General features: G+C 41.5%; 7 protein-coding genes across 12 annotated transcripts in view; 4 read left to right on the top strand and 3 right to left on the bottom strand.

Moving 5' to 3' along the window:
• Positions 1–3690: 3690 nt before the first annotated feature.
• On the bottom strand, positions 3691–5567 carry LOC111229405 (myeloid-associated differentiation marker-like protein 2). The gene is made up of 2 exons (XM_022755725.1): positions 5287–5567; positions 3691–4342 (listed from the first exon to the last, which is right to left on the bottom strand). The coding sequence occupies exons 1-2, from the start codon at positions 5565–5567 to the stop codon at positions 3691–3693; spliced, it is 933 nt and encodes a 310-aa protein (XP_022611446.1).
• Positions 5568–10525: 4958 nt separating this feature from the next.
• aspscr1 (ASPSCR1, UBX domain containing tether for SLC2A4) lies at positions 10526–27423 on the bottom strand. The gene is made up of 17 exons (XM_022755583.1): positions 27327–27423; positions 27037–27092; positions 26230–26344; positions 23828–23928; positions 23025–23082; positions 22819–22892; positions 22084–22648; positions 21247–21306; positions 20868–21007; positions 19952–20033; positions 19779–19845; positions 19333–19395; positions 18134–18186; positions 14377–14428; positions 14186–14255; positions 13442–13629; positions 10526–10839 (listed from the first exon to the last, which is right to left on the bottom strand). Exons 1-17 carry the CDS (start codon positions 27414–27416, stop codon positions 10829–10831), a joined length of 1845 nt encoding a protein of 614 aa, XP_022611304.1. The 5' UTR covers positions 27417–27423; the 3' UTR covers positions 10526–10828.
• A 3659-nt stretch (positions 27424–31082) lies between these two features.
• Positions 31083–37179, top strand: LOC111229389 (palmitoleoyl-protein carboxylesterase notum1a-like). The gene is made up of 11 exons (XM_022755706.1): positions 31083–31234; positions 32316–32368; positions 32485–32580; positions 33195–33255; positions 34051–34109; positions 34983–35085; positions 35209–35400; positions 35508–35605; positions 35701–35848; positions 35948–35995; positions 36783–37179. The coding sequence occupies exons 1-11, from the start codon at positions 31098–31100 to the stop codon at positions 37123–37125; spliced, it is 1338 nt and encodes a 445-aa protein (XP_022611427.1). The 5' UTR covers positions 31083–31097; the 3' UTR covers positions 37126–37179.
• An 876-nt stretch (positions 37180–38055) lies between these two features.
• tmc6 (transmembrane channel like 6) lies at positions 38056–53307 on the bottom strand. The gene is made up of 21 exons (XM_022755759.1): positions 53265–53307; positions 49266–49448; positions 48429–48556; positions 47837–47998; positions 46643–46798; positions 46416–46524; positions 46237–46321; positions 44643–44900; positions 43647–43861; positions 43379–43523; positions 42963–43118; positions 42324–42508; positions 42141–42225; positions 41884–41981; positions 41630–41725; positions 41463–41538; positions 40909–41042; positions 39445–39621; positions 39198–39276; positions 38945–39031; positions 38056–38836 (listed from the first exon to the last, which is right to left on the bottom strand). Exons 2-21 carry the CDS (start codon positions 49319–49321, stop codon positions 38825–38827), a joined length of 2499 nt encoding a protein of 832 aa, XP_022611480.1. The 5' UTR covers positions 49322–49448; positions 53265–53307; the 3' UTR covers positions 38056–38824.
• A 1777-nt stretch (positions 53308–55084) lies between these two features.
• LOC111229226 (transmembrane channel-like protein 7) lies at positions 55085–62635 on the top strand. Of its 2 annotated transcripts, XM_022755460.1 has the most exons (16): positions 55085–55397; positions 56121–56385; positions 57365–57513; positions 57669–57803; positions 57897–57949; positions 58036–58175; positions 58275–58422; positions 59329–59493; positions 59582–59733; positions 59802–59874; positions 60000–60103; positions 60244–60430; positions 61133–61293; positions 61458–61601; positions 61780–61858; positions 62033–62635. In XM_022755460.1, the coding sequence occupies exons 1-16, from the start codon at positions 55355–55357 to the stop codon at positions 62174–62176; spliced, it is 2142 nt and encodes a 713-aa protein (XP_022611181.1). In that variant the 5' UTR covers positions 55085–55354; the 3' UTR covers positions 62177–62635. The 2 variants fall into 2 exon arrangements, with proteins under 2 accessions (XP_022611181.1, XP_022611182.1); XM_022755461.1 differs by lacking the exon at positions 56121–56385.
• Positions 62636–62794: 159 nt separating this feature from the next.
• LOC111229225 (Fc receptor-like protein 5) lies at positions 62795–68127 on the top strand. 4 transcript variants are annotated; one of them, XM_022755456.1, is made up of 11 exons: positions 62795–62924; positions 63007–63033; positions 63131–63409; positions 63495–63791; positions 65066–65338; positions 65445–65777; positions 66201–66254; positions 66347–66457; positions 66563–66587; positions 66673–66757; positions 67882–68127. In XM_022755456.1, exons 1-11 carry the CDS (start codon positions 62819–62821, stop codon positions 67900–67902), a joined length of 1611 nt encoding a protein of 536 aa, XP_022611177.1. In that variant the 5' UTR covers positions 62795–62818; the 3' UTR covers positions 67903–68127. The 4 variants fall into 4 exon arrangements, with proteins under 4 accessions (XP_022611177.1, XP_022611180.1, XP_022611176.1 ...); XM_022755455.1 differs by having other exon boundaries at positions 62796–62924; positions 67875–68127; XM_022755457.1 differs by lacking the exon at positions 66201–66254 and having other exon boundaries at positions 62796–62924; positions 67875–68127.
• Positions 68128–68297: 170 nt separating this feature from the next.
• The window catches only part of LOC111229220 (Fc receptor-like protein 5), a 4236-nt gene continuing 3307 nt past the window's right edge, over positions 68298–69226 (top strand). Inside the window, exons 1-4 of one of the 2 annotated variants that reach the window (XM_022755449.1) lie at positions 68298–68490; positions 68574–68600; positions 68741–68867; positions 68960–69135. In XM_022755449.1, the coding sequence (XP_022611170.1) occupies positions 68460–68490; positions 68574–68600; positions 68741–68867; positions 68960–69135 (361 nt within the window). In that variant the 5' untranslated portion in view covers positions 68298–68459. The remainder of the gene's footprint in view (positions 68491–68573; positions 68601–68740; positions 68868–68959; positions 69136–69226) is intronic. The other variant, XM_022755448.1, reaches the window with a different exon arrangement.

Raw genomic sequence — 69226 nt, 5'->3', positions numbered from 1 at the left:
AGTCACCATCAGTATACATTTTGTTTTCAATCAGAAAAAATGAAACTGATACACCACCTAAAATCATATAAAGCCATGCTAACAAAAGCCTAAAGCTCATTTTACATAATCTGGTGATAATCTGAACATAATTTAGGATTGTGGATTTATTACAATAAATACACTTGTATATCCACTGTTACCATGTAAATTCATGACGGTAAACAACATAAACTTTATAAACGGGTTCCACAAACAGTAATCGTATGAATATAGTTAACTGAATCAAATGAACTGTTTACTTACAGGTTCGTTTACAGGTGAGACTTGAGACTTGAGTTTTACACGTGTATTATATTACCAGATGTTTCCATTGTTTTATTCATCCCTGAAACTGTTCAACTTTAAACCCCTGGTTAGTTGTTCCACTTTGATCGTCACGAGTGCTTCCAAACTGAGCACCAACACTGTTTTGTATACAGTAGCTTCCTACAGGATGCCAGACTAGTAGAGCTGGCATAGATTCAGATCCTCTGGGACCAAAGACTCAGCCTTTGACAATGTTCCACACAAGATTTGGCAAAACAAGAGCCAAGAGCTACAGGGGAAAGCTGACATCAGCAACATGCGCCATCAGGGATTAGTCACGACAGAGAGCCAGCAGTCCCCTGTCCCTCCGCGGCCCCCCGGCTGGAGAATCAGGAAGGGTCGGTTATGATGGACACCTGTCGCAGCTCATCTCTGTCACAAGAGTTCATACACCGTGGGCTGTGTTGTATTTGTGTGTGCGCGTATGTGTGTGTGTGTGTGTGTGTGTGTGTGTGTGTGGAGACCCAGCTATGTTTAAGACAGAGGCCCGCAGGGAGTGAGAAGTAAAATGAGTGCCAAACGTGGAACAGCTGCTAAATGGGGATCTGCAGAGGAGCAGGGAGTACACAGGCCTTAATGGAGCTACAGATTGCTCTGTGGCAACACTGTCCGACACTTTCAGTAGGAGCTTTCTTTGGGCTCTGTCATATTCTACTGACGTTACATCTCACTCTGGAAATATTCGTCAGAAGAAGAGAAGAAGTGGAGCGAGTGCTGCCTCCAGAGGGCCTGTCAACAGGAATAATTCTGGAGGATTTATCAGAGGATCAAAATACTTTTAACAGCAAGGAACACACACAATATGTAAACATGTTACTTCAACAATACAAAGTAATTTATGACTGCAAAAAAATCACCATCAGTTTACATAAATCCTCATATAAACCACGGCTCATCTGCTTTTCCTGTTATTCACTTGTACTTAGTTTCTAATTTACAAAAACTGTCACAATGGTTAAAATCTCGAAGACACACAGTGACGTTTTCTCTGGTCTTAAGACAGATTTGGATACAAAAGCAACCAACTGGTGTTGGATTTGCTGTTGAGCACAGAGACAGTTTCGCTAGACGTATGCTGTGGCACAGTGGCTTCCCGAGGACTTAATATAATACATCCATAGCACTCACAGATGTGACAGGGGAATTCATTGATCCTGGATTAGAGAGATGAGATTCACTGAGGTGACCAAAGCAGAGAGGAGTGAAGGATGGAGAGGAAGAGGAGGAGGAGGTGACTGGTATGTTGTGTGAGGCAGAAATGGGGGCTGGGGGTTCTGCAGAGACAGAATTAAAGAGAGAGAATAATCAAGAGAAAGGGGGAACAAAGAGAGACTCAGCGGGTGAGATCCCTTCTTCTGTTTTATTCCTGTCAAAAATAACACTATAACACTGCTGACAGAGAAGGTGGCAGCCGGAGAGGCCTCTGTCTCTCCTTCTTCACCCCAGAGGCTGCAGGGATGACAGGGTAGAAAGACACACTGTCTAGCAAATTAATGACTGAGGACTAGTCTGAGCCCGAAGTTATAGACTGTGTATGATGATGTGTTGAACACATTAGACGTGAGGTAATGATGGAGAGGAAACGGGAGAAGCATATACAAGACACACTGTGAACCCAGCCCTGTATTAATCATCCACCTCCCTATTTCGGAGATCATTTAAGAATTACGTTTACAAATCTCCACCTATCATCCCTGAGGTTGTGTATTATGTGCACATAACGAAGCTGGTGTGGCACAAGCATTCAGAATGAATTACATTTTCTGGTATGTGTGCAGACTTAGATAAAATTTGAGCCCAACTCATCTGATCTTTGTTCAGCAGTTAAAGCTGCTAAATGCTTCACTATGTTCTGGTCTCTGACTTTGCTTGTTTATAATATATCACTTACCTCCTGCTATTGTCTTGTGTTTTGTTATATTTAATGTCTAATTGTACGTATTATATTATTACATTTATCTTTTTTATGTACTTGGCACTGTGATTTTGCAGGTTTTCTGTCTTTATACTGTCACTTTGCTGCTGTAACACTGCAGATTTCCCCACTGTGAGACAAATAAAGGAATATCTTATCTTATGTTTGGTGCTGGGCAGGTAGTGTACAGTCGATTTATGAGAGCCTGTTATATTAAAACAGCAACAATTTACAGCTATAGGCAAGAACTGATGCTGGTGTGAGCGCTGAGAAAAGTTGCTAAACAATGAGCTGAATGAAGCTAAAATGCTGAGAGCAATTGCAGAGACTGGTGATAATTCTCTGAAGGGTTCGTCACTATAGTAATTTTATACTAATAGGCAATGATACAATATGTGCACCGCTTGACGTAAAATCGGACTCCAACTTTGGAAAGCTGCTGCCAATCAAACTTCATAAGAAGATGCAATTCACATTATACATAGTCAGAATATATAGTTTATAGTAGCTTAATGTCAGTGTGTAAAAACATTTACTGTCTCAATACACTAGACTAGACAACACAGAAACCATCAAACCACACAGATCATTTTCATCTGCCGGTGTAAGTGTAGTAAAGTAAATAGTCTTGCGGCGTTAGATCTGTTAGTTAAGGACATATTTAGGGTCATATTGACCAACTCCAGTGACAGTCCTGGGTCGCACTGACCGTGTCCAAATTGTGCAACTGTGAACATTGTTGTGTTTTCAAACTAAAACTGCAGGTAGAAAGAGACGTGTGGTTTTTGAAATAGGTTTTATTTGTTATCATAGACTGAGGGAAACCGTTTCACAGAGAGACACGAGCCCTCTAAATGCTGTCTCACAGCTTAGATATGAATGCAGACAGCTCCTGTTTATTTTTGGCAGGCCGGGTAATGTCCGTCGATCGCTGGTGTGGGGTTTTCGGTTGACAAGGATACCACAGATTCCAGTGTCAGATTTGCTATTTATACTCAAGACGTTTTTTTTTTTTTTTGTATTATTTGAACAGAAATACAAGCAGCAAGTAAGTGTGTGTTGTGCCACGGGTCAAGAACAGTGGGAGTGTCCTGCTTCATGAGGATCTGGCTGTTCCCTGAATCTCTCAGAGGGCAGAGGGGTCCAGTTAAAGGGAAGGGGTGTCACATCAGTGGGGAGTGGCAGAGGGGTCGTAGTAGTAAAAACACAGAGTTCACATTCCACAGATTGAATTTGGGGTGTCTGCTGCCTCAGTGGTGTAACATGTGCACCACCAATGATGTTATGGGCCTCTTATTCATTTCTCCCCCTCTATCATTTCTGTGTCTTTCAATATCAAATAAATGCACTAACAAACTCATAAACTGTGAAATGAATAACTTAAAAACTGTCAAGCCAGTGACGCTAAATAAGGGTTCCATGTGGCGCTACACCCGAGAGTTAGTGGACAAATGTGAGGAGACGAATCGTAACCTCTGGGAGTAGATCAGGTCCGCCACATACAGTCCAAAGTTAACGAAAGAAAACACCGCAACTGCAACCTTGCTGTCCCACGGACACTTTCCCCGTGGACATGACGATGGTCTCCAGGGGGAGCCGTATTTCGTGTCAAAGCAGAACACCGGCCACACCACTGATGCACTCAGGTAGAGCAGAACTTCCAGGAGCGTGCACACCACCACGAAGCGGTCAAAGGGCATGCAGCGTACGGCTTTGGTCCGCCCACACACAGTCATCATGACCACCACTGCAGTCAGAGTGAAGCAGAAAGCATAGACGACAACGCAGTAGATTGTAGCAGCATAGCGGGAGTACTCGCTCCCATTGGCCAAAGCTCCAAAAATGATGCAGGCAACGAAGCCCTGAACCACTTTAAGGAGGCCGGAGACGGTGGCCATGTAGCCCACAACAGCCTGGCCTGGCCTGGCTCGGCACCAAGCCACTTCAGCTCCGTAGGCTAGAACACCCAGGATGGAGCAGACGGTGACAGCTATGCGAAAATTTCGGACATCGCAGCCGGCGTAGGGGCACTCAATCCGAACAAAGAAGAGTGGGTAGACCACAGAGGCTGTCACATACCTGCAGAAGACAGAAACACATGAGTGCAGATATGATGTAATCAAACCAGACTAGTTTCAGGTTATCCAGAATCATATGAAATATTATATAATTGACCTTTGAACTTTGACCCCCAAAATCTAATCAGTTCATCCTTGAATCCGAGTGAATGTTTGTGCTAAACTTGAAGAAGTTCCGTCAAGGCCATAAGGCGTTACTGAGATATCGAGTCCACGCCAATGGGACGGACGTCCGTATGTACCTTCATACAACCTGAAAACAATATATCTCCGGCTCTAGCTGTCACCGGTGTGGAGGCATAAAAAGATGCCGTGGAGTGTCATGGTGGGACACTGCAGGGCGTCTTTCAGAGCTGAGACAGTGAATAAATTACTAAAATTGCAGAGCATAAAACCAAAACAATGAGCCGAAAGGCACTAAAATGTTCTGCTGCGGAGTTGAATGATAATTCTCAGTTGGTCCATCACTAGGAGCAACCCTCTCACATCACATGTTATCATTTGTTCCACTGTCGAATATATTCATTATGCAGCAGCTTTAATTATTTTCTGGGCAGAGTATAATAAAGTTGCCCCTCTCTGACTGAGGACAACCAATGAAAATATGGTAGACACAGGTTTTGAACACTGTGAGGGTATTACTCAGAACTATGTCCGATTTTTGTAAACCTTTATAGATATTTTTTTAAATACGGTCATTGTAATCATCTCACTGTGGTGCTTTCCCTCAGTACTACTCCATTTATGGGGAACATTTACTGTAAGTGGAAAAGTCCTGATTAATAGATGATGATTAAAGATGAGTAAAAGTTCAGTGCGCTTTGTGTGTGTGTTAACTAATCTCCGAGGATGTGGTGAAAGTGAAAAGGTCTCCGCCTGTAACTTCACCCCCCCCCCCAACGACCCAAATGAGCATCATGATTTACACCTGAACACGTGACTTACATGAGTGTGGCGAAGGCAGCGCACGTGACCGTCAGGTTGTCCCAGGAGACGGGGAGGCAGCTGTAGAGACGAGTGGCGTCCAAAAAGAACACCACAACCGACATAGCAAAGCAGCAGCACCACGCTGCCATGCAGAACACACCCTGTGAACCACTGTATCCGGCGCTGTGGGTTACCATGGCAATCACAGCACAGCCCATAGCTAGCTGACAGAGGCGGGCTGCACCCAGAGGTGAGAAGAGTGCCTTCTTGTTGAGGTATGGACCACCCTGTGAATCCATGACTGGGCGCGTGTAGGAGAAGTCAAGAAGTCAGTGTACAGTGAGATCTTTAAGAGGTAAGTCCCTCAGGGCCGCAGGGAGATTTTGGATGTCCAGGAGTTACACAATAGAGGATGATGTGGAGTTTAAAGTCTAACCAGCTCGGGTTTCACGTCCTGTGATGTAATCCAGCGTCTTGACGACATCTACCAAACAAAAGCAAAAAGTATGAATTACTCTCATTGATCTAAAGAACTCATACATTTCAAAATTAGCATTGTGTGCTTTTACCTCACTTCTCCTATGAAGCAGCTTCTCTCAGCCTCTGCCTCTCTGTGATCTCGTCACTCACTTCTAGTTTTGCTTTGCACTCCTTCAGATAAAGTCACAAGACTTTTGTGGTCCTGGAAAACACTGCCGCCTCCACAGTCAGATCTTCAATCATAAATAAATGTCTTTGCCTCTCTGCTCAAACGATGTTGAAACTCCTCGATGAACATGTGGGAGAATATCTGGATGCTCAGGTGCTTTGAGGCGTTCTTGATATCTGGTGTGGGTAGGTGGGCACTGGGGTTTTCAGTGCAGTGTCAACAGCAGGGTCACCCTCCTCTCTCTCTGCTGTGTTTATAGACTTGGTGGGGACTTTCTGAAACTCTATTTCTGTGTGGTTGAATCAGAGCACGTAACAAAGTATGTTAAACACAGGGAAAGATCCCTCTGCAAGATCTTCTGTGAGAGCTCAAGCTGCTCGGCTAGGCGCACACACTCACCTGTCAGCTGAGAGATCACACTGACTCATCGTTCACAAATATCCAGACTCAGTGCTGTGCAGCCAGCAAGCCAGGAAAGATGCGTTCAAACTCCAGTCGGACTGTAGTTTTGTTAAAGTAGGTTACTGTCTCATAGATGAGAACTAGTAGATCTGTCCAGGATGTTTTGTCCAGAAGATGTTAGTCGAGGTGAGTCTTCCGGGAAATACCTCCAACGAAGCCACATCAGAACCCGCTCCGGTCCAACCTTCAACTGAAATGATCCAGGATCAGGATCTCCTCATCAATCTTCACCGCTCATTTAAACAGATACGTTTGGTTTGTATCTGTTGCTCTACACACACGTATAGTGTGAATCCATGTGGCCACACGGGCCAACGACACCATCAGCTCTCACTCAAATATCAACTCTCATCCTCATACTCTCTCTGTCACACACTCCTTCTCACACACTTTCTCCTTCAGTGTCCCTCCCTGTGCTGTGAGGAGGGGGTGCTGCTGGTCCGTCAGACCAGAATGGAAGTTATTTAGGGTTGGGCCATCACCACGAGCGTTGGAGGGATGAGTACATGTGCTTGGGTGTGGAGTCCAAGCATGCAGACACATTACAGACCCTGTGGAATGAGGTGAGATGAATGACCCCGTGCTTTCAAGACAAGCAGTCTGTATAAGACAGACTGGCTGCACAGATCGTAGTTCCTCTTTTCATCACCATTCAAAGACTTTTTAGGTTTTCCAATGTTGCATCGATCCTGCTACCTCCACATGCTGAAGAGTGTAGTTTCCCTCTTTAAGCAACACAAGAGCCAGTAATTCCTGCACAAGCAGGCCTCTCATCTATGGAGCCCTAAAGTGTTCAATATTAGGGCTGCACGATATGCAACAAAAATATCATGTTGTGATTATTTTGGCAGATATTGCGATTGAGATATGAGTCATGACTTCAGCTGGAATGATCGTTTTTGCCTTTCATTTTCAATGAAAATTTTTAGAAATCATGATCATGTGATTTTTGTCGGGGCTTGTACCAAACAATCATGTTCCTTTAGCTGTGGAGAATATGATTTTGTAGGCCGGGGCAATTTGGATATTGCACTTGGCCATATTACGATGACTGATTATATTTCGATTGATTGTGCAGCCCTTTTTAATATCAAATAAATTAATAAGACATTATGAAATAAATAATCATGCAAATAAATATGTAACAATCTTCAACCAAGGAATTCAAAAAAGGAGTTCAAAAAATCAAAGTATTTGAAAGCCGGCAAGAGAAGTCAGCCAGCGTAGCAAACGATACAGACACGGAGAGGCAAAAAGTCAGGAAAATCACACACAAGGAGAACTCAACAAGAAATAGGGGCGAAACTGGAAACTTCACTAACTGGAAGTGCAAAGATAATCTGGCAGCTGACAGGTGGAGAGACTGGACTATATATATACATACAGAGGATTAGCTGGCTGATGAGACAAAGGTGACACAGAAATTAACTACTAAGCGCGTTGCTATGTTCAGCAGCTTGTTGCAAACTTTGTCTCTGTCTGCTGTTTGGTGCTGGGCAGCCAGTGTACAGTGGATTTATCAAAGCTTTCTTCAGTGAAAACAGCTGCCCGCTACGCTGCAGCTGGAGGGGAGGATGATGATGGTGGAGTTTATCGGCCAAACCAAACCAGTGATCTAAAATGGGCTAAAAGGCTCCATTGAGTTGAGGGCAAGAAGGTGAGTGATAAATTCATTTTGATTGACTGATTTAAAGAAAGTTAATCCTTAACTCCCCTGACTGTTTAAATTTTACCTTTTGGCCCCATTTTTCATTATTAACTGATATCCCCTTGATTATAAAGGCAAGTGTTATGATGTTGTACCTGGTACCTGTAAACCCTGTACACCCTCACATGACATCAGTTATACCTCATTCACTTCATTTGGGTGTCATGTTTCAGCAGCAGGGATTTCCACAATAGTCAGCTCTTAGCTCCACGTCCATGTTAATTGTCCTCCTACTGTTCACATGAACAGTGAGCAGGCCTCTGCTCTTTGGTTTAATATCATATCTGTCCTCCGGTCTCTGTCTCCACCTGCAGGTACAGTTTAAATCTAAAAATGTTCAGAACAGCTGCATCCAAATAATGTCACAAGGGTGTCATGTAGTCACACGATGTGATCTATGACTAATGAAAGTACAAGGTCTGCACTGTATGTATGCTCTAATATTTTAAAAAGAAATACTTTTACAAACAAACAAATAAATAAATAAGTAAATGTGGAAATATATAAATCGATTAGTAAATAAAAAGGGAAAAACATAAATGTATATGTAACCACTAGTTATTATGAGATGGGTTAGATTCCAATAAAATAGTAATACACCAATATCTAAAATCTTAGTAAAACACAGCGACTGCTCTGAGCAATAACATTTGTTTTAATCACAGAATAGAGAAAAGACAACACTCATGTGAGAGTAGGCTTTATAACAAAGCAAGGCCTTTAAAATAAAACAAACTATCTCAAAATGCCCCTTTGTTCAAAGCTCTGTTTGATTCACACATTAAAATAAAAAAAAACTAAATAATCACACTTCTATAGCCGGGTATTTAAATTCCTGAGTTCAATCCATAATCCTTTTTTAGTCCTTATTCATTTTCTCTTCAGTTGTTTAGTTCAGTTCGGTTCGGTCAAGTCAAAAGTTGTTTTTTCAGGTAGTCAACTAAGAGTCTTTTTTTTTTCTTTTTAGTTCAGTTAGGGCGCCCTATCTTTCTCTTGTATTTCATCTTATCTGGAATCCGAGTGAAGAAGCTGGTGCGTCCAAATCCACAGAGTCGCTCCTCGACTCCTCCATGTCACCACAGTGGTGGTCAGGTGACCTCCTGCTCCCTGAAACTCCTTCAGAAGTCATATCAAACATTTTAACTTCAGTTAATGTCAGTCTTTTTTATAGTATGCAGATTAATGCCAATATCTCATGGTTATCTTCTAAATAAATCTGACTACTTCTTCTGCCACTGACATAATCCCTCGTAAAATGTGTAGTTTTCACACTTTTTGTTTTTTGTACAGATAAAACATGTTAATCAGCCAGCTTTATAGGTCCTAGAAGTCTGTCTGTCTATCTGTCTGTCTACTACTCACAGCCCTAACTCCTCCTCATTTGTCCTTGGTCCAGCAGCCACCAGGGAGCGTCATTGTTGCAAAGCAGCAGCACTGCAGCTAAAAACACACCGAGGCTCCATGTGCTGACAGCACAGCTTTTCATTGCAGCCTCCCAACATCCAACTTTATGTAGAAAGCAAACTAGCAACTATGAGCAGCGACTGACTTTTGAATATTTTGACACCAAGTAAAAAACAGTTTGGAGACAGGAATAATTGACAACTGTGAGTTAACCTTTCCTCACTAACACACATCCAACACAAACTCTATAAATGGCCTGTGTAAGTGCCCATCGCTTTATTTGGCATCAAAGGCTCCAGGGGCAGTTGGAAGTAATTAATTTGCAAGAGGGAGACAGAGAGTGTGTGTGTGTGTGTGTGTGTGTGTGTGTGTGTGTGTGTGTGACAAGTGGATGGAATGTACTCCTCCCTCATACTCCCACCACACACACACACACTGCTCCCCTCTGTGTTCGGCCTCTTTTTGAAGTTCCTCCTGCAGCTAAAAGAGTGAATGAGGGGGCAGCTGGGGAGAGAGCTGAGGAACGTGTTCAGAGTGAGCGCCTGATGGTGACAACATGTGAAAATATGGCAGCATGCTGCTTGTTTACTGTTACCTGTAGACGGTCAGATAAGTCAGGGCATGTGAGAGTCAGAGGCAGCGTGAATTAGTGTTATCATGAGGTCTGTCCTGTTGGATCAAAGCTGTGGACTCCATGGATCCAGGAAGGCACCTGAAAAATGTCGAGCAACTCTTTAACTTTCCCTCTCACTCACACACACACACAGTAACTCTAACACATATACATATATCTGTGAATAGATAAAGGAGTTGTGACTGTTTCTCAATAGCCATCATGTTTAAAGTGCTCAGAAAAACTGAAGAATTTGAACATCATCTTCTGCTGATGCATATTGTCATTTGTAATTTGATTGAAAGCTTTCACAGCAGCTACTAAATTCACCTTGAGGTGAGTTTGTTTTATCAAATGGAAGAGTCATTTTAAACTTCAATACAAGACAAAGTAAGGCCAACTTTACTACAACAATCTTTATTCACTTTGCAATACATTTTCACCTGCTGAATAAAAGCAGCCTCTTCAGCGCTCTCTCCTCCCAGAGATCAGCTGGAATGATACACATCAATCGTCATGGCAATGAAATATTCATCATTTACAGTGGGGTTTAGCTCATTATTTTGACAGTTTGAAAACCTAGTTGAGTGCAGGCATCCTACACGATGGATTAAGTCCACTGCAGTCACAATGCTGAGCCTTTTTCACGGGGCAGCAGAGATTTAAGTGCTCTACTCGGTCTGCAAGACAGAGCTTCTCAGGCGTCTGTGGCGGTCAGGCCTCCTTATTTCTTACCTGTGCAGGAAACAAGAAACAGCAGTAAATAGCTTTTCCAATCAACAAACATAAACATCAACAACACATTAACAGTATCTTAGTATGACTGTAATAACTTTCTGGTAATAACAAAACTCACAATCTCATCAATACAAGTTTTACATTTTAAAAATAAATGACTTGCGCGCACACACACACACACACACACACACACACACACACACACACACACACACACACACACACAAGATCATCATGTATCCACTCTGTGCAAGATTTAAGCAAGTGTTGAATAATCTGCTTTGTAATCCATACTGAATTTGAAACAGACACTAGATATGCATTGAGAATCAGTAATAAAAAAACAAAAAACAAAAAGAAGAGCTTCATCCAGAAACTGTTTAAAAAAAAAAAAAAAAAACCCTGCACAACATGAAATATGTAATAAATCCTGTCAGCGTGGCATTGAAACAATAGTGATTATTATCATGCAAGAAGGAGAAGAAAACTTTTATTCAAAAGAAAGTCACCCGACGGCTGAAGACTGAAGTGTGTCGGCTCTAATCTTGATTCCTCTAAACGCACCAACACGCTCTGGAGTATCGTTCAGGACAAGTTAAATAACAGGACAAATTCAGTGCTGGACAAACAGTCTCAGATGGATCGTGTTGTAGTCTACTGTGTCTGTGTGTGTCGTCTGCAGGCTTCCACACATGAAGCCTGTAATTCCAGATTCAGCCCCCTCCCCTCAGTCTTTGTCTTTTAACTTTCCTCATGAAAGAAAAAGAAGCCACAACTTTCTTAAGAGACACACATGGATGCACAAAAAGATCAGCCAGAAATAAAACACAGAGAGAGAAAAGGAAGCAAAAACATCAATACGGTGACCACCAGAAACACCACAATAGAACAACAGAAAAGTGCCGTGCCTGGACCGACCACATGGGCTCGTGCTGTGTGATGTGGCCGAGTAGAAGGCTCTCTCCCTGGGCTCTGAGTGTCTGAAGTGGTCTCCTGGGCTGGAGGGGGTGACCATCCTGAACTAATTGGTTCATTGGTTCATCCTAACATGCATCCTTATCTTCTGAGTCATGAGGAATTCTGCTTTCAAAAGGCGATTTCCTATTGACTGTGGTTTTGGGGTTTGTGTGTGTGTCTTTACCATGACAAGAATCGTGTGGTTCAAAGCCTTCTGTTTCTTCTCTACAGAAGAAAAGGAAGCGATCTCTGAGGAGTAAAGCTGGAGGAGTGAAATATTTATTTCTGTGTCGACTGTGCACGAGTGTTTTCACACCTAATCTTTTTTGTGCGGTTCACATGAACTCTGGTGTGTTTGCTTGTTTGGTTTGGTGTGTTTGGGCTGGGGGCGGCACGGTGTTGCAGTGGGTCGCCTCACAGCAAGACGGTTCTGAGTTCGAACCCCGGGCCTGGGGCCTTTCTGTGTGGAGTTTGCATGTTCTCCACATGATTCAGGGGTTCTTTCCGGGTACTCCAGCTTCCTCCCACAGTCCAAAGGCATGCACGTTGGGTTAACTAGGTGTGGATGTGAGCGTGAGCGGTTGTTTGTCTCTGCATGTCAGCCTTGCGATAGACCGGCGACATGTCCAGGGTGTACCCAATGTCTGCTGGGATTGGTACCCGGGGACTGAATCATCCGTCACAAAGCCAAGAATTACCACAGCATATCATGACTAAGAGCTCAAATGGACAAAAAGACTGAAAAAAGCTAACAGCACGTGAAACTTATTCTGGCCCTTCCAAGAGCCTGAAGGGAGAGTGTGAGTATGAGTCTAACAGACAAGCTACAAGAATGTTATGTTAAACTTTAATGGATGTATTTCATGTTTCACTTTAAAACAAAAAGCTTTTAAGTTGAACGAGGATGACTAACTAATAGTGTTGTGGGGAAACTTTCCCAACAGGACTAGTCTGAAAGTGTTTTGTATCTCAGATGTAGTGAATAAACTGTGGAAACAACACATTAAGACTCTTATTCCCAGCATTTATGGCATGCTCACAATCACTTACTGCTTGATGAGCTCTTTGACACAGAAATAAAAACAAAGTTGAGTTAAGTGCTGTATGACCTGCCCACCAGGTCACCAGAATCCGATTTCAATATGTGGGAGCATGTAATGCTGATGATACAGGAGGACAGTCACCAGCACTATCCAATTAATGAGTTTACACACATTACATATTTACACCTCATAGTTTCTTGTAAAAAAACAAACAAACAAACAAACAAAAACTGTGTGAACACAAGCTGTACCAGGACCAAAAGGCAACGATGTAGCATCATCTGACCTGTCGCATCTGTGTCTATCATTTTTACAACCCAGTTCAGATGAAACACCACTCGCTTCTGTATGATGGAAGCCTCATACAGCCTCAACAACATCTGCGTTTCCATAGAAACCACACTGACACGTGTCCAGCAACGTATGACCAGAGATGTTGTAAGGACTTTGGAACAGCTACAGTAACTGGTGGTTGTGTGTGCTCGAGACAGCAGAACATAGAGGAGTACCCGCAGTTGAAGGTATCTTTCGTCACAAAGAAGTGGGCGGAGTTTATTCTAAACTGGGTTGTAAAAACAATAGACGCGTCCCGTCCTCACCTGGAAGCTTGAGCCATTTGGGCACCTTGCCCGGATCAGATCTGGTAGGTTTAGCAGCCTGGGTGCGTGCAGACGGGTCTTGCTCATCCTTTGTGCACCCACTGGTGTCTGCGGTCTGCTCTGGAGGAGGCAGCGGCTCCTCTGGGCCCACAGAGCTGGAGGAGGGTGTGGGGGACCAGAGCATGCAGCTGAGGTAGAAGGGAAAAAAGGTTGAAATTTTAAATGGGTCACCAGGAAAGTAACTTTGGAGGAGTGCAGGATGTTGTTTTTCGTTTTCTTGAGGAATTCATGTGTCTACTTAAAGCGGCTCTGTTTTGTGGCAGAGGAGCTGAACCAGAAATTAAATAACTGAGTAAGATAAAGATCTAAAACAGAGGAGGAGTAATGACCTTGTTAAAGAAGCAAAAGGACAACAGGTGGGGGTCACTTTTGGGAAATGGGCTCTATCTTTAGAGGTAGTGGAAAACGATGTGTGTGCGCGCGTGTGTATGTGTGTGTGTGTGTGTGTGTGTGTGTGTGTGTGTGTGTGTGTGGAGGAAATGAGGGCGCATGGGGGCACCTGCTGTTTAGGCAGAACCTCAAAGGGATTCCAATGATGACAGCTTTGTGACAGGAAAATAGGCTGGTTGCCGCGGGATACAAGTGCATATGTACACACCCAAATACACGCACGACCAGGCGCTCATTTAAACACACACACACACGCACGCACGCACGCACACACACGCACATGTACGCGCATACCTTGCAATGGATTCATTTGCTTGCAAGGGCGAGACGGAGGATTGAAGGAGTTCCCTCTTTATGTAAAAAGCTGTGGAGGAAACACACAAACACAATGTTAACTATTGTTCTGTTTTATCACATTCCTCAGTAATACACCAGTATCTAATTCAAATCAGCATATGAAAGAAAAGAACCGAAAAGACAAAAACCTGTTTTAACGTCAGAGCCGAAGTACACCAGCGCACCAGGAAACAAGTCAGCCTGCAGACAGAGACAGAGAGAGGAGAAATGAACAGAAGCCTTCAAAAATGTTTGGCACACAAGTCAATTTCTGCAAAACATGGAAAAATCCAAACAAAACTGCCTCCTGCTACACGCAAACCAATTGCTGTCGCCACATCCAAGCCAAAGTCAAGTTCATTTTTGAGGATGATTCATTGCTCGGGGATCTGAACCAGTAACCGTGGTACTTTGAAGCAGACCACAAAATGAGCTCCAATCAAATGGTTAGTGAAAACACTTTCACCCCTCAAGCACAACACTCCTCTCCAGTGATAGTCTTAATGGTTATAATGGACCAGTCGCAGGCAGATATTATCAACCGTACAATTATGAGGTAGAAACACAGACAGACAGGCAGGCAAGCAGGGCACACGTCTGACTCTAATAGAAAGGAGACAAACAAATCTAGTTTAAGAAAAAAAAACTGTCTCCTGCTCGTTTGCACATTCACATTCTCATGGAAGCAGAAGTACAAAGTTGTGTTGTATTAAAAACATAGTGGTAAATACAAAGATGAGTATTTGCTTCAGCTGGTGACCACCATGTGGCCAAAAACCACCAACAGGGACAAATCACAACTTTATTCTCAAGAAAAATATCATGAGTAATCCCTGCTTTTTTCCCTTTTCCTCCAGTTAGTGATTTCTCTCATGTAGAACTACCTTAAGATGAATAGGCTGTATGATATTGATTTTAATGGATTACATATTAAACATATGGAAACCAAAAAGGTGACTTAATTCTTCACACCAAACACTGAAGCAGTGGTAGCGCTTTATGAATCTTAAAAGAGGTACAGTATTATTTTATCATAGAGACAATAACAGTAAAGGTTGATGTAAAGTGATGTCTGCATGTGTAAGGTGTTTCTTACTCAATGCCCTATGGGAATGTTTTCATAGAGACTGGATGACATGGATTAATTTCTTTTACCTAACAGTCCTTTTTGTATCAATAATGACAGGCACCTGCAGCTGAGTCCCTGTGTAATGATCTTTACCTGTGTCTGCGTTTAACTGATGACTTCATGTTAGCAGGCTATTGAACATTTTCACAAGTAGCAGTATGAACAATGTCGACCACTTGGACAATAATTCACCAGAGGTCTCAGAGAGCTGCCACAGGTCTCACGGTGACCTCCATCACTTGTTCCCCTCTCACAGGAACATGTCAGAAGGCAGATTTATGATTGACTTAACTGTACTGCAAGTGACAATGTGCCTTGAATACGTTCTTTATTCTCCCCATGACACTTTTTTGATAACCTAGTCATGGATTTGTTTGTATATTTTATTAACAATTTGTTTAATTTGTAGTTTTTGGAAGAAATTTGACTTGTATACATTTTTAACCTAAAATGAGTCAACATTTAAATTAAATTTTCCTTTTACACGATATCACATACAGTCGTCTCAGACTTTTACTGTACGTAGCCGTTAAGTGCTCATTAAAGAAACCTCTTACAAGATTCTCGTTTCAAAAGGACTTAGTTTAAAGCATTAAAAAGCAGCCGGAAGCTGTGTTTTCAACCAACTCCTGGATCTAACTGTAACATTATTACCTAACACTGTTGAGCTACTAGTGATGGTGAGCTACAGCATCATTTGTTATTTCAGCCAGAAAAACAGAAAGTTGTTGGTGAGAAATGAGAAGCTGCTCTTGTGCCGGGTGAGAACGGACTTACAACAGGTGTAGCTTAGCAAACAGTCCGTTGACAGACTAATTGGTGCTGAAAAGCCGTCAAAGTGCCATCAGTGACACATTTTCCATGTAGCTCAGCCCGACACTGTTTCAAACCAGCAGTGTCAAAAGATATGGCTGTCGCTGGGATTAGGCGGGTTTACCCTCCACTACAGCCGATCTTACACACACTGTCCTTTCTCTCTCTGCCCCCCCCCCCCCCCAACCACCCCCAACCACCCCACCCCCACCATCACTTAACTGGTTGCTAAATTGCGGAACACGCTGGCCTAATTGCTATTATCACAGCCCTGTGAGCAGGAAACAATGTGTTACAGTGGAACAACGGGCATTCCTGCTATCCCGCTCCCTCTGGCAGCCGCACTTCCACTCGGGATAAGACAGGGCAACGGGACAAGATCTGTGAGTGTGTGTGTGTGAGAGTGAGAGAGAGAGAGTATGAAAAACATATAAGAGAGGAATGGAAAGAGAGAAAGAAAAAGAGGCAGAATAGATCCTGATGGAAGACAGAGGGAGAGACGGATGAGGGAGGGGACGCCTGGTATCAAAGGGCTTCTGGGTTGGGAAACATTCCTTTCCTGACATGACACAAAGTGATTAAAGTGTGTGTCTGTGTGTCTGTGTATCTGTGTGTGTGTGTGTGTGTGTGTGTGTGTGTGTGTGTGGGTGCGTGCACTCATGTCTATGTGACATGACAAAAAAAAAAAAGATTAAAGATTCTTTGTGTGTGTCAAAGATTGATGTATAGACAGGGAGACGGAGCCAGTTGTAGTGTATGTGTGTGACATGACACCATGGGGATTAAAGATTTTGTTTTTGTGCACTTTAATGCTTTTAAGTCCCTAATGGATAGAGACACGGGGGTGACGGAGGGGGGCTGAGGCACAAGAGAGGGTCGAAGAGAGAGGGATAGTAGTGGTGGTAGAGGTAGAGAGGGGCTGGGCAGAAGAGAGGAAAGACAGAAAAGCCGGAGTTGGGGTACATGAGAGGGCCGTGTCGTGAAAAGCAGACGGGGAGAGTTCAGAAAGGGACAAAAAGATGAAAAACAAAGAAACGCAGACGACTTGAGAACATCAGATTTGATTCAGAGAGATCGTGGCACCAGAAGGACACACACACACGCACACACGCATATTTCAAAGTGTGCTTTTGAGGATCGTTATCTTTTGTAGCAGTCCCTCTGAGGAGCTGAATCTTGTTCATCATCACAACACGATATCACTTCAAACAACTTTCTCTTCCTCCCCTTCGTTCCTCCACTTTTTCCTTCGTCTGCTTCAGATTGAGTCAAAGTGTCAAAAAACAGGAGCATGGCACTCACTGATGACGAAAATGTTCTAGTTAATCTAAAATAATGTATGTAAAAAATAAAAGAACAAGGAGGGCTGAGAGAGTGTGTGTGTGTACCAGAGAACAACTTTTTTGTTTTTCATTTGTATGTCTTCATTCTCAACGGTTTCACTATACGGATCACTCTGAACTCAAAGGCAACAAAACATCAAGGCTGCCCATTGCTCTATGTATGTGTGTGTGTGTGTGTGTGTGTGTGTGTGTCAAGATCAAAGCGGGGCCTGTATTAACCCCATGTGCCAGTCTGGGAAAAATCAAGCCCAGCTGGGGTCAAGGACAGTGGAGAGGGGGGAACAAGTGTGAGAGTGTGTAGGGGCGAGAGAAGAGGGGGAGAACGGGAATGTGGTGGGGCTTTGAAGAGGAGAGAGGGACCAGCCGATACATTTTACAGTCAGTCTGTCTCTGTGTGTGTGTGTGTGTGTGTGTGTGTGTGTGTGTGTGTGTGTGTGTGTGTGTGTGTGTGTGTGTGAGAGAGAGAGTTTCAAAGATGGAAAGTCAAAGGTTTACAATTGTTGTTTTCTGGAGTTTCATTGTGATGTGGTTTGTTTGAGTCATCAGTCAATCATTCTGTTTGTTATTGTGCTTCGAATAAAGTGCTGCGACACGCTTAAATGACAATGTGAGGATTCTTACCTGGAAAAGTGTCGCTGAGGGGTCGTCCAAAATGGTTTTTGGGGGTGTGATGACTGAAAGAAAGTTTTGAGCAAATAAAAGGTGAAGGATTAATAAGGCTTAGTCGTTACTAACATATAAACATGCTGGAACTACTGGAGAGTTAAATTTGACAAAGTGATTTAAAAAAAAAAATTGATTACACATTGATTGTAGACATGTGATTTGTTAAACTGCGAGCTTTTCTAATACAATGTGAACCGTTTTCATCTAAAACAAATGCTGCTGTGTAACAATGTTTCGTCCACATCAAGAGACATCGTACATGAGGAAGACCGAATTGATTTCACTGCTTTTCAGGAAATTATGAATAACAGCAAGTCAGCTGTGGAAACACTCAAAACATTTTTGTACACAAAAGTAAATCAAGTCAAAATAGACCTGTGAGGTATGTGTGGAGAATTCGGCCACTATGACAATAAGGTTTGGCTTTTGTCATCAAACTGGCTCTAATGCACTGAGAAACTGGGAGATAAACTAAAACAATATTTCGCAGTCTGTAAAGAACACTGTAAGTGAGAAATGCTGACAAAAAACACACTTAAATCCAGGCAATGTCAGTTTTGCATTATTATTCAATATTTGACAGTAGAGGCAAACAAGAAACATGGGGATAGATATAGTAGATGACAAGTAACACAAGTCCCCTGCCAGCTTCAAAGCAGGAATATTGGTATTGTACATGGTTTGTCGCTTAGACAACTTGATCTCAAGTACGCCATACTGATCGGGTTAATATGAGATCTGGGAACACGGCAACATGGGGAGTCAGGGGTAGAAACACGAGCGGACAGACAATCAGATCAGGTTTTAAACAAACTTAAAGATCAGCCAAACTTATTTGTAAGAGAAAACAAAGGCGACCAAATCTGTGCGTTCTACACATCCACCATAGTTTACAGGCCAACTTCTTGGTTCAGCTTTGACCTCCCATACTTTCCTGTGCAACCAGGGGTTATTAACATTATTTAGATAATTTGATAATCCACTGGCTTGTTTACAACCTGTCTGATTATCTAACTACAATTTTTTTTTAATTATATATATATATATATAATAAAATATCCATATATATATATACATATATATATATATATACATATGGATATTGATGCTTGATGATGTTGTGATTAATTAGTGGGAATGTAAATGACACTTACACAGGTAGAAACTGAGCTGAGGATCCTCCAAGTGACTCCTCACAAAGTGCCTCACAGCACCAACTGGACACAAAACACACACAGAGAGCATCAAGCAAACGGATCTATGTGCAGCTCCATTAGTCACTGTGTGGAGTAAAAATCATTTTTCAGATGGAATTTCCCTCCAATTTGTTGTTCTGTTGCTTGTCGTGTTGCTGTTGGGGCTGAGGTGGATCTAATCCCTGGAATTACAGACCTGTCTCATTCTTTCTGTCTCTCTGTCACTCTGGTGTGGCTACAGTCATAAATGTGGTGAGGGAGCCGCAAGTAGCTTTAACATTGCAGCCATACCTGTGGCTAGCCAGCTGAAATGAACACCCCACCCCACCCCCCACCCCCAACACACACACACACACACACACACACACACACACACACACACACACACACACACACACACAGACCTGTCTCCAGGGGCCTGAAGAAGCCTTGTAGAATATGTCTGTCTGGAAACTGGACCCTCAGGACCACCTGGAGACACACAGGGGTAGTTGCTTATTTTAAATCTGTAGATTTCAAACAAACACAGAATAGAAAAAAACAGGATTGTGATAATGTGTTTGTGACTTGTACTCACTTTGGGATATCTGTCCATCTTCTCCTTCATCTGGGCTTCTCTCAGAGATTTAGTCATCAGCGGTGCCTCCTCCATTAACTTCCTAAAGCAATGAGCGAGAAAGAGACAGACTAAGTTACAATGAAATGAGCTGTGAAATAAAAAGCAGACTTTGGAACCGACAATGGGAAAGATGAGCAGAGAAAAAAAAGAGATCAATGTTTCCTCTTCTGCCTTTACTCGTGTGTGGCCGTGTATGCGTGTGTGCGTGTTGGAGGTAGAGACGAATTGCTGTGGTCGGTTTAATTCCACCCTTGGTAATTGCAGTCATTGACACGGTAGTAGCGTAGCCATGAGGCAGCCAGCTAAGTCAATATAGAGGGAGATTAAAGGATGTACACGGTGAGGTCTCAACCTGATGGTGTTTGGTCGATGACTGGAAGATAAACGTCTATGCAAAACAGGCTCACTAATTGCTCTCTGTGTGCCATATTTAGAAGCTTTTGTAGTGTGCGTGGTGTCTTATAAATGAGAACATGTTTGCAAACACACACAATGTCTCAACAGCTGTGGTCTTTTGCGGCCACATCCAGAGAGTGCAGAGTAAACTCGTCCGCATCTGTTTTGAAGAAGCACTCATAAATAAATAAAAACTTCAAACTCACAATAAATAAAAACTTCAAAACACACGCAGTGATGCCCAGCATTCTCCCTGCCTATGGCCTCTCATCACTGCTATGGTATTCTGCAATTAAGGGTTATACATCGACAAAACACCACAGGACCAACTGCCAAACTAACTAATTATCTGTTACAAACAGTGCAGGAACACATCTCATCCAGACGTGTTTCTGCAGCAACAAAGTATTTATACTAAATATCACACACAGCCCTCTGACCCACAGTCAACCACCTCTATTCATTTGCTCCTTCCCACCTCTCGCTCTTCAGCTGGGCGAAGCGCTTCCGCACGTCATCCATTGTTATTTCAAAAAACTCATCGGGCAGATCCCCGTGCTCCTCGGACTGATGGGACATGGAGTCCAGGTGGTAGATGAGAGGCTCCCTCTCCACTGGCTGCAGAGAGAAAGTGGGAGAAAAAAAGCAAATAGACATAAAAGTGTTGACACTGATGTTTTCATCTAAAGCACCCTGAAACATCATGACGGCCTGAATGGGAATCAAGCACTTAAATGATGAGTCAAAAAGATTATTCTGTGTCCATTAAAGATAGAAATCTAAAACAAGGGAAGCAGATGAACTCTAATAAACAGGTTAAAGGGCAGAAACCTATGACTGGGAACAAATAGGTTTACCTCCAAGAACTTCTCCCCATGATCCATATCCTCATCTGGCTGATTGGAGGTGGCTTGACGCTGTGAAAGGAACAGAAAAGGCTCCCAATTACACTGTGTTGTTTGTAAAGAGATTATTGTGTTAACGTCTGTTTCCAAGGTTGAGAATGATCTTTCAATTTTAAGCCAAATGGTGAGTAATCCAGTGAAATCTGCCGATGGAGATGGATGGATTTCTTGAAGCTAGCATAAAGGTTGTCGCACTTTGGCACATGATCTGACTTTAAAAGTAGGTAGAAAGCGTTGCTATGGGCGTTCAGGTTGTCTAATGGTTAAAACATACATCACATAACTGCAGCTCTCCCACTTTGATTCCAGCTGGGGACCTTTGTTTGCATGTCATACCCCTCACTCTATCCCCACATGTCTTGTCTATCTCTACACTGTCCACTATAAAAATTAATATACCAAAAAATAATCTTACGATATCTCTAATACAAGCAATTAAATTCCCACATAAATGTTCTAATAAGATGTTTGGAACATTAATGTATCAACCGTGCAACCTACTCTGCTTTAGCTGAAAAATAATACTTACTTACTTACTTACAACAAGTTTAGTAATATGGACATGGACGAAAAGTCCTTAAAGTGCTCAAAAAATGGGAATTTAAACATATACAGGACAATCTGCTGGATGGACAGTGTTGAGATTGTTTTCTTAAAAATGAAATAATCTCAAAATGCAAACTGTGCTTTACAAGATTATTTATCTTGGATAAGAAAAAAGACTTAAACATCACAAAACAAGATCTTAGGACTTTCTTCATTTGAACTTCTTGTAGTGATATTGCTCACCTTGGTGTTAGCACCGTGGCTGGATTTGGCTTTCTTGGCTTTGGGTGATTCTACTGAAGCAGTCAGGGCTGACAGAGATGAGGATGAAGACAGTGAGCGTTCAACCACTCCTCCCCGTGGGCCCCCGAGGCGTTGACCACCTCCAGAGAAGGGAATGAATGGGGCCGATGGAGCAGAGGAGGAAGAAGAAGATTGATGAGAGCTTAATCCTGATGGCCCCGCTTCCTCACCATCTTCCTCTGGCGCTCCTCTCTCAACGTGGGGGACCTTTGGCCGAACTGCATCCTGGGGGTTCAAAACCTCTTCCTGTTGAACTAAAGTGTGTGGAAGTGTGCTTGTGGCAGAGGCAGGACTTGGCGCAGGCAGGGTTTCCACTGGCCTATCGGGGCTTGAATTTATAACTGGCATGTCTGTTGTTGTCTCTGGATGTGATGGAGCAGGATCGGGCTTAAATGACGAGCTAGGTCTGGTTTCCTTGGCAACAGGAGTTGTTGGCATAACAGCTGTTTCAGTGGCTTGTCTGCCATCTTCCTCTCCAGGAGTTTTGTTCTTTTTGAGTAAAAACCTTAAAGAGAAATTGTAACAATAGCTTTACCATAAGCATAAACTCTAATTGTGATTTCCAGCATTGTACAGTTTACATGGTATATTAACTGTAGTTTAAATAGGTTTTTGTCTGAATTATTATTAAAACCACACAAAAAACATGTGTAAGGTTTGAAATAAGTTGTCTACCTGACAATGGCACTTCCTCCTGTGAGACCCAGAGACTTCAGAGTGGCCTTCTTTAGTGCTTCTTCACCACTCACCTACACACACACACACACACACACACACACACACACACACACACACACACACACACACACACACACACCTGTTTTACCATAAAACTCACTTTCATGTCATGAAAAAGGGAGAGTTGAAGGAACATTGCATACCTCGTCTCTCATGTAAACACACACGGGAGTGGATCCTGCCTCAGACAGCTCTGACACGCTGGAGTAAGGTGGTGACAGTAAGAAAAAAAGATATAAAAATTTAGGATGAATGATTTTTATTTGTTTAAGCTGTGACAAAACAAAACCCAGAAGTGAGTCTCTCTTGTTGAGGGAAGTCAGCTCTGTGATTTTACAACAAAACCTCATGCGATGCAGTGGCACGCTGTCTGCATGTGTAAACCATGTGTGCAAAATCCCGTGTAGAAAGTAACTGAACCATAAATGTTTTACAATTGTTCTCCTCAATAGTGAAAATCAAAGCTTCCCCCTCTGCTTCACAACATTCCCAGAGCTTTTACGCTGGCGTGGAGCTAATATTCATTTCATGGAAGTGTAACTTCCTTGGAAAAGGATTAGGATATGGAGTGATGTCATTTAATAGAGATGAGATGAGGGCTGGACGGACACATGAGCACCTGGGACCTCACAGCTGGAACTACTGAGTAACAGCTGCGTGTGTGTGTTTGAATGAGTGGTGGTGATGTGTGGGAAAGCTTAAACTTCAGTAGAGGAGTGGTGAGAAGAAAGGATGTTATCTAACACAGTGTTGGCCTGTGTTCATTCCTGCACAATGACCACCTTCACCTTTCCGGTTTAGTGGAAAGTAAAGGCAAACACACACAAATACACACACGCATCTGTCATCTGTACTTGTGAGGACCATATTGGGGCTGGGAGGAGGTATCAATATATATCAGAGTAGAGCACATGCACACAAACTCTGTACATGCACATACACACACCTGATCTGAGGGAAATTTGTCAGCAGCTCCCACAGACTCTGTCCACAAGAGAAGGAACCCTGGAGCCGAGAGCCATCCTCCATCTGAAGCGCAATCCGCACCTGATGGATTTGCCATAGTAACACGCAACTGTAGTTTAATCGTAAGACCAAAAACACACAAATACATGAGCACACATGATCCAGGAATAAACAGCATGTGTCAGTTATCAATTATCAGTCCATCTACACCCCTTGGGCTGGGACCCCAGGCCACCAGGATAAAACCTAGAATAAGATAAGAAACCACTTAAAAAGGTAAATCACAAGCAAAAAACAAAAACAAATTGGGAACCGCTGCATTAACACTGCACATAACATGCATATTAAACATGCCCCACTGACCTTTTCTTCAGATTATTTAACAATTTCAGTTGCCTTTAAACACTATAACATACAAAAGAGGTGGATGCAAACATGTCTTAACCTCAAACCTTCCACATTGCAGGAATATGTGACAAAAAGTTTCCTTAAATGCAGAAAAGGAAACACACAACATTAAGTATCATCTCCCTAGGTGGCCGTTTGTAGGTTCTTGGCTCAAAAGTCTTGACCCATTTTGCAGAAAGAAAAATCTTTGATAACCAAACTTGATTAAGCTGCACATCTGGGCCTACCTCAGTCTGAAATGAGTAACACCAGGCATAAGTGCGAGTCTCTGTTGTTGTTTCTCCCTTTGAGTCATTCTACGAGTTGTTTATGTTTACTCAACAACTGTGTTGTAGGGCACAGACAGCATGCTGCATGTCGGCACACCAGGAGAGATGAAAAGGGTGCCTTGGCTGTCAACAGCCAAACATGAAACACTCTCACACACCAGTTTGGCTGACGTGAATGTTGGGAGAGACTCTGTGTGTGCACGTGTGTGTGTGTGTGTGTGTGTGTGTGTGTGTGTGTGTGTGTGTATATAAAATCTGTGAGGTATCAACAGTCAACCATCCATCAAATGAACAAGAACAACAGATCAAACCCAGCCGTGATTTTACTGCTTAGATTATGATGCCATGAGGTCATAGGAAACTACAGCTCAGCTACAACAAAGTGTTTTTTTGGAAACAAATCAGAGAGAAAGCACAGACTGAGAATTTATACATTTTCAGGTATGAACAATAAGAACCCACATATATGGCCAACCAAAATAATGAAATAATATAGATTTTTCAATATTAGGCTACATATCATCTGGGGTTTTATTTCCCCACAAATAATTATGGGTGGGACAAATTCTTGATATCTTGATAAAGTTTCATGTGATAAGATACTAACACTCCGGCATGAGGATCACTATAGTTTGTGTTGCATTATTTAGGCAGAGGTATTCTCTTTCATTCCTGCAAATATTTCCTCTTTAAACTCGGCTTCTGCCAATATTAGGATTTTCTGACACTGCAATCATGGCACATGTGCCCATGTTGCTGTGTGACACAGATTCTCTGCATTTTGTTACAGGGCTTCATCACACCTGTAGTGAAGTACATCTTTGATTATTTTCTGGTACAATACAGGTGATACTAATGGTACTTAATCATCATACTGTGAGATGCAGATGGACAACAAATTTAAGTAACTACATGGTTTGACGGCTATGAAAATTATGTAAATCACATGCTATGGCCTTCACTGTCATCAGATCTCAACTTAACTGAACAACCTGTAGAAGATTTTGACCGACATGAAAGACATCACTCTCCTCCATCATCAAAACATCAAATGAGGGAATGCTTGTGGTGAAACAAAATCTAACAGAGATATTTTGTTGGTTTCCTGCTCCAGGCTAGCTCATAGTTAGATATTTGACCGTTCTACCTGAATAAATGCCTCCATAAGTTTGGCCACACTAACCATGTCATTATTTGTCAGTGCCATCCACCTCTGCTTCCACACGTACAGTAGATGCCAAAGGTATCCTAACTAATACATCTATGTGGATTTGGGACATGAGGGAATTCTTAGCCAATAAATTAAATTTTCTTGATTATGAAAGTGATAAAAACTATTTACTCTTAGTTGTACTTGATGTACAAAATATCTTCCATATTTTTGGAATGACAGTTTTTTGTTTTTCGTGTCTTCTTTACAAACATGTAATGTACAGTCCACATGTTTAAAAACTATATTTATGTGATAAGCTTACAGTTTCATGTTTCACCAAGTCTAGTAGGGTTACCAGTGATTATGACTAGCAGAGGCAATCACCATACATACCCCTACATTTTATATTTAGATAATAGACATGTATATCTATGTTTTATACATGTATATTATTATGAGTCTTTATTCTGCAGTCAGCCACCACAGTTTAACGCAGCTCATCCTCTGTCTGTCCTGATCCCTGTCACTCTCTCTCACACACACACAACTAACCTGGCTGTCGGCTACAGCCTGTTTCCTTGCACTTGTCACCATTTCCAATTTAGCATTGTTGGGCAGGTTGGCAAACCTCCATGGCACCGTAAGGTCAATAACAGTCCTCTGAAACCTGTCGTAGAGTGATGACAGAGGAAAGGAAAGTGAGCATTCCTATATTATAATACAAAATAATCAGAACCATTAAATTTGACGATATATCACTATTCTAGAGATGCTGAGTTTTCCTGTCATTAAAAATAAGAAAAGAAAAAGAATGATGTGATTGCTGAGGGCACATTGGGTCAGGGCATTCAAATTAAGTAACAACAGTCACTTTGATTTTTCTCTTGTGCTAAATTGGAAGGAAGTCTATTAATTCTTTCCTGAGCTTTATCTCACGTTTTCAAGTAATATAAATTAACACATTTTCATCTTTTTTCTTTTATGTTGCTAGCCTGTGGATGTTCAAATACACTTTTTCACTTTAACATATACATATTTCACCTAAATAGGTTGGGACAGGCCCAAGCTGCTTGCGATAACAATAAAACAATTTCTTTAACTGGTTAAATATCAGCAGCCATATCAGTTATTATACACTATTGTTCACTACTATTAACTTCTCAAACTTTATATCTCACGCATCGTACTGTATTCAGTCTGCGTGTGGCTTATTTACCTATCCAGGTGTATTTAGAAGCAGCCTCTGCTCAGGGCTTAAATTATTAAAACGTTTCAGGCTGGGGATTAAAAGCCGACATTAGATTCATTTTACGTGTCAGTACTGTGACGGATACATGAACGAAGTGACAGCTTACTCACTTCAAACCGTGATCGTCTGGGTCGAATCCGTGCTTTTTGCAGACGTCCTCCAGCACCTGAGGATGGCAGATATAAGCGCAATGTCACAAATTAACTTATACCACCTAATGAGTAAATCAATTAGATTTCGCCGGCACGAAAACAGAAACTGATCTGTCACTGGCTAACAACTGTTAGCCAAACAAGCTAACTCAGAGGAGAATACTTTGCGCTGGTTTGAGAACAAACGAACAGAATGAAACAACTCTTGTACATCGGAAAATACAAAATGTTCTTAAAACACAACTTACCTGTAATAACGGTGTGTTTGGAGACACCTTAACTGTTTGTCTTCTCCCATTTGGAGTGAGAACCGTTACAGCTGTACCGATAGCTGCCATTGTATGTCGTGACGTCACTGTGTTTGTTTGAATAAACTTTATTGACTCTTCACTGGAAAAAGGATGTAACGAGTCAGTTCACCCATAGTATAAGAACAAAGAGTGAATGGAATTTTGTTTGTGGTGCATTACATTCATTTGTTACATTTTTTTGTGTCTGAAACAATGACTTGAACAATCAGAACAGATTTCACTGTTTTAATAGAAACAACTGAGAAAAATCTGTATGAAAACCAATGTATTTTTTATATATTCCAAATATTAAAGAAATTACTCATGAGCCACAAATTTAGATTATGCTCGTGTCAAAAGTATGACTATGTCACTTCAATACATACAGACAATTCACAAATTAAAGGAAAATTGAATAAATATGTAGAGAAACAATGAATGATGAATGTGATGTTTCCATAAAGTTGGGCATACTACTACATGATATAGTGGGCCCTTTTCACTGATGATATTTTGACATGTAACAGTAGAAAAAGCACAGATGTAAATAATAAAAATTATCGATGGTTGAATTCCATGCAGATGTGTCAGTCCCAGGGCTCTGTGTACCTTTATAGGTCATCTTGCTTGTGTAAATGTAACCAAATCATTTATTAAAAATGTTGATAAACTTATATCAGAACCTGATACTGACATATTAATTTCATTTAATTTTCATAACAGTAATCTTGGAGCCTGAAATTTTGAAATAATTTGCTATCCGAAACAATATGAAGATCATTATTTTTGTCCTGACCTTTAATATAACCTATTCAAAAACACAAAAACTAAACAAGCCCTCCTACTTCAAGCACAGTGATCCTCACAAGAGAAGAAGATAGATCCTGTATGTAAAGGGCAACAACATCTCCAATCTGTTCCCCATATGGACGACTTCATATATGTACCATGTGCAGTTTGACAGATGACCTTTAAAGAAACATAAGGAATCAAGGCCGTTTTCTCTCAGCAAGAATCAAATTGGATCAAAGCTGGAATCAGACTGGACAGACAACACGACACATGGTGCCAACAGATGGAGAGGTGTGAGGCCACAGCTTCAGAGCGTATGTAAATGACTGACTGACCACTTCAGATACAAGTCAGAGTCCACCTGGGAGAAAGAGGGAGAGGGAGAGAGAGAGAGAGGTGAATACAGCTCTTCAGTTCTGGGGGGAAATTGCCGCCGTCTGAATAAACAAACAAACAATCAGTTTCCTTCCTCACTCAGCAGGATAGAGACTTCAAAACTATGCCAGAATGGAGTGCAAGCACATGAAGGCATCTGTGCTGGGAGTTTGTAAAGTTCTACACATTTTTACAAAAAAAGACTTCAATCACAGATTAATGAATGGTAAAAAGATATGCATAATAAATACAGGGTTTCCTTACTTGTAAATCCTATCAAAGTCAGAAAACTAAAATCTAATGGGAGTATGTTGCCGAATGGCAGTGTTAAAGTGGATGTGGTTTAGATTTTTTATTCTAAGTCTAATTCATAATGTGTTTTGTTGCTTTGAAGACACTAAAAAAAGGGCTTTATGTGACGATGAGGCAAATTAACTTTAAAAAGACATTCTGTAGATCAGTGGTTCTCAAAGTGGGGTCTGGGGATCCCCAGGGGTCCTTGAAGGGTTTCCTGGGGATTCCAAGCAGAAAGGGGAATCATTTATTTTCACTATAATTCCATCCATAAGGAACACAATGACATAATGTGTGACTATTGGTCATGGGTTTAAAACACTTTCTGTAATAAAACATCTAAAAGCAAAAATCTTATCAGACAGGAGACCCTGAGACAAAATATTATTAAATGGGGGTCTGTGCTCTAATTTGTGTCAGTTTTGAGGTTCTTGACATGAAAAAGTTTAGGGACCACTGCTGTAGATGGTTTCTGGAAACTTTTACCAAACACCATCAGCTAAGCGTCCTTCCACAAGACACTATACAACTGTTTTCACAGGCTCATGACAAAGAAATGGACAAAATCAGTGGAATGCACCTTTAAAGGAAGAACCACAAAAACTGCCTGGTACCATCTATGTGGGCCACATACAGACGACATCATTACAATGACGATGATGAATCAGTGAAAAGGAGTCTGAGGACATTAAACTGAGGGCTGATTGAATTCCTTTCTTCTTTGTGAAATGTTCCCAGACCCAGTGAAGCAACAGTTAGATGAGCTGCTCTGGACCTTTAATGAGCTCATGTACAAGGTTAAAACGCCAAGAGAGACAGAAAGGAATCTATTATAGAATCTCCTGCCACTTAAAGGCAGAAGAAAAAAGAAAAAGCTCTTGATCAGATCTGCAGACATGAAGTCCTTCAGTTGTTATAACTATTATATTAATGGTCAAATCAAATCCTGAGGTATACAGATAAGCCCAGTGGTCATGTCATGGAGCATAAGATTCATAAGATTCTGTCACATACTGTGTGTCAAAGATTTGATGAAGCATTTATTTTGCCCCTTATGATACTCTTAGTTTTACTAAGAAGTATTAAATACATATGTGTGCAACGGTTGGTGAATGAGTGAAGCTCAAAGACACAGAGAGAGATCTATAGACACACCACAGTCGTGATTTAAAGCCTTCCAGTGACTGAGTCTCCTCTACAACTTTCGTGGGTTACTCCAGAAGAAGCAACTCGTCTCTGTGAGATTGTCTTCACCAACTACAAACCGATCGAAAATGAACGTGTCCTTTTCGAGCACGATCCAAAAAAGAAGAAAAAAAAACAGCCATGAAACGTGCGCTTCGACTGATCTGTAGGACCGTGGCGGCACAGTGTGAACCGCTGTCTGCAGAAGATCGGCCTGCCCAGCTGCGATGTTCCCTCACACACCGTATTCAATCACAGACACTTCAAAGGCAGCGTGGTCACAAGATGACCCAACATCAAAGGGAGCGAGGGTATGAGTGAACCGACTGAAGGGGCGTGCCAGGCATACGCGCGCGTTCTTGGTGTGAGACCGACGCCCCGCGAGGAGCATCAGCCAACGATAATAATGACTGGCCCGCGGCAGTGGGAAGCACGAGGCGGGGTGGGGTGGGGGGTTCAAATAAAAACCCCCTTCGTCCGCAGTTCATGAAGACCAGAACCCAGAGCCAACAGATCGACTACTAGCCTGCTCCGATGAAACTGGGCTGGACGACGGATTTTTACGCGTGTAATGACGCATTTACTGGATGAACTGTACGCAGTGTTACCACTGAAATGAATAGGGAACTGCACGTGCATTTGGGGTGAATTTTAAAGCAGCTGTCCATCTCTCAAGGCGCCATGGAGCTCTTCAACCTGCGGTCATTCAACACACCTTGCACGAGCGGTCGTTTCCAAGAGGTGTCCGTGCGTTCTCAAAGAACTTCCCACCTCTCTGTCGACTCTTAGGACATGCTGTGTTTTATTCAGACGCCTCGCACACACTTGAGAGACGTTTTCCAGTAACAAATAGAAATGCAGAGCCGTTGTGTAGCAAGAAGCTCGGCCGGTCTGTCCGCGGTGCGCTCCTGCCTGCTGCTGCTCTTCATCCACATGAGCGCACCGGTGGAGGCGAGGAAAGTGCGCGGAGGTCGGGCGCAAACTCGGCGGGTGCAGCAGCAGCAGCAGCAGGCTCCGGCGTACAGGGACCGGGTGGAAGGACCAGAGAGCTTCCCTTTAGACTTTACAGCCGTGGAGGGCAACATGAACAACTTCATGGTGCAGATAAAGAACTTGGCGCAGTCACTGTACCCGTGCTCTGCGCAGAAACTGGACCAAGACATGAAGTTGCACTTTTTGAAGAATGTGTCTGTGACTTGCAATGACGGGTCACCTGCAGGGTAAGTGAGCTGGCTCTTTGCTTCTCAACAGTTTGTCAGTAAAACATCATTGTCACTAGAGATCCCTGTCATCATTTTCTATGTGGAAACTTTTTTGGTTAAAGCCACGAAGGCGCAAATACTAGCGCTCCTTTGCACCAAACATTCAACCTGCGTTCGTGCCACTCCGGATGTGACCAAAATGGATCAAAGGGCCAGATCAGAGCGCAGTGCGCGCTGCCGCTGAGCTATACGTGAGAGAGACCATGCGCGCTCCCGACTGAGAGGCAAACGCTCTTCATCCCTGCAGCGCTGACTTCATTGAAGTCGGATGGACCACAGTTGTTGGGTCTAATATTTACAATATTAAAGAAGACTGATAAAGATAGATCACACACAGTGATAGTTTTAAAGGTTTCTGACTTCACAGTGCATGAATTAGAAGAACCAGGAAAGTTCTTGCCTGAATCATCCTTTGTTCAGCAGCTCCAGTACAAGTGAAAGAAACTCCTGGGGGGGTTTATCTTCACATGCCTCACCTGCTGTGCCTGTGAGCATCACTGCAAGATCCCAGATTCAGTCAATGTTGAGGGGATTAGAGTCCTAAGTGTTGTGCCAATCATCCCATACAGTGGAATATGATCTGCATTGTGCATCATATTATCCCAGTGCTCCTGTATCATTAACAGGTGAGGCATCAATAAAGAGACCAACATGACTTCTTAAAATAAACCCTGAGAAGCTAATCATGTTAGAACTATCATACATTTAAATCAATTGAATAAAACATTGGGACTGTGAATAAGAGGGACTTTTACATATCCCACCCAAGCTGTCAAACCTGTGTGTGAGAGTGTGTGTGCTCTGCCAACAGTGTGACGAGTTTCCTCTGCTAATGTTTTTTTTTTTAAAATAAGCAATTAGAGCTCTGAAAGCCTCTAAACAGGCTCCTGCAGAGATTTTTAGCGGTGGGATCAGAGCCAAATCTTTCATGTCCGCATCAAAGGTAGCATCCCAAGCTTGTGTTGTGTTTGCATGTGCATCTGTGTATGCCTGACACACACAAACACATTCACTGATTTGTTTTGGTGTTCTCTTGCAGGTACTACATTAAGGAGTCCAAAGGCAGCAAGAGGTGGCTGCTGTTCTTGGAAGGTGAGAAAGAACCTGTGAAATAAACCCGATGCAGAAAACCACACAGACATTGAGCTCAACACAGAGAAAGACAACTGTAGGCGACCTGTTAACAAGCTTGTGCGTGTGTTGTTCAGGTGGATGGTACTGTTTCAACAGGCAGACCTGTGACAGCAGGTATGAGACAATGAGGAGACTGATGAGCTCCGCCAAGTGGCCACAAACCAGAACAGGTAACAAAGCAGAAGCATCATTTCCTACACTGTGCACAACACAATCCACGCACTCTGTGTCTTATCTTATGCACAAACATCTACTTGCATGAAAAGCGTCACACCTTCGTGCAGCTTTTGAAAAATCTCTTCACAGCCCCCACAGAGCTTTTGCTTTCCTCGGCAGGGAGAAAACTTCCCCTGAATGAAAGAGATTCATAGGCCTGTTTGTGTTTCCTCTTTAGCTGAGTTTGCATTCATTTTTAAAAGTCAGACTCTCTGGTTCTTTCCCTTTAGCCATCAGGGAACCCCTTGTTTGTTTATGACTCTCTGCCTCCACCACCTTCTCTGTGTATACATGCACTGGTGGCTAGTTCAGCAGCCGCAGAGCTCTTCAATGCCTGCATGTAATTGCTGGAAACTTAATGACTTATTTACCACAGGGAAACACACACACACACACACACACACACACACACACACACACACACACACACACACACACACATCAAGGTTTGTGCATTTTAACAAGTAGCCTAAAGCATTTTAACCCCTCATACCTTAAGGTTTTTGACTCTGTGATATCTGACCTGAAAGTGAAATAAATGTGAGACCTCACCTTCTGTACTTCACAGGAACAGGAATCCTGTCTCCTCAGCCGGAGGAAAACCCGCACTGGTGGAACGCCAACATGGTGTAAGAGCTTATGTCTCTCCTTCACTTCATAGTTAATACACTTGTGTGTATTTTGTTTGTTTTTTCAATTATAGGTCTTTCCACTTACATCAATGATTGTATGAGTGTATGGGTGCACACACCTGGGAAAGTGCATGTCTATCATATTATTGACAAAAAAAAAAACCTAAAGTGTTTGTGTTCATAAGTTATAAGTTTTCTTTTTTTCCCATAGTGGTATTTCACTTATATGATTATTTCTAAGTTGTGAAACTCAGATATAAACAATAAAATATTTAATGTAACATGAAAAGATATGATAATGTTTTTAAAATATGCATGGAGAACGATCCTTACTTGTTGATTAGTCAAACTCATCTTCACATAGACCAACTACAAAGTGAAATATTTCCTACAGGTTAATGCAGGACTAATGTAGCACTCTGAAAGGGACTATTCCTCATAGAATGAGTGTTTTTACTCTCAATACTAAGGAACTACATTTTTGCATTTACTGAAGTTATTGTATCTTTCAGAACGTTAACTTTTAATGGTTTATATTTCAATTTCCATTCTGGTATGGCTCCTTAATGTCCATAATGAACATTTGAGCCAGCTCTGCTACTATTATTACTACCTACAATGACAATGAAAGATACACACTGACATCCTACAACACTCTTGTGCTGTTTGTTTGTGTTCAACTCAGCCAGGTTGGCAACTGTCTTCTCCGTCATCAGCAGCAGTCAAATCAAAGCTGCTCTGATTTTAATTTTGATTCCACTTTCTCAGTGCTGCCGTTTCTCTCTCCTGTAGGTTCATCCCATACTGCTCCAGTGATGTGTGGAGCGGCGCCAGCCCAAAGACAGATCACAGTAAGACACAATAAATAAGGCGATGTGGCTCTGACTGCACATATATATATAAAGAGACTGATTCATGTAGTAGATATTTAAAGGAAGAGAAAAAGGTGTGAGTGGATAGAGCAGATAAAAGGCTCCAGATACAAAAATCTTAATATCAGCCGTAAGTTTCCCCTTGTCTAACTTACTGAAAGCCCTTACTATACTGTGTTTTGTTTTAGATACTTAAACGTTAATGAATAACATAACACACAGAATGTGCAGGTATCTCAATATAGGAATTAAAACTTAGCACTACAAACCAGCCTACATGATCTCATCCCTTAAAGATCCTTAAATTCTCCATTAAATCAAGATTGATCATTTCTTTCACAATGCCATAGCTTACAGCAAAGACGCTGAGTGTCAGTCAGAGTAATCAGTCAGGTGCCGTTTGGGTTTTGGATTAATGAATATTTTTCCATATAGAGCAGGTCTAGACCTTCTCTTAATAATATTATTTACAGAGACCCACCAATTCCCACCAAGAGCAAGCGCTAGGCGACAGTGGCAAGGAAAAACTTCCTTTTAAGAGGCAGAAACCTCGAGCAGAACCGGACTCAGGGTGGGCAGCCATCTGCCTCGGCCGGTTGGGTTGAGAGAGAGAGAGAGAGAGAGCGAGAGAGCACAGAGGAAAAGAACAAGAAAGTACAGTGATAGCAATATTAATAATAGTGACAGTATAACGGCAGTAACAGCGATAGTAATGCAGTGGCAACTGTAGTGCTCCAACAAAAAAAACAGCTAATAACATTAATAATAATCATTGTTAATTACAGTTTTCAGCTTAGATAGAGTTATTAGTATTTTACTATTATAGGTGACTCTTTGCTAATTTGTTGTCAGGTGACTATGCATTCATGGGATCTCTGATCATAAAGGAGGTGGTGAATGAGCTGCTGACAAAAGGTCTGGACAACGCCAAGGTTCTTCTTCTTGCAGGAAGCAGGTCAGTATTGGACAGATATGTGTGTGTCACCTTCTGTATGTACAAACTGTGTGTGTTTCACCAAAGTTAATCGGTCAATTGCGCCCTCTGGCCCGGCTCTGACTCCGCTCTTCCTGTCACTAGCGCGGGCGGTACAGGTGCCCTGCTGAACGTGGACCAAGTTGCTGAGCAGCTGGCGTCACAGGGCTACACAGGGGTGCAGGTCAGGGGCCTGGCAGACTCCGGATGGTTCCTGGACAACAAACAATACAAATTCACAGATTGCCTTGATACCATCAGCTGTGCCCCAACTGAGGCCATAAAGAGAGGCATCAGGTAAGGCAAAGATGGAGGGAAGGGCAGATGGATTTACTGAGGTGAGGAGGAAGTTTCATGAGCAGTACAGACTTTGTAAAGCGGTGACACTTGTTGCTGTTGTGCAGGTACTGGGCCGGACAGGTGCCAGAAAGCTGCAGACAGGCCCATGTTGGAGAAGAGTGGAACTGTTTCTTTGGGTATAAAGTCTACCCCACGTTAAAAAGTGAGTGACAAAGCACCTGCCTGCCTACACAGTTAAGACAGTGTCTGGTGTGTGAGTCAAAGTCTGACCTGCGGGACGTCCTCTTTCCTGTCCAGGCCCGGTGTTTGTGGTGCAGTGGCTGTTTGATGAGGCCCAGCTCACAGTCGACAACATCCACCTGACGGGACAGCCGGTCCACGAGGGCCAGTGGAGGTACATACAGAACCTGGGGCAGGAGCTGAGGGGCACTCTCCGTGATGTACCGTAAGACTGACACTCACTCACACTCACACTCACACATACAAGATAAAAAAATTTAAAAAGCCTGTTTTGTTGATGGTGTGATTCTGTTTTGAATGGCAGGGCGCTGTTTGCTCCGGCCTGCTTGTCTCATGAGCTCATTACCAGAACGTGAGTGAATAAAACTTTTTAAATCATAAAGCTTGGGTCAGTGAGATGCTCTCTATTCACAATTTATTTAAACAGTCTGATGTGGACTCTACACACAGCATGTCAGATGACTATCAGCATTTTGGAGAACAGGGAACTTGGACAGACAAGGATTTTTCTGCCACTTTAATAAACAGACTTTCATTAACTATTATTTAGCTACTTTAACATTTACTTTAACCAGATTTAAACTTTACTATGTTTTCTTATTTGCCTTCATTTAACTTTAACTAATAAAAATAAACTGTAAGTGATGCACATGTTGTAAAATGTACAGTTTTTACACTTCTTATGTAAATATGCAGTCTCTGTTTTACTTATTTTACAAGTGGTTTGCAGTAGCGTATGTATGTTATATTCAATACTCAATGTCATACTCTTACTTTATAGTGTAACATCTATAAAAATAAAAAATATATACAACTGGAGCTAAACTGATGAATTAAATGGGCTAAGATATCAGCTTGTCACAGTTATATCGGTATCTGTCTCTATGTCGTGTAAATAACACTAAATTGCCGAAGACGTGTTTAAGATCTTTTTCAAAGTACTTAGGGGCAGTTTTTATGCCTTTATTGGAGACCATAGAGAAAAGTAGTGCACAGCACTTCTAAAACATTGTACACAAATAATACAGTTAACACGGTGATAATATGTATGATTCTCAGAACATTTTGAAGGGGAGGGGTGAAGCCGTTGACTCTCAAGTCATGGCCCCCTCCATCACTGTGTCCTCCTGTCCCTGCAGTTACTGGATGGACATTCAGGTGAAAGGCACCTCCCTGCCCAGAGCCCTCCACTGCTGGGACCGCAGCCTCCAAGACAACCTCCACATCAACAGCAGCCACGGCAACCACAGCCACCAAAAGCACAAGACCCCACCCATGAGGGGTTGTCCTCTACATTTGATTGACAGCTGCCCGTGGCCTCACTGTAACCCCTCTTGCCCAACAATTCGTGATCAGCTGACGGGACAGGAGATGAGCGTGATCCAGTTCCTGAAGCACATGGGCTTTGACGTGCAGAAGATGGCTCAGCAGCAGGGGATGGACCCCAGGAAGCTACTGGGCATGCTCAATAACGGGAGCTGAGTCACATTTTAGTGTAGCGTCGGTAAGCCGTTCTGCAGAGACGAGAAAAGTGCTGAATATACATCGAAGACAACAGCAACATGGAAACGAAACTCTAATGAGAAAACGTCAGTTCCTCCAGACAACAGACAAAACTAATTCAGCATTTGAAAAAACTGAACAACTGAAATACTCACAAGCGCCTGATGAGTTTTAAAGCTGTTACTGAGTCAAACACAATCGAACCAGAACGTTTGAGCTGTTTAAACACAACATATGGGATCACATGTTCCTTGTTTTAACAATATAGACGGATGCAGATATGCTATTATTGTGAGGTGTACACAAGTGCAATGAACTGGGTGCAGTGTATGTACATACATATACATATATACAGTAAATATATACTGTATAATGTGTATATGCAGTTGAAACTGTCATGGTGGTAGTCTACAATAGTCTTTAGAGTTGTAATGAGGAAGCGCTGGACTGAAAACAGCTCCCAGTTTGTTTTGTGGGGATTTGGTGCTCTCTTGTGTCAACTCTAAATATCACATTCAGAAACCCATCTACGGTGCTGCTGTTTCTATCCTACACCAAATATGCTGCTTTTTCTCATTTTGTAAAAATAATTTAATGGGTAATATTTACTAATAAAAAGGTACAAAGATTAAGATTATTACTCTATTACTGTTCTCCAGGCTCCTTAAAAGTGCTTGTATATTTATTTTTCTACTGAAAATATCTTTTATATGTCTTATAGTCGCATACAGTTAGTCGTGTCACCATTTACTTTTGTTACTTGCATGTTTGTAAAATTCCTGTATTCTCACACTACAAATCATGTCGGTATTGTTTTTCAGGCTGTTGAGTTTGTAACAAATATTTTCTTGTGCTGTAGTAGTGCCCACACTTTACATAAGCACTAATAAATACAAATACACACCAATATGATAAAACATAATTTAATTACAGAAGTATGACACTACAGTTGCAGTTATTGCCCTAAAACAACAATTAAGAAAACAAAATTAAAAAAAAAAACAGCATCATTAACAGTAGTATCATACTCACACCCACAACATCCAAGTTTACCTACAACATGCACACTGATAAAAAAAATTTAAAAATTAAAAGCATTAAAAAAAACAGTTCACAGTTGGGATGAAAGTGCTTCTATGAGAGATGACTAAAATCTATTTAAAATGAGGACACTTTAAACTTTTGTCTGTTATACAGTCTGTTTTCTTGCAGACAGGATCAGCTGCTTGCGGCTTAGTTTACTTTTTTAAACTCAAAAACATTTGCAAACACACGAGTTCAGTTCTCTTCCTCTCTTTTGCTGTTTTGTCTTCTCTCGGTTCTTGAGCAGCCATCTATCTATCACTAGTCAAACATAGCTACTGGCCTTACAAGGGGCATTGTCAGGCTTCACTTTGACTTCCTATAGTTTGAGTTCAAACATTTCATATACAGTATATATAGTGGCCTACTGGATGAAGCAGAGCTTTGTTTCACCTGATAATTCCACGTAGTTTGTTCCTTCTCTCTACAAATATTCCAGCAATGAAAATCCTCACCAAATTTAAAATCTACAAGATGCATGATACACTTGATTTTGGTCATATTCACTGCTGTCCTTCGGTGCTAATGTTCCAGTTATATTACCCCTGGTTTAAGATTTCTCCAGACTTGTGCTCAGAGAATTGAGAAGGCTCGTTCAGGAAGAGTCCTGAAAAAAAAAGTGTACATAAGCAAAAGCCAGGGTGTAGACATTTGTATTGTAGCTTTGGAAAAGACTGCTGTTGTAAAGAAGAGCAAAAAAGCATCAAAAACCAACCTGACTTGTGAGTCTTCGAGCGGGGGTTCGTTTTTGCTCATGGATGGACTGGAGGCGAGTGATGAGAAACTTTTTATCCTCTCCCTCCTGATCAGAGGGATGAAAAGAAGATGAACCAGATACATCAAAGAGCAGGAAATAACAACAGAGGAAACATTCTTTTTACTTAAGAACATTTCAGTCTGTTTTATAGTCATCTTCATATTTAGATAGATTGAGAAACAGAGTTGTTATTGTGTAGGCGCTGTCTTACATTTTCTATCTGCTCCTGTAGTAAACTGATGATCTTCCTCTGACCGTCCACCACCTGACTGTGGAAGTAGATGACTATCCTGATGGAAAGAAGCGACAGAGCGCATCAGATCGATACAAGCAGCGCTGCACTCAACAACATTGATCTCAATAGTAATGCAAGTTGATATTACAGTATATAAAAGCACACACTGACTGTGGGACACCCTGCTGCAGCTGTGTCTGTGTGTGTTTCTCTATGCACTCACAGAAAGATGCCTGCTCCCACAAACAGGAAGAAAGGGTTTTCCACCAGGTAGGAGTGAGCCCTGGCCAGCACGGACAGGTTAGGATTATCTTTTTCCAGTTCTTCCACCCAGCGTTTCCCCGCCTGGAACATGGTTTTGAGCCCACGGAACGGACCACACGAAGAGGAGGGCGTGATACTGAGGACAGGAGAAACATGTTGAGTTTGTATGTGTGAATCTCTCTGTTGTGATGCCACAAAAAAAAACAAAAGAAAACAGTTTGCAGAGCAGACACACAGCACTGTTCGTTCAGTTGGTCCACAGCAATTCAGGTGAATTATGTCACGGCCAGGAAAACTGACAACAAACAAACCTTAAAGATTAGTAATGCGCCTACAGTCCAGCATTGTATCTGTGGCAAGTGGCGAGTGTGATAAACACCTCGTTGTTTCATTACTTGCATGGCAATACGAAGCATCTTTTGCTGTGTCCAAAATGTCTCCATTTACTATATGGTGCACCATATTTAACGTCCACCATTGTATTTGAATGTGTAAAATCGTCCTCTATATAGTGCCCTCAAACAATCCACTGTGGAATGGAAAAAGTAGTGTCCATGGTACGTACATTACTTTGTGTTAACAATCCCACAATGCAATACATATTTTAACAATTTGCTGTTTTGTGTGTGTGTGTGTGTGTGTGTGTGAGGATTTGGGATGGGTTAATAACATGAAACACATAGCAATACAGTCTCTACAATGCCAAACGTGTGTGTCTGTATCTGTGTGTGCAATTACTTCTCATGTTGTTGGCATAAAGATTTCATACAGCCACATTCACAGGGACAAAAAGTTGGTCTCAGTGGGTGCCACACAAGACAAACTATTAAATTTGAGGGTTAAGACTTGGCCGAGGTTACTGAGTTCAGACTGAAAAATGCATCGACTTAAAAAAGGCCACTGGTGTTGGTAGGGGTGTGTTTTCTCAGAACCATCTAGGAAGACCGGTTTGAGTAAGAGATCTATGAGTTTGGCTTATCAGATTCCAAAACACTGCACAGCAGTAAACAGTACAATCGGGTATGGTTTTGTAACTCTGGAAAGTCCCACAGTAACAATCATCTAATCCTCCGCAACAACGATCACGAGATAAATGGTAGAAATACAGTGTTAATGTTACAAAATAATCTAATGGTAAATAATAATAAACCTGTTTGGTTGGCCACTGCAGCGCCTTGTCAGATTACATTGCACTGCGGCAAAAGAGGAGCTGAACGACTGTGTTTTTTGGCAGAGCCCACAACGCCAGTGTAACAACACAGTGGCTTCACTGAAATGAATGAGCGGACTGTGTTTGTTCACGCAGGTCCACTGGTCTGTACGTGGCCATTTAGCGGTTATGATTAAGAATAGGATAAATCCACAAGGATAATATAAGTTAATGCAATGCCCTTTGAAGCGACAAGGTCAACTCTGTGAGTACCTCCACATGGTGTATGTGACGCACACAGAGGCACCGAGGAAGGAGGGGAAGCAGAGGAGAGTGATGAAGATGGTGGTCATCTGGCTGACTCTGTATGGTTTCCTGGGAGCCTGACAGTTCATCATCACACTGCTCTGTAGGGAAACAAAAAAAAAAGAAAAAGAAAAAAGAGATGTTGAGGTCAGAGGTCACTGCTTCCATCCCAACTCTCAGAAGTGTGAGAATGAGACAGAGAAATCTGACAAAAGTAGAGGACCACTGAGCTTAAGACGAAAAAATACTGTTACTGCTCAAGACAAAAATTCAAATGGAAAAATCTCACAATCCAAAACTCTGGAGCTGTCTAATAGACTGGGAGTTCCTAAAGGCAGACCACTACAGAGGATAATTTCAACCACAACATTAAAAAAAGAACAAGGGAAATTGTTTTTGTTGGACTGATTGTTACAAAATGAACTGTACAAATATTTTCTGTTTAGTTTTTTTCCCTCATGGAAATTTCAGTTTAAGCTTTAATTTTGTGCGTTTCAAATTAAATCTTTCCATTTAAGTACCTTCTTAATGTAGAAGAGCAGCAAGAGCTTGATAAGCTGCACCACAGGCAGGAGAGGAGTGAAGAGAACACCCAACCTGAAAAACACAAAGTTTATTGTCATTACCCAGAAAATATTTGACATCACTTCGCATGACTGTGTGGAGATCGTTACAGTAAGTTTAGTACCAGGCTAAGGTCTGTCCGTAGATGAGTTCAAGGACATTCCTGGCGATATCAAACACAGGTTTCCTCCTCCTCTTCAGCACCCTCATAGAAAACAACCTGTAGAGACAAGGAGAAAAGAGGTGGTTAAATACAGCACAGCCAAGGAACAGAAAGAAATCAACAAAAATTTTAAGTGCAATTTTCATAGTTCTGTGTTATTAATGCAAAGAGAGAAAAGAAAACTCTGCAACAAAAAATGAAATGTAATGACCCACCTCCAAAGAAACTCTCCTAACAAGGTGTCCAGCAGAGTGAAGATGAAGTCCATTAGTAGGAAGCGATAAAGCTCCTGGCCCACAAAACTCTCCCAGCACTAAAGGTAATACAGTCAAAACGGAGTCTGTCATTAAGGAAGTAACAACCTGTGCAACATAAACTCAAACAATCAAGATTAGAAAAGTACTCATTAGCACAGCTATGAGGAAAGAGGTGTCTGGTGATGTGAAGGTGAAAATCTTGTCATTAATAATACCATAAAGTGATTAAGGTCAGCAGCCACCCGACCCAGCCAGTGGTAACAGAGGACGCAAAGAACGCTCACTTTTAACATCAAGTTCCTAGAAAACACAGACGGCAAACAACGTGTTAACAACAACAATCTAACAGCTCTGCATCTTCTTACCCACAAACATCAACTCAGTTCCTCTGCTCATACCTGCCAATGGCGACATATGTGCATACAGAAGGTGACTCGTAGTCCTCCATCCAGGCCGCAAGGTTGAACAGGCCAGGCAGCAGCAGGTTGATGAGTGACACCACCACAGGCAGAGCCAACAGGCTGGCCTCATTCAACAAGGCGTTCTGGGAGGCGAGAGGACTACGAGAAGTTTGCTGGAGGTTCTGTGGAAAGAGAATGAGGGAAAGCTGAGTGTGAAGCTAGATTGGTGTGCTGTTTAATGTTACTGCGGGTTGCTCTGTCATCTTCCAGCTGTCACAGATCAGATCACAAACCCAGTCTGCTCCTTTCACTGTTAGCAGCATTGCTATGACTCAGCATGTGGTTTCTGATAGCACCACCAGGAGTCCCCAGCAACGTGGAAATTTTCAATTCCTACATAATGTATAGGGGATTTAAAATCAAAAAGGTAGCAAGAGATATTTAGATGGTACTGTTTATACCATTTAACATAGTGCAAACATGAAGCCAATCAGCAGTTTGTTGGTATGGTGGCCAGCAGACCAAAAACTATACGTCAAAGGATAGCAAATACAGCCTGAAGTCTGAGTATCCACCAATACAAATGTCGATCCTTACTAAATGTTGATGTCGTACCCTGAAATCACCCCGCCTCACCTTGTGCATGTAATGAGAGAAGAAGTAAATGCCGATCACACAGCAAATGGTGCCTGCTATGCAGATGGCCCATGCTATACCTTGGACCGTCAGTCTCCACACTTTCTGGCATCCGGTATTCTTGACATGTTTATGGTTCACCTCTGCCAACAGCTCCTGGAGAGGGAGGAGGAAGAGGAGAGAGAGGTGATGGTGAGAGGGAGGGAACGGGTGAGGTATGTGGAGAGAAGAGGGACATTGTGAGGGAGGGACAAAGAGAGGGATAAAGAAGGAGAAGAATGTATTAGATCATCACATTCCTTGCATCTATGTGACAGAAAAGAAAACAAAGAGTGGGAGTGTGTGTGTGTGTGTGTGTGTGTGTGTGTGTGTGTGTGTGTGTGTGTGTGTGTGTGTGTGTGTGTGTGTACATGTACCTTGAGCTGGGTGCAGATATTTTCAGACATGAGTTTGACAGAAGTTTTCTTGATGACCTTGAAGTCCCAGGAGCAGAAGACTTTCACGGCCAGGATACTGTGAGATTTGTCAATTCGGAAGCTCTGTCCAAACGACTTGGACATGCTGTTGGGAAATCGCACATTAACATGCATCAGAATATATAACAAATATATAACATATGTGGGTTGAAGCAAGCCTGAAGTAGATTTTTTTTAAATTTACAACATATGTACACAAACACTGTACCTGTACACGAGGATGATGCATGTGATAAAGAAGGCCACTCCGATGGTAAAGAAGTATGCAAGTGGCATGTTGTAAGACAGGTGCTTCGACATGCAGTCCAGCCTGGTTCCATTGGACAAGGAGATATTCTGCTCTCGACCATCATCCCTGCAGCTCCTGTGCAGTGTGTAGTTACAGTAGTAGCCATAATACATTACTGTGTCTGACAAATACCCCTGAGACAAAAGGAGACATAGAGACAGTCTTTTGTACAAAAACTTACATTTTCTTCCCACTTTGACTTTGTTACATTTCGGTTGGGTTAAAACTTACAAACTGAATGTGATTATTTTCCTTGCTCGCACATTTTCAGACTTAAGAAGCCCCCCAGACATGTTTAAGGACATAAAACTTGCTTTGAACAATAATATGTCTGGTATGGTTTTTCCACAAAAAACCTAAATTACCTTGTTAAAAAATTATTAAAATCTCCTCTACACCTACTCTTTCTCCTTTATTGAAAAATACTGAATCTAGTGATATGCAAATGTTTTTAGTTTCAAAAGTTTAAAAACTGGAAGCATGAAGTCTCCTACTTCACTGAAAAGTCAATTTTCAGTGTACGTCCACTGGAGGCTTCAAGTTTCCACATCACACTTATGGAAGTTGCATACTGGACCATGATTGATGCCAAATAAGTTGTGAGGTCACAAAATCCTGCTTGTTTGTTCATGAATTAAAGAGAAACTTTCCCCCTTCAGCAGATGAACATGAATGAAGCATTATTCCGCACAGTGATGGTGAAACATCTAGAGTCTGAAGTAACAATAAGAAAAACTAATTTCTGAGTGGAGGGGATCTTTATTTCCAGCAGTTTAAAGATTGCTTTGTTATAAGGGTCTCATCACATGGATGTAAAGCTTCTGAACACACACACACAAGTATGTGATGATTGTTTTCTAAAAACTGAGGTGTGAGAAGTGTTGCAATAACATGTCACAACAGGTCAGAACTTACTGCTCCGGTAAGGAGCTCCAGTCCAGAGAAGGAGCGTTTCACAGCAGGCAGCACTGGAGGGTGCACTGCCTGAGGCAGCACCAAGAACGCACCCGTCACTAGAAACAGGAAGAGATTGAAGAACAGCAGGGTCTTAAGAAATAGGAAGTAGGAGAGGACCCCAGTGCCGAAACGCCCGCTCACTCTCTTGAGCGCCACTTGCCACAAGTGGAGGGAGTGCAGGAAGGACAACCAGCTGTACCAGCTCTGTCTCACCGCCTAGGACGAGACAGCGTGGGAGAACAGGGGGACAGAAGACAATCACAAATCTCACAATCAACAATCCTTTCATACTGAAAGAAAAAAAATGACTCAGAAACATCCATGTTTTACTAAAAATCACTTCAGTTCCAGGCAAAGTGTACTTGTGTTTGTGGTTTAGCTTTTGTTAGTCTTAAATGTATGATTCATGCTCTCAGAGACATATGTGCTTGGGCAACAGAGGGATTACCCTGCTTTGATAGCAACACATACAAGAAATACCTTCTGACACCCATTTACCGCCTTTGCGAAGAATGTGTGTCCCATTTATTATTTATAGCAAATATTAAGTGTAAATCTAATCAAGAATATTTTAAAAACATGAATGATTATGAGGTCATTATGTATAGACAGATGATGTGAAAATGAATTTAGAAGACCAGGAACAGAAACTGAAACTACTACAACGTTCCCCTCTGTGCACAAAGGTCAAAGCCCAGTATTCAATCAGCTAGCTGACAATCAATTACTACAATCAAACGTACAGTGGGGTCCAAAAGGCTGAGACCACTGTATCTCAAATCACATGTAGCAGCATGACTCTGATAACTGGATTGTGTGCTCTGTTAATTACACTGACTTTACTGTTACTATGTTATTATGTTGTTGTTTTTTTCAGCCATGTTTTATTATTTCAGCCTGATGCAATAAAACTGATCCAGGACTTGGTCAATGAGCATCTTTTTTTACAACACTTACAATCAGGAATCAAGGTAAGTCACTACACTACACTTTTTCGCTTCCTCTTCTTCAACACCTCCAAAGAGCCTGTTTGCATGTCACAGCTGCAGCAGTTTAAATGAATTAGTGGTTAAGATTAAGCCAAGATTTATTTTGCTTTGGTGATAATTCACAAGTATTGACAATTATATTGTCTAATCTTTGCTCATCAACATCCTTAAAACAGGAAAAACTACACTGCAGCTGCAGCTATGTTTTACATATCACACTTCAGCGAATAAGGCCCCACATTAATGAGGTTGTCTCAGGCATAAGCCATTGCCTGTTACTGACTTCAGCTTATTAGTTCTTTTTCAGTCACAAACAAAAGGGTGTAAAACAGAAGCAAATGAGCTAGCAGGTGATTTTTAAGCTTTGAGGTGTGGACTGGACACACCTGCTTAATGCTGCTTAATTAACTTGCTGTCTGTGTGATTGATGAAGGGGTCACTAGAAACTGGTACAGTATCTAGATACGCTCTGAGTGGTCTTGGTGGTCTTGGTACGAACTTGGTGTGTGAAAAAAAATACAGGAAGTAGAACATAGACAGATGTTGCTGGTGGTGTGACTTACAATTATGATGTAATATTTGAGTTGACTGCAACAGGGGATCTGACTGCCAGAAAATATGCGTCTCTCCTTTTGTAATGCTAATGTCCTGTAGACAGAGAATCAACAAGAGAAGTTCAGACTGATACAGAAAAAACACAATTAATCTAAATATTGATAATGTGAACAAAGACCACATGAACCTGAGTTCACTCTTCTCAGCCACACTGAGGGGCATTGCTCGGAGCATCCTGACTCTGTCGCTCACTGAAAGGTTCTGCAGGTTGTTCACCAAACGCTCCCTTTTAGTCACTGTAACACACAGAATGACGAGTGAAGTAACATTACAAATGTGTCAAACACAGATTAGTTTATACTGTAGTGTCTGAACAGTCTAGCTAGTGGAAGTGATTCTCCTCACACTCTGTACCTTCTGTGTCAGTACAGTCTCCCTCCATGCCGTAGCCTCGTATACTTGGTCTGGCAGAGCGAGAGAAGTCACGGATGGAGGGTCTGCTCTGCCTGCGTCTCCGAAGCTGCATGGTTCGGTTGTAATACTGAGAAATGATGGCTCCCCTGCTGCGTCCTGACAGACGAAGAGGATCAGATTGGTCAGAGATGGGATCTGCTATCTCTATTCTTTCCATAGATTTGAATGAAATAACCATCTTATGACAAATAAAATCAGAATGAGGGAAAGAGAACGATGCAACTTAACTGAGCAAAGCTGTAAGTTTAAACAGCAAAACTGTATTTACAAGGGAGCACACTGTGACATGTAGACTTAAATGACCGTTATCTCTTACCAATGTTTCTGATGTTGAAATTCAAACCAGCAAATATACCATGTGCCACAGCCAAAGGAATCTGATTACAGCTATTGAGCCATCTTCACAAACACGCTGAAGCACCTGACCTGCAACACATGCTGACAGGAAGATAGCATACCAGTTGCTTCCCCATGAAACTCTGCTCAACTGAAACAAGCCTGTTTTTATGTTTAATAGCTCAACATGTGCAGCATAGCTCCAACGCAACCCCATATTGACACAGTAACTTACTTAGTTAAGTGTTAGTTAAGCATGGTACTATAAAGCACTTTCAACAAGGGCAACTATCTACGCACATACAGTATTTCCTATGTAGCGAAACTTTATATGGCCAACATGGACATTTTTCGGGAACTATGATAAACAGCCTTGTTCTAAACAGCCATGAATTTTTGAATAGGTTTTTCTCAACCTGCAGATGAGCTTGAGATCTTCAAGTGATGTTAAAATATTTCACTAACTAAACTATTCAGTCCTACACCCCACATATGCTGAACTTCCCTGAAACATTAGGGTGTGTCACTGCTGCTGAGTCTAAAGCTTAGCTGTAACATTTTGTTTTCGTTAATTACCAACTTTCACACAATTTGCACTTCCATTTTCTCATGGGGAGCCATGATATGATATCAAAACATCTGTAAAAAGTCCCTTTGAAACATACAAACAAATCTTTTTGTCAGGTAGTCATTCATGTGCTCAATAGCTCTTCAAATAAACAACAGTAACACTATATGTATCTGTTTGTATGCATCGTCCTCTCTCTTTATCAGCGTTTTCACTTCGACAGGACCCACCGATGGTGCGACTGGGCATGGATGACAGGATCTTCAAGGTGGCTGAGGACCAGTGTTCACCTCTGATGGGGTCAGTTTGTCTTTCATCATCCTGCCATTCATCCTCTCTTTGTCCCTGCAGCCTTTCCCTGTAGTCAGGGCTGGACAGGTAGGGCACATTATCTGGAGAATAAAAAAACACCACCACATGAAAAATGTTGGAAATTCTGGGAAAGCCGATGATATGTTTGAACAAGGTATTTGTTGAGGATGACCAATGATGTGTTCAAATGATGTTTAGATACAAGATGTTTTTGAGCGGTGATGTAATATTGACATGATGAGCAAAAAGATTATAGACAAACATTCAATGGAAAAGTTAAATAAGCGGTACAGCAAAAGGCTGGATGGAACAGTTAAATGAGTTCAAAGAACTTCAATATTTTGTTGCCTTTGAGACCAGAGGAGGACACTCAAGCCATATCACAATATTACTACAAACAAATTAATTCATCTTGTATCAATATTTGAATTACATACTACCAAGCTCTTGTATAAAATCAGCTCTCCACATATGGACATGCATCTATGTGCAGTTAAACATACACAGTACCTTGACCCTCCTCGTCCAGGTCTCTCTGCAGCTGCTGTAGCTCGAAGGCGTCAGTCAGTTCATTCTGACTCTGCTCTGCTATCAGCTGGTTGAACGAGTTATGAACAACCTCCTCATCCACTGGGCTCCTGACAGAAAGACACATGGACATGAGGACAAGGACAGAAAAGAGGGTGACAGAGGGTAGGATAGATTCAAAGACACACTTCAGTACAGATCCAGAGTGCTCTGAGGACTGATGGCCACTGATAATACTACAGATCAAACACAAGGACCTTCTGACTCTAGGTACTGGTACTCTCATGGGAGGAAACTACAACCAAACAACCCAAAAAGAGTGTATGAAGTCATTTTCATCCATTTGTAATCAGCATAGCCAAGACTGCCACATCTGTGATCTTCTTCCTGCGTTATCTAGATGTACTGTGAGTTAAAGCCAACTGGACTGACTGTTTTCTCTTATAGCAAGAAGAAAAAACAAACAAGCAGTAAGTCCAGTTCCCTTTGACTTAGCACTTTTACAAAGATAGTACAGGAAGAGTGCGCACACACACACACAACACACACACACACACACACACACACACACACACACACACCAGAGTGGATGTTAGAAGTCAATCGCATGGTGAAAAACATTCATGAAAGCATTGGGAAGGTACGCATTCCTGTTAAGTGTCTAACAAGACATCAAAGAGCACCGCTAGTTTTGTCACAACGTTTCCTTATTTTCCTTACACTCTCTGTTCTTCTCACAGCCTTCGTGTAAAACGCTCTGTACAGCAAAACTAAACAGATAACAGGAAAAACAGGAGAAACATGAACTTTGACACTTACTCCAGTCCAGCTTCCATGAGAGGATGGTTCAGATCAAAGTTAACGTTTCGAGCCATTCTTCTTCTCCCGTGACAGTCTCAGTCTGTCTGGCCGTCGTTCTCTTTGTTGACCAATCGTAGAGGGATCACACCCACACCTGCTCAGACCTGCTCTCCACTTCCACCATGGTGTTTATTCCTCTACCTGAAAGAGGCGGGGAAAAGGAGGGTAAGACGGAGTAATGAGTGAGTCAGAGATAGAGGGGAAAAATGCCAGCAGACATCCTTAGAATTTGAACGCTCTTGTCATGTTACTGCTTGTCCTGCACACATTTTAACTGCAACTTGAGGAAACTGCATACATCACGACTGACTATGGCACTTCCAGCACGAAGCCCCATTTACACTTTGCATTAATATGTGATCTGTATGTAAGGATAAAAGTGTAAACGGGGTCTCACATAGAACAACTTCAAATATAGCTCTGTGTAAAACTTTATGCATCATTTTTTTGCATGCTGTAAACATTCAGCTGCTTTTACACTAAGTGTGGGGAGGGGACAATGTCTCTTGTGAAGTTGACCTGTCATGAGGAACTGCGTCATTTTGTCCTGACTCATGAGAGCTCCATTGTGGCACTGCTTGTCATCAGGACAGTGGTCAGAGTCAGAGTCAGGCGCAGTGTCACCAGTGAAATGAATATTCATAGACAGAGACAGACGGATTCATTGTCAGTGACCACAGTCAGCGTGTCATATGAAAGATTTGAAGGAAGCATGTTGGTTCTTGTGTGTTTGTGCTCATTTTTAAAAGGCCTTCACTTCAGTCCAAAAATCTACTCTCAGTTATGTGCAACGACTGCATATAAAACTTTAATCAAAGACCCAGAGAGGAGATGTCCCGAGTTTCAGTTAAATTGAATCCAGATATTCATTAGTCACTAATAAAACCTCTTTACCAAGTTTATCCAACCCTGCCTAGAGACAGCAGAGCAGAGACTGCGGATAAATAAAACACCAGCTACAACTATAAATTCTGCTATTCAGATGCCATCGTGGGATATAAAAGAAAAACAGTTGATCTGAAAATACATCCATAAACTGTACCTCACAGTTAATGCAGCACAGATGAGAGAATATAATTTAACATTAACCAGATAGATTACTCTATTTTAATTCACTTTTGGGGTGAGCAATTGTTGAAATACATCTTGAAAATATATAAATCTCTCAACCATCAGAGATTTTGTCTTACTGTTTATACCCTGGACTATCTTTAGTAAGTTTGGATTTATGAAGTCATTTTCGGTAATAATGCAAATCAAAGAGCAGAACTGTTTTATAAAATCAATTTTTCAAATGTTTTTGCTTTAATGTGACAAAATACAGTGATTCAGGCATTTAAGTCACCGGATTAGTCAAAAAACTGCTATTCATCTCTGATTATTGTTTTCATAACCAATATATCAATTGATTCTTCAGAAAATAAAATTACATATACAACAATAGAGGATTTCATCAATGTTACCCAACCCTTTTCACTGTCTTTTCCTATTCAACTAACATTGTGACAAGATCACAGTTTTTTGCCACTGTATGGAGCTTGACAGAATGGTGGTCAATGCAGAAATATATTTAGTGCATGAATCACAGCACAATCTGAATATCAGTATGTTAAAAACACATAATAAAAAGAAATAAAAATAATAACATTAGAAAAAGTGAAACACTACTGACCACCGAATTTTCCAAAGATACTGGTCTAACTACACAACATGTTTAGGTTAAAATAAACATCGTATCCACTTCCTGTTTATATGCACCCACATCAGAAAACAGTGCTAGTGATGCGACTCTTGGGATTGGGATTGAAAACATCTGTTAAGCTTGTTAATGATACAATCACAAACTCTGCACTTGACAGTCAAAGTACAATTATTTTACTGCCAGTCCTGCAGCTTTAATATGTTGTAGTTCTGAGGGTATTCCCCCTCCCACATCACAGGTACAAGCTGGATGCGTCTGTTTAATGTGAGCGCCCTGTACAAAGTGTACTGGCTGAACAGCAACACATAATGAAAGCATATTGTGATCATCACACATGCATTAATGTGTGTGTGTGTGTGTGTCTCAGACAACAGAGACCTGCACTTTTGCTTGGGGTGGAAGTCTTTCGGGTTCTTGTCCTGAGACAATATATCAGCAGCATACATGAAGCAGGGCGCAGCTCTGAATATCAGCCAACACACTGACTAAATGACTCAAAAATGTCATTCTACCACCACAAACATTAATCCTTTTAAAGCTTGTCCTTTTCAGGGCCTCTTATGGAAAATCTACTACACACATATGTTCTTATTCCTTCTCTCTCAAACATACTCTTCTCATTATCTGAGGCCTCTGAGGTCATATTACAATTTCCTTAAGTGTCTGTTTCCTATTCCATATACTCCTCTATGTTGATCTCTTTTTGCGCAACTTTGACTACATCAGCTTCTCACTGCTGCAGGGCATTGAAACAAACAAAGGGTTTATGCAACACTGGAGGGCTGGAGTCCCAAGTCATTCTCTATATGATAGTGAGTGTTTGGGCTTGCTGTGTGTCTTATTCTCATGTGAGTACGTGATTACTGATGTTGAAGGGGTCTTCTGAGACTGTACAGGCAGGGCATGATATTGTGGGAGTGGGACAAACACTAAACAAAGCTTGACAGGGGGTCAGAGTTGAGCTGCACGACTGCCAAATAAAATAAGCTGGGAAAACAAAGCAGAGGACGAGAGAATAAAGACTGTTTCCCTATGAGTTTAAATTGGGTTATAAGTTCATTGGAGAACATTGAGTTTGAAAGAAATCAGGACAAAATTGCACTAGAGCTGCAGGATATACAGGGCAGCAGTATAATTGGGTCACAATGAAGACACCCTAGTCCACAAATAAAAACACTGCCTAACATTACATAGGATGATAGGCAGTGTTGAATCTGAAAAAAGAAGGCAGTTATCAGCAGATGTGAGGTAGAGGCATTTGAGTGAAGGGAAGGGAGCAGTGTAAAGGAATCTGTCCACCCTGACAGCTCTCAACAACTGCAAGCTAATCAGTTCCCAGGGTACTGAGAAAAGCCAACAGAGGGATCAGGGAGGCAAAAAGCTACAACAAACATGGCAGCAAGGAGAGTTGTACTTCAATACCCTGATGTTTTGAGTTTTGCTCTGGGAAATGGGAGAGAGATAAAGTTGACCTGCAATTCTGTGTTTTAGTACAAAGGAAGAACGGTTATGGAGATTAGGCAGATACTAAGAATGAAAAGACAATGACAAGCAGAGGCTCGCAGAGAATAGTAACAGGCAACTAACGGGAGATGAAGGCAAACAAAAAAATGTGCATGCAATTAGGACAACTCTGCTGTCTCTAACACGGTCAGGCATGCATGCACATACACAATTACACTGTTATTGCACTCTGAGGGCCATAACACTGCATGTATCCCCGCCTTCATTCAGGAAAAAAGGACAGAAAATTATAGGTTTACTGTTGGCTACATCACAGAAACTGGAAAGGCCTGTGCTGTTACACAGATGTGGCAAAAATATCTATCTATCTATCTATCTATCTATCTATCTATCTATCTGTTGAAATCTCTAGCCACTTAAGAGTCCTACTACAACAAACCCTGCTGTTGCACAATAGACTACAAAAGCTCCCTTAGCCGAGATTGTGAACCTGTAATTAGTTTTGCAGGCTTTCTGCTTAACAAGCTCGCCTCTCAGAACAGCAAAGGAGAAACTGACAAACTCTCGTGTGTTGTTACGTCTGTTGTCGACTAACTTAAAAGTTACCTACTCAATGACGACTTACGGCAAGCTGCGGGTTTGTCAACCTGATTCAAGAGTTCCGTTAAATTGGCAAAGGTTTATCTCAGAGGTGACAGAAAATGTGTGATGTTATAAGTAAAGAGGAAGCTAAATGAAGCGTAACAACAGACAAACACTTGTATAAAAACAGGTAAAAGTAGTTCACTTACCCGTTCGGAAACTTGACTAGCCATTTGAGTTACTGCTCGCGACTATGTCAGTCAAAATAGTGAGCACGCTCAGCCGGACAGCGGGGGAGGGAACCATTTGTCTCGGAGGGGTGATATTGGCTTTCCACTTTACTTTAAACAGCCATGCCGGGACCTAAGGTTTTGGTCACATGCGAAAGTCACTATCAAAATTGAAATACTTGTCCTACTCTCAAAAAACTATTTAACGGCATTACCCTCTACTGACAACGTAACGTAAACTTGACCCCCGCAGAGTTGCTACTCATGGCGCAGTCCTATTCTGGCTTGACATCCTTCCAGACGTGTTTGTTTAGTCACACAATGCAGACAAACACTAAAACAAGCGGAACTACAGACTATACGTAGGGTTAAATATAATCTGTAGAAACCACCAAAGTTAACGGTGAGTTTGTGTTACATTATCTACAAATGCACAAATCAACGCTGAAAGTTGAAAACATTTGACTACAAGTAGATTAAGATAAAATAGACCTACATTGCTTTATGTCTACAAAGTGTCCTGGCACGTCCTTCTTACTCACTTCCACAGACCTGGCCACACCTATGCTATCTCTGAAAACCACCAAGAAACCCGTGTGAGGCTGTTTGCAAAGTGACCTGCCTCATATTACTAAATTAAGAGTCATACATAAATGGCCTTTGTGAACATCTACTCCTCAAAGGCCCTTTTTCATTTCAGATATTTTGACATGCCACAGAAGGAAAGGGCATTAATGATGGCTGAATTCCTTTTAGCTGCCTCAGTTTTATTATCCTAGTATTGTTCCTGCTGACTCATTGACACTTTAAGAGTACATTTTTCTGCTGATAACTGCAGTTGTATATACTGTAAGTAAGGTTTTGAATACAAGAGTTTTATTTGTAGTGTATTATCTTTACCTTGAGATTTTTCTATTTTTCTTAAGTAAAAGATCTGATCTGATTCTTCATCCACTACTGCTTGTACAGTGTGCGCTTGAACTGAACAAAGCAAGCAGGTAAAGACAAATCTTCATTAGAGCATCAGTATCGAAACTAAGCATGTTGAAATAGCACAAAAGACATGCCACCCATGCTCATGTTTCTTTGTAAAAAGTACTGACTGGAAACCTCAGATGTCCTTGTGGTATAGCAAGTGGGTGGAAAGAGTCTCTCTGCTTCATCATCCCGTACATTAGATTCAAATGTCAGTTTCCAAATAATGAAACACTACCTAGTGTCGATCCTGTCAAGTCCATCTAGTGTTATCAAGCAAATGATAGTTTACGTGTGAAAAACCTAGATGATGACTACTATATGTGCTTTAAGAAAAACTGAGTTATGGCTGTGGCATTTCTTTATACGTGTTAAACAGATTCTTGATAATCATTGCAAAGTATATTTAGAATTACAATTTACAGTATGTAATTTGAAACTAAATGTGTGTTTAGCATTGTACTCAGTGGATTGCATAGATAAAGTCAGCTGAAAACAACCAAAAGAGACCAGACTGCACCATAAATCATTAGTACAACAGTATAAATTATGAAAATGAAACTGTAAATCTTACCATTAAAAAAAAAAAGAAAAGTAGTCTACATAGCCTGATGTTGAGCAGATCCAGTCTTAATTCAAACCTGAACCTTACTCATCTAATTATGGCTTTCAGCATTTTCTCATTTGTTTTCTGTACAGTGTGTATGTGTGGATATTTCTTGTTATGTTGTGAAATTATTGCCCGTGTCTACATCCTGCCATGTGATTTCCTGTCAGTCATATTCAGCCACAGTCACAGTCAGTTTATGTGTGAACAGATCTAACATCTGCTCCACCTGCCAGAGATTGAGACATACCAACAGGGGTTGGCCAACAGTGCTAACTACCAGCCCAGCCGCTCAGGGGTCTTCACTTCAGTGTGACGTTGGCGTGAGGAGCAAAAAAAAAAACAAAAAACCCCGGATATTTTGGTGCAGATTGCGGAAGTAATTTTAGAATTTTGACTTACGCCTTCGGTGGAGATGTATGTTGACTTGTGTTGTATATGAAGTGAGAAGATTCGGTGCTTAGAGAGGAACTTCAGGGAGAAAAAAATGGAGGAGAACAACACTGTCAACTTCAAGAGACTCTTATCAGGTAACAGAAAATAATACATATGTGCCTTTGCACTTATCATCTCTGTGTGTGTTTGTGAGAGAGAGGACATCTTGCTTGCTCAACACTGTCTCTACAGTATACCATACTGTATACAGAACATAATATATACTGTACCTCTGCATAGAGCTTACTACTAAATCAAACAAAGAGCCACGATTACCTTGTTTGTGAATAGTATAAGTTGCTGATCTATGTTTAACAAAGTCACATCCAAAACTACATGAAAACCATAACATGCAGCTTCCACACAGAAAAGCCCAGAGGCAGGAATAACACAGGATTTTAACGCTTTAAAGCAACTGTGCTAAATGTCAACATGTCAGACCTGCTTTGGTCTAATTCATGCAAATATTTCATGGAGGGTTACATTTCAGTGTTTTACTTGTGAATTGCCACAAAATGAATGAATGAATTATTTTGGTCATTTAATAATTGAGTAATTTTTCAAGAAGAGATTTCTAACATTTGTTGGTTCCAGCCTCTCAAATATGAAGATTTTTGAACTGTTGTTTGGACCCAACGAGACATCTGACACCTTCGCCACTATGTCCTAACATTTGTAAACAAAGCGATTAATTAATCAAGAAAATAATCTGCAGCTTAATAATAAAACAATCATGATCATAACTTAGCTCAAACACACTCACCGTTATCTACATTCATATGTCACAGTCAGGAAATTGCATGTCATTGTCACCACAGATGAGAGCACTCAATCCACCCTGTCGCTGGACTCCGACTATGAGTACTATCAGACAGAGATATTTGACCAGCTGCCCAGCATCCAGGCTTGCCGGCCAGAGCAGAACAGACAGGGTGTTTTGGAAGTGTGTGAGGTCTACCAGGGCAGCCCAGAGCCGGGGGAGAAGCTCATCAATGGCCACCTGTCCAGAGGACCCAGAGACAAGCTGTCTATGCAGCCACTCAGAAACTTGGCCATGTGTATTCAGGCGAAGCGAGATACCAGGTGGGCGAGCTTACTATATACTCCTTCATCCTGCTTCTTCTCGATCTACGTCTTAATTTGACGTTTGAAAAAGTCCACGCTGTCACACACTCTAGCACATGTGGCTTTATGGAGTTAAATAAAAAGAGTCCTTTCAAATCATTCACATACTACAATATTCTATTTTGTGTCTGCCGCACTTTGAACAATTGTTTCCAACCTTTTTGGTTTGTGAACCAGTGAAATGAAAGACTATTGGGACCCCATGTTAAAAGTTGCATATGTTCATGTGTGGCGTCCAGTTTACTGGTGGCCACCTCGGTTATTTTTCTCTCTAAATACTTTTTAAGGGCCTGAATATATCCAGTAATTCACATGCAAAACCAAATGGAAAAATTTTATAATTTTCTTTCCTGTCCACATAATTAACCTTCAGATCTGTAGATAAAAAAGAAAGTTTAGTTTCTCTTCTGTTTCTAAAAAGAGAAACACAACTAAAAGAAGTAGAATATCCGCCTTGCAGTTGTATGCCTCTACCAACCAGTCCAGTTCATTAGTGTGTGAATACTTGAATATAATCAGTTTATACTTGAGACCAAATTTGAAGAAAATGTGAAAACATTATACATCCTCTTTTTCTTAATGAGTTAGAGGGACATTCCAATGGTATTGCATTTTTATGCAGTTGGGGGACACAGATTAAAAAAAATAAAAGGAATGATGAAAATAAGAGTGGAGGCCGAAATACCCTGATTAATTCCTAGTGTGGAGTTCCAAAGATACCATACCCATAATCAATTTTAACAGCATCTGTCATTATAAACACCCATGCCTTTCACACCTCCACATCTTTCTGTAGAAATTTCAGTGTACCTTTAAACTAAATGTTCCAATTTTTGAATTAATAGTGTGTTAATGGTATTTTCATGTTTAGGGTAAAGGTTTAAGATGTTAAGATACGAAGGAATTCATGAATTATTATGTTTGCACTGTTAATTAGGGACAGGAGGAAGATGCAAATCAGAAATATTGGCTTTTGGGAGTCCTGGAGGCGGGGCCAGAGCATCAACAGGAAGAGGGTATGGGCACAGATGGGAGGAACTCTATCAAGCCTGTTGCCATGGCAGCACACTCTCCACACCATTGAAGGTAAGAAAGGCCTGCAGTAGATTACTGTGTATGGACCTCTATTGACACCTCTTAGCTGCTAGTGTGCTGTGATGTAGTGATGAGGTAACTTCACCATGCACGTTAATGTTATTGCACAATTAAAATCCTAATGCTCACTGTTGATCTGTTCCCAGGCAGGTTTGGTGTGGGCGTGAAGGCCTATTTTGTTTTCCTCAGGTATCTGATTTACTTGAACCTAATAAACTGTGCTCTTATCTGGGGTTTCATTCTGGGGCCTACAACATTTTATGGCTGGAGCAACAGCAGTGGTGAGTCAGCTGTAATGACAGATTACAGTAAATTTACCACAACTGGATATAGAGTCCTAAAAATAAACTTCTGTCTTTGTTTGTGTTTCACAGAACCATTGAAGTTTGGAAGCAATGACTCAGTTTTAGACTTCTTCCTGGGATCTGTAAGGAGTGTGTGTGTGTGTGTGTGTGTGTGTGTGTGTACTTGATGTATTTCTTCTCATTCCTCTTTCTCCCCTCCTCTCAACAGGGTTATCTGGATCGTTCTCCAGTCTTCTTTGGTTATTATACACGTGGTTCCCTGAATTTGCCATGCTTGAATACGCCTCTGCTGTACCTGGTTGGAATCATCACCATCTTCTTCCTCAGTCTCATCATGGTAGTCCGCAGGTCAGTGTTCCCTGACAACACAGCAACAAAAAGCGTCAATAGTCATTTCCCTAAACATCTTACATATTTAATGTGTTCATCTGTAAACACCTCTGATAGAACGACAGTTGGCTACAAGCACACCTGGATGCTCGGGAAGCGTTACAGTATGAATGTGAGCTATAAGATCTTCTGTGGCTGGGACTTCAACATCCAGGACCCTGATGCAGCGACTCTCAAACACAGCTTCATCAGGAACGACCTCAAGGTGCGTGGACGGACATGTAGTATTTGCATGCATGATGCCATCCTTCCACACAGGGTGCTAAATTTACCACAACCACCAGATGCTATGTAAATTGCTACGTGAACACTGTTTCTTACACACCAAGGGCTTAATATCTGAAACACCTCTCCGTATAACACAAAACTATCCAAGAGCAACACAATGTGCAGCCTCCAGAATTACCATAAAGTGGAATCAGCACCTCTCTAAAACAGTTTCAACAAAAACTGAACATTATAACTTTCTTGAAGGTCGGATTCATTGTATTAGACAGTTGTATTGTTTTTAGTGAGGTGTACCTAATAAACTGGCAACAGAGTGTAAATCTTCATAAATTAAAATGTAACCTGGCCGATCATGCACAACTAAGGGTGATTTTGAAGTTTTACAACTTTTAAAACTTAAAAAAAAACTTTTAAAAGTAAAATAAAGATGATGATCAATGAAGTCAAAAAATGAGTGGTTTAAGGTATCCACTAACCAGGATGAATGGCCAAGTGTTCATAAAACAGATGTACACATTACACATGTGCATGCCTATAAAGATACAAGGTGGTAAATGTCACTAAAAAGTAACGCCCACCTCCATGGAGGAAAATGGCCACGCAATATTGCTTAAATCAGAGAGTGACCAGCTCAAAAATAAGATATAAATGTACAAACAGATGACTCTGAGTCTTGTGTTTATGACATGATGACTTTATCTGGAGTTCCCCTGTTCCCCTAAATGAAACTATGTGGCTAAAGAAAGGTGTGAACAGTATATTTAATATGATTCTTGTTCTTGTCTGATATTTTGAAGTGTCTTGTGTCTTTGTGTTGAAACAGTGTTAAGGTTGATTTGATATGATACACAGCCTGAGTATAAAAGTCTTTCTGTGTCTTCAGCTGTTCCTGGAGGAGCAGAGTTTCTCCCTGCGTGAGTCTCAGAGGACACTTAGACAGCGGGTGCGTCTCTACCTGCTCAGGTTCATCCTCAACGTGCTCGTTCTGTCTCTGCTGGGCGGATCCTTCTGCCTCATCTACTTTGCCACAAAAACATCACTGAATGAGGTAAGGCCGCGATGCTCAATATCAGCTTTTGGTGGTCCTGCTTTTTTTTTTCCAGCTTTTCACATCTCTTCCTGACTGTGTTTCTTAGAGTGGGCACTATGGGTTGGTCAGTCTGTTCCTCCAGTATCTTCCTCCCATCACCATCACCTCTCTCAACCTGGTCTTCCCTTACATCTTCCATAAGATCTCGTCTTTTGAAGACTACTCTTTCACCATGCAGGTCAATGCCACGCTTGTGAGGTAAGGAAGGCGCATGAAACTCTTCGGTACACACAGACAGCGTAAATTCACTGTCTTTTCCTCTTCAGGAGCATCTTCTTGAAGCTGGCTTCACTGGGGATCTACTTATTTTTCCTCTTCCCAACAGCAGGACATCAACAAGTGAGTTGCGAATGAAATGGGCTGTGATGAGACATTGTTACAGTAATGCTATTTGTCTTTGATTCAGACTTTCAGGACTGATTTGTGTCTTGTTGTCGTTTCTCTATCCGTGTGTTTCTTTATAGCATTGGTGCAGGGAGAACCAGTTCGGCAGAGAGATGTACAAGCTGTGCATTTTCAACTTCCTCAACACTTTCTGCAACGCCTTTCTTGTGGGCTACCCCAGGAAGTGGGTTTACTTCAGAACAACAGTCTCTCTCTGTCTTAGTCATCGCCGTGGTTTGAATGGAAAGATCGATGTATGTGATGTCTTTTTCCACAGAAGTCGGGAAAAACTCTCTCTTCTTCTGTCTTTCCTCTGTTTGACAGGCTGCTGCGGGAGAAATACCCGACATCCTTACTGACCCGGTTGCTGGGGAAACAACACTTCCCGATCACTTTGTATGTGTTGGATCTGGTGTACAGTCAGACAGGGTCCTGGGTGGGGATGTACTACTGCCCTCTGCTGCCTCTCATAGGAACTGTCACACTGGTGGCCACGTTCTACATTAAAAAGGTCGGAGCCGTTCACGAGCTCTCTCACACTTTGTGTCTCTTCATGTTTCCAGTTAAACAGTCTGCACCTGCATTTGAACAATGACCCAAAAGGTTTCAGTCCAACAATAAACTCAAAATACTGCTACAATGAATAAAACTAAACCAGTCAGTTAAATAATGAAATAAACACTCACAACAGAGGTAAATAAATCACAATTATGACATTCATTTGGATTATGTTATTATTTGTTTAGTCAAATGATGTGAGAATTAATGAAGTCATCTTAGAAAATTTGGGAAAATACGCTCATTTGTTTTTTACCGAGAGTTTCAATGAAGGTTGAGACTACTCTCATGTCTGTAAACTACATATGAGGCTACGGCCAGCTGGCGATTGGCTTAGCTTAGCCCGGTAACAAAATCCTCTTACCAGCACCTCGCCCTCTGGCTCCAGCTTTATCTTCTCATCTAAGATTATTATATATAATTATTATTAAGCAAGTTTCCCAAAAATGTATTGATTAAAATATCAATAATTTAAGTAATAATTTACATTGTTATAATTGTCACATTCTAGAAAAGAAATTTTGTTTGTTTTTAATAGTTCTGTGTTCTTTTGTTGCCCAATAGTCTACGGTTTGTTGCTCAGCAGTGACCATCAATTATATTTCAACATTTTCCAATAATATCCATGTCTCTCTCTGTCTAACACTGTCTTCAGTTCACGGTCCTGCAGTGCTGTGTCGCGGAGCACCGAATGTTTCGAGCCTCCACTTCTTCAGTTTTGTTCCACTTCATGTTGCTGCTCGGTCTCCTCATGGCTGCCACCACAGTGGGCTTCGAATTCTACCAGCAGGACGGGACACTGAACAATATAGACATGTACTGTAACTCTGTTATTTTGCTGTTTCACAGTTATTGTTGCAGAGAATAGCACTGCATCCACAAGTGTCTGCATGTTCAAATTCAGTGCACCCTATTTGTGTCTTAAGTTACTTTCCTCTGTTGCACATTTCTTCAGTTTGTTATTTCTGTTTCCTTCCCAGGTCCTCCTGTGGTCCCTTTGGAAATGGAGAAACGGTGTTTAATGTGACAGGAGTGTGTGTGAAGAGTCTACCCAGCCTGGCACAGAGCACTCTGCGCTACCTGTCCTCTGAGGCCTTCGCCCTGCCGCTCATACTAGCTGAAATGTAAGTATACAAAGTGAGAAAGCAAACGCCAGCAGTAAGTATAACCTACTTTAAGACTGTTTCAACCTTAAGGTGAGAGAACTAGAAGCAACAAGAGTACAGTTACATGATGACCAAGAAGTACTCTGAATTGATCTGCTGGTCTTTAAATGTGACATGAAACTCTCTGTTCCCTCAGTATAATCTTAACCTCATATGTGTCACGGGGGCGAGCCAATCAGAAGGCCATTGAGAGACTGAAAGATATGCTGATTATGGTAAGTCACATGACACTAAACAAGTTAGATATCCAAAAATGAGTCACAGAAAGCACATAAATATTTGAGATACATCCAGTTGATTGCAAGTGAAGCATTTAAACTGGGGTCTGTCCGTTTGTTATACTTTTCTACTGTGTGTGTGCATGTTGTCTGTATGTGTCTCCCTCACAGAGTAGCTCAGATAAGCGTTTCCTGGTGAAACAGCATACCACAATGCTCCGACGTAAGAAGGAAACCCGCAAAGTCCGTTCTGCAGCCATCGGAGAGGACGCCCCCCCTCAGTTACTGGAAAGACCCCCTCTCCATGCAAACTGATTAAAGTGCCTAAGCTGCTGGGCCTATGTGTCCACAGACTTCCTCTTAACAAATAAAGCCTTGCTCTGGCTGACCAGAAAACCAGCCTGGACGCCTGGAACTGCCTGTGAATAAAAACTTTCTACCAGACTGATGAACTCTCACCTTTACACTTGATATACAAAGACAAGACGTGTAGTTGTTGTTTTTCTGCAAAGTTCACAGTTGTCTTAATTTAATCCTCATATGATGTGTTCTCTTATTTTTAGTCAAGTCATTTTTATGTGGCTGTACATTTCGATGGTTATCTTATGTTGTTTATGAATGTGTTAAGCTTGGTTTATACAATTTATAGACCGTGTAAATAAAAGATTTTATGCAGATGAATATACACATAGATTCATAGACATAATATTTTTAATTATATTCCAAAATGCCTCTTGTATTGTACATGTATTCAGTTAACTGTGAATGTTTTTTTTGCGATATAACGCTCATTAAAACCTTTGTGGTTTGTGTATTTTATTAAAATTTTTCTTGTCTCCACCAGATCATTGAAATTAAGCCAAACGCGCAGCCCAATATGTTATCTACTTGCAACACATGTGTAACACCCCTAGCTCTGACACACCAACACAAACATGGATTCACACATGCACACACATGCTGAAACACACACCTACAACCAAGCTAGAGAAACCATGTCAAAGACCAATACATAGCACTGTTATGAAGAATCGACAGACTCTTAATTTGTTGCCAATTCTGGGTGAGTTTATTTCAAATTGGAAACAAAAATTATTTAATGGACAAATATTCTTACAGAAATGTGTTGTTCATTTTTCTTTCAGCTCTGGCAAGTTTGTTCATCAAGATAAGTAAGTTTGTCTAAGTGGTGCTTAAGATATGGGGCTCAGTTTTCTTTCATTTCTTTTGTTTGTCTTCTCTTGTTTAAAATTTCATGTCTTTCTTTAGGTGGATCAGTCTCTCTCCGCCCGGTACTGACTGGCCCTGACATGGCCTACCTTGGCTCGAGGGTGGCTTTCCGGTGTATTGCATCTAACTCCTCTACGCCAGTCACCTACGACCTGATGCGGGACGGTGATGTCCTGATCGCCACATACCAAGCCCAAGGGGACCAACCTGCACCCTTCTACCTGAAGGTCTCTGCAACAACAGAGGCGTCATACCACTGCAGGGCGACATCCGGAGCGGAAACAGGAGTCAGCAACATCATCAAGCTGAGTGTAGTCAGTGAGTACCAGACACGAGTTATTTGGTGTCAAAACCTGAACCTCTTCTTTTCCTCCCTTACCATCTATAATTCCCTCATTTGTAGTTCCACCATCAAATACCAGAGTGACCTCTGAACCCTCCCCTCCAGTCGCATTCGAGGGATCACGCATTGTCCTGAGCTGCAACGTCATAAAGGGTTCCCACCTGTCCTACACCTGGTTACTCAACAGGAAGGAAATAACCCCCTCAACCTCTCCCTTTGTCCACCTCACTGGAAACAAGCTATTGATGGAGAACGTGACTCCAGAGCACACTGGGCAATATTCTTGCATGGCGTGGTCCATGGTCCAGGACATCAGGAGGTTTTCAAGCAGCAGAGAGCTCCAGGTGACAGTCAAAGGTATATATCAACAAAACATACCGTATAAAGATAACAAGAGTACTTTGAGGACTTACCAGAGGGAGGAGGTACTGAATGATTCATAGTTGTTTTTAGCCATGTCGGTTGTCGATCATTCCACCTCTTTGGTCAAGACTGAAATATGTCAACAACTATTGAATGGGGTTGCATGAAATTGGGTTCAGACATGCATGGTTGCCAGAGGATGAATCCTACTAACTTTGGCGATCCTCTGACTTTTCCTATAGCACCACCATTACGTTGACATTTTTGGTTTAGAGTGAAATCCTTTAACAACTATTTGTTTGATTGCTGTGAAATCTGGTACAAGGGGTCGTGTCCCCCTCTGTAATGTAATTTTGTTGATTCCTTAACCTTTCATCTTGCACCATCGATAGGTCAAAAATTCAGACTGACCAAAACTTTGGTTTATAGCCATAGAGCTACAAACTAACGACATTCCCACCAACCTCAGCTGTGTTCTTTGTGTTATACACTAATACCAAGTGTTAGTATGCTAACATGCTAAACCAAGATGTGACCTTGATAAGGACTGTACCTCCTAAACATCAGCATGTTAGCATTCACACTGAGTTATACTGAAACATTTGAAAATTTAAAAATTTAATTTCAACTAGCAACAACAAAGGACTGAGTTCTTTTACCAAATGTAGCCTATAGAGCCAAGTTGTTGCAGCACCTCTTTTGAAAAGACACTATATGGCCAAAACTATGTAGACAATTTGACGTTACTCATCTCATTCCAAAATCATGGGCATTCAAATGCTGTTGAACACCCTCCACTTTTCTGGGAAGGATTCCTGCAGGATTTTGGGACCTGGCTGCAGGAATTTTCTCTGCATTCAACACTGGGCGATAGTCTGCCTCGTAGTCTGTTTTTTCCAGTCAATCCTAAAGCTGCTGGATGGGGCTGAGATCTAGGCTCTGTGCAGCCGGTCACCACACCACACTGGAAAAATAGATTTCTTCATGGACCTGGCTTTGTGACTGAGACACAAAGCTGGAAGTTCACTATAGTGATAGCTGTAGCATTACCTGAATTGGAAGTAAGGGATCTAGCCTCAACCATGAAAAACAACCCTCAGATAAAAAGTAGGCAATAATTGTCCACATACTTTTGACCAAGTAAACCTGATTTGTGCACCTGCCTGAAGTTGGTTAAATTTGTTTCACTTCCACTGTGTGTGGAAGTACACTAACGCGTACTGTATCATTTCTGTCCCCACCTTCTCCCCTCCTCTTTCCTCCACCAGTTTATGTATCAAAGCCAAAGATCTCTTTCTCCATCTCCAAAGATGGAGCTGGTTACCATGGCAACGTTACCTGCTGGTCAACAAGAGGGAGTCATCCGGTCAACATCTCTCTTTTGGTAGATGACAAAGAAGTTGGATCCATCACAGCAACTGACTCCCTCACTGCCTGGTTTCTTGTTGCCATGGAACCGGGGCTGGATATGGGCGTGGCGCAATGTCGGATGAAAACTGAGGTGCAGGAGTTGATGAGTGAACCTGTGACTCTGGAAGTGGGTACGAACTACACACACATGTGCGACAGAGATGTGTCTGTCTGTGATGTCCTACATTTAATTTCCCCTTCTTCATTAATCTTTCTCTCTCCTTCCTGTTGGTCCAGTCCCAGTTGGAGGTGATGTGAAAGTGGAGGTGGAATATTTCTACAGAGCTGACTCCAAGCTGGCCGCCGCCAGGCTGAGCTGTCAGGTCAGCAGAGGAACTTTCCCTTACATCTCCTGGTTCTTGAATGACTCTGCTCTCCCCTCCGAGACACACGTGGAGTCCCACCTTCAACCCGTCCTGCCTCACGTCGCCCTCACTGGCCAAAGACGAACCCTTGTCCTAACTAAACTTGGCCCAGAGGAGTCTGGGTATTACCACTGCAGGGTCAGGGACAGCTACGATGACTCCGGGCCCTGGGTGGAGAGTGCAGCCGTGCTGGTCCAAGTCACAGGTGAAAAGATCAAGACTAGTTGCCTAGTGAAAGTAATCTCAGAGAAACTGTTTGACACTTACACCTTTGTTTTAGATTAAACAGATGCGATAATTATTGATAATTTATTATTGAGCTTTAGAAAGGCCGGTAGGCAGCTTTTGTAACCTCTGGACAGAGCCAAGCTAGCGGTTTCGCTCTGTTGTCAGTGTGTATGCTAAGCTAAGCTAACGGGCTGCAGACTGTAGCATAAGATACAGGCAAGGGAGTGGGATCAGTTTTCCCACATAGCTCTTGGCAAAAAGGCAAAATAGCATATTCCCCAAAATGTCAAACTATTCCTCCTTTTTAATCCAGACTTAACATCTGACAGGTGCCTTTTTGTCTTATTTGTGTGGGGCCTCCACTCTCTGTACTGCATGATACTTTTTTACTTTGAACCAGACAGGATCCTTAACTCCATGCCTCGAACAACATCTTCCACTGAAACACCACTAAGTAAAACACGCATGCTGTATATTTAAATAACTAATACATGCCTACTCTAAAGTATGTCACACTTCACTGGCTTCGTCCCTTCCCTTCTGCAGGATTTTTTATGACCACAATCGAGATTATCACCATAGCCTTCTGCTGTTTTCTTATGCTGATGATGGCAGTGTGCAGTGGCTGTGTTTACAGGATGTTCGACCACAACCAAGGTGTGTATGTCCGTGAGTGCGTGAAGGAGAAATCCTCTGACTGGAAACGTGTGTCTGAATTTAGATTAATTGTTTCTATATCTTGTCCTCTCACTTCTTTTTCAGCTCATGCCCACGTTGCTATGACAAAGTAAGCTTTATCTCGGTGGACCCAAGAAAGTTTATTGTTTCTGCAACTCAAACCAACCAGTTCAACAATGTTTGTACCTTCTCAGTTCTGATGCCCTGCCTCTGTCTGAACCCCAATCCCCGTCAGGAGGGAAGCAGGCTTCTTCTACAGACTGTGACGTCCCGAGTCGGGTATACAGGCCATCGAAACACAAAACCATACACAATACTGCACATAAATCAATGAATTATGACATACTAGTATCTCTACTTTACAGATCCTGTAGATTCCTATAATTTCTTATAAAGTAAATTATATTTAAATGCAAATTCATGGTAATTTTCTAGAAAGTGTAGTATATTACTAATTATAGAGAAAGTAGGAATTTCCTTGAGAGAATTGCTCTATGTAAAGTAGAGTGAACATTAATAGATTATTTGTTAGTTATTAATAAAGTGAATTATATGATTGCCTGTAGACAAATTTCCCATTTTTGACACTTTGCATTTTCAGCTGTTCTACTGTTCACCTCTCAAGGTTACTCAACAATTAACTGAAATAAGTCATTTGAAAATTAATTGAGCCCTATATCTATTTCCCCTACTTTTGGTACAAATTTACATAGTTCCAAGAGCTAATTACAACTTCTAAGGAATTTATTGGTAAAATATGGACCCATGAAATGAAGAGTTACCCAATTAATAGTGTTTTTAGCGGCACAACTGAATCTTGTCTACTGTCAAGCATTTCCATAGGCAAATGCAATAAATGTATATTTAATCTCCATATATGAAATATATGTACATATAAAATAAAAACATACAACAAAAATTATAAATGAAACCTATTAGAAATAGGAAATAGAAACAACATTTGACTAGCCCATACAAATATGTATGTTTATGTATTCATACATTGTAGACACACGTTCCATAAATATATATCCATCCCAAAGCCTGTCGATATATGTTGATATTACAGTAAATAAAATATATATAAGCAGAAGCATGTTGTTTTAATTAACTTGCATATATGAATTAAATATACAGTATATTGTCTTTTCTCTACAACAGTACCAAATTATTTCGCTCCTACCATGACCATGTAGCAAAAGGAGCAAATTGTCAGGAGATTACTTGTAAAAGTGTTACATATTATCCTCCAGAAACCTTCAGACAAAAACAACTCTGAGGATTTGGTCAACAGACCATGTGTAAACAAAAACAGAAAATAACATTTCTCTCTCTCTCTCTCTCTCTCTCTCTCTCTCTCTCTCTCTCTCTCTCTCTCTCTCTCTCTCTGTTTCAGACCACAGAGACCACAGTATGAGACATGAGGAAGATTGTCATCTCCTCTTCATCAAATTGACATTATTTCATTTAAATTTGCAGCTTTTTAGTTTTTGTTCTGCAGGTACTTCATTTATTACTTTTCCTGACCTGCCAAGTTACTTATAAGAAACTGGTGGAACATTCAGTTAAAAAGAGTGAGAGATTATATTTTTCAGCAAAACTACTGTTTACTGTCATATTTTTCCAAATAAAAATTAAATGTTATCAAATGTTGTTGTTGTTTTTTACTAAACCAATGAGACAAATTATGCTGGACCACTTAATCCTCACATTTTTCAAAACATAACAGCATGAGAGCTATGACAGCATGAGTGAATGAATTCATCTTGTGATGAGTGAGGGAGGGTATGGCAGGGAGGTGTAGTGTAGTAATGCTATCAGTTATTTGCACATTTCTAAGTGCGTGTGTGTGTGCGCATTTTTTTCGGCCGCAGTGCTTCAACCCTCCTCTCAAAACTGTCAAAACGTGTGCATTACACAGTGCAGCGTGAGCACATGTGAAGTCTGCAGTTGTATTAAAGTCGACAGTTTCTCTTGAAGAATGTTTGCTTCCCTCTTTGTGGTCATGCTGGGTAAGTTCAACACAAACTGCACCACAGCACAGTAAAGTCATTTCGGACTTATAAACTATTTGATTTCTTCCTCCCCTCCGCAGGGCTGTGCTACTGTTGCAAGGAGAGCAGTAAGTTAGATGTATTGTTTGATTGTATGTGTGCATGGTTAATTAATACACAGTATGATATTAATATAGGTTATTTTGTAACTTATGATTCTGTCCTTTGAGTGTTTGTGCAGTTCTGTTTCATTTTAATTTTTTGATAGATCAGACTTTTCTGGGGACTCTAGAACTGTCTGGCCCCACGGAGGCTAAGGTGAAAGACATTGTAGAATTTACATGTGAACTACATAGCAACCCTCTGAATGAATCCATCCTGCTGCAGTTATTTCTGTGAGTATTAGTACGTAAAGTTTAACCACTGAATTAAAATGCATTAAGTGATGATAAAAAAAAAAATCCCTCTAATTACCAACCTTTTCCAGGAGGGGTCAGAATGCCAAGTTGTTGGGCGACCACACCTCCTTGGAGGGGGAGCCTGGAACCTTCCTTATTATAATCAAGCTTTTCCACGAGGGCAACCTGGAGTGTGTGGCCAGACCACAGAACAGGTCTAACATAGAGCCCACCATCAGCAACACACTTTACCTTAGGGTTATTGGTGAGTCTCTGTATTACCATGGATATATCATATATCATTTGCACACGGCATCCATATAACATAAAGTAGATCATTGTACACATTTATAATT

This window comes from Seriola dumerili, unplaced genomic scaffold, assembly GCF_002260705.1.
Source record: "Seriola dumerili isolate Sdu_G_001 unplaced genomic scaffold, Sdu_1.0 BDQW01000230.1, whole genome shotgun sequence".
NCBI classification, from domain to species: Eukaryota; Metazoa; Chordata; class Actinopteri; order Carangiformes; family Carangidae; genus Seriola; species Seriola dumerili.
Note: the sequence above shows the minus strand (reverse complement) of the source record. Positions and strands in the feature narration are given on the sequence as shown.

What these genes read in the sequence shown, in the direction of transcription:
- LOC111229405 (XM_022755725.1), bottom strand. Translation starts at nt 5,567, where the DNA reads ATGGATTCACAGGGTGGTCCATACCTCAACAAGAAGGCACTCTTCTCA. An exon ending in GCTGCCTTCGCCACACTCAT is followed by an intron (nt 4,343 to 5,286) that starts GTAAGTCACGTG and finishes TGTCTTCTGCAG; the next exon opens with GTATGTGACAGCCTCTGTGG.
- aspscr1 (XM_022755583.1), bottom strand. Translation starts at nt 27,416, where the DNA reads ATGGCAGCTATCGGTACAGCTGTAACGGTTCTCACTCCAAATGGGAGA. An exon ending in TCAGCTCAGTTTCTACCTGT is followed by an intron (nt 18,187 to 19,332) that starts GTAAGTGTCATT and finishes ACTTTCTTTCAG; the next exon opens with TCATCACACCCCCAAAAACC. An exon ending in CCTCAGCGACACTTTTCCAG is followed by an intron (nt 14,429 to 18,133) that starts GTAAGAATCCTC and finishes CTCTGTCTGCAG; the next exon opens with GCTGACTTGTTTCCTGGTGC.
- LOC111229389 (XM_022755706.1), top strand. Translation starts at nt 31,098, where the DNA reads ATGAACAACTTCATGGTGCAGATAAAGAACTTGGCGCAGTCACTGTAC. An exon ending in TGGTGGAACGCCAACATGGT is followed by an intron (nt 33,256 to 34,050) that starts GTAAGAGCTTAT and finishes TCTCTCCTGTAG; the next exon opens with GTTCATCCCATACTGCTCCA. An exon ending in GCCATAAAGAGAGGCATCAG is followed by an intron (nt 35,401 to 35,507) that starts GTAAGGCAAAGA and finishes GCTGTTGTGCAG; the next exon opens with GTACTGGGCCGGACAGGTGC.
- tmc6 (XM_022755759.1), bottom strand. Translation starts at nt 49,321, where the DNA reads ATGGCTCGAAACGTTAACTTTGATCTGAACCATCCTCTCATGGAAGCT. An exon ending in TGGAGCTCCTTACCGGAGCA is followed by an intron (nt 43,862 to 44,642) that starts GTAAGTTCTGAC and finishes CTTTTGTCTCAG; the next exon opens with GGGTATTTGTCAGACACAGT. An exon ending in GTCACATACACCATGTGGAG is followed by an intron (nt 39,622 to 40,908) that starts GTACTCACAGAG and finishes TCCTGTCCTCAG; the next exon opens with TATCACGCCCTCCTCTTCGT.
- LOC111229226 (XM_022755460.1), top strand. Translation starts at nt 55,355, where the DNA reads ATGGAGGAGAACAACACTGTCAACTTCAAGAGACTCTTATCAG. An exon ending in GTCAATGCCACGCTTGTGAG is followed by an intron (nt 59,734 to 59,801) that starts GTAAGGAAGGCG and finishes TTTCCTCTTCAG; the next exon opens with GAGCATCTTCTTGAAGCTGG. An exon ending in CAACAGCAGGACATCAACAA is followed by an intron (nt 59,875 to 59,999) that starts GTGAGTTGCGAA and finishes GTTTCTTTATAG; the next exon opens with CATTGGTGCAGGGAGAACCA.
- LOC111229225 (XM_022755456.1), top strand. Translation starts at nt 62,819, where the DNA reads ATGCTGAAACACACACCTACAACCAAGCTAGAGAAACCATGTCAAAGA. An exon ending in AAGTTTGTTCATCAAGATAA is followed by an intron (nt 63,034 to 63,130) that starts GTAAGTTTGTCT and finishes GTCTTTCTTTAG; the next exon opens with GTGGATCAGTCTCTCTCCGC. An exon ending in ACTGTGACGTCCCGAGTCGG is followed by an intron (nt 66,758 to 67,881) that starts GTATACAGGCCA and finishes TTCAGACCACAG; the next exon opens with AGACCACAGTATGAGACATG.